This window comes from Phoenix dactylifera, chromosome 2, assembly GCF_051530095.1.
Source record: "Phoenix dactylifera cultivar Ajwa chromosome 2, Ajwa_hap1_PhDact_Kaust_v1.1, whole genome shotgun sequence".
Classification (NCBI taxonomy): Eukaryota; Viridiplantae; Streptophyta; class Magnoliopsida; order Arecales; family Arecaceae; genus Phoenix; species Phoenix dactylifera.
The window spans coordinates 28,135,255-28,207,343 of NC_143191.1; the positions used below are offsets into that span (position 1 = coordinate 28,135,255).

Sequence of the window (72,089 nt, forward strand, 5' to 3'; positions counted from 1 at the left end):
GACAAATTCGTCTCCCTCTCGGTGCTTAAGGTTTGTATAGACGTTTGTCTCCCAGGATAAAACGGTATGAAACCTCTTGAAGATGAAGCACTACAATCTTCAAGCCTTGTTTGAAACTCAATGCTTAGTACTCAATTAGGGGAATGGGCTGGAAGGAATAAAGAAACAAGTGCAGAGAGAGAGAGAGAGCAAATCAGAAAATCTGTTTGCAACTTCAAAAAATGATCCTGCAGATTTCTAGAGAGATACAGATTTCTGGAGTGAAGGATAATTATATATTACAACCGAATGGCAGTTATAGGAAGTTAATAAATTCTTTGAACAGACACAACTGTTGACAATTGACGGTTTTAAAAACTGAAATCTGCCACTATATAAACCATTTACTGAAATATGTTTTCCCAATGTAGGATCCATATTTTTCCATCAATAATCCATTACCAATTTGATACTTTGAAGCCAATTATCTAATTCACTACTTAACGAATTTGAGCATGTGAATATATCACATTATTCTACTCAAAGAGTAGAATACGTTTCCTGTTGGACCTGTTCAATTAAACATGTGGGTCCTACATTTAATTTGGCTTAAAAACTTAACTCCCATAATGCTCAATATTCTAACAGGTTTGTCTGTTCTAATTAAAAAAACTGTTCTATCTCCTTCATCACATGAATTCACTTGGGATTATATTTTAGCTACCAAGACATGCAAACATTAATATAATTCGAGGAGCTTAAATAATAATTTCCCCAGTGATGATTAGCAAGACAACCTACTCTTTTTAAATGCATGCGATTAGATAATGCAACGGTGGTTACGACTTTGCCGACGGTGGTTCAGGAGCTCTTGTCCAGAGTTGGTGAGAGGTAAGCATCGCGGGGTCATTTCTTAATTTGATTCCCACTGGAGGGGGAGAAGAGGAAGGGAGAAGATAGCATCTGGCGAACTATTACGCCACGTTCTCCCTTTCTTCATTGATTTGTACTCTGGAATGAGATGGGTTGTTTCTGGACACTCAACAATCTCCTCATTAAAGTCATGGTCCACCTTCACCTACACATCCGGCAGCACAACATGTTGAAAGGTAGAATATATAAGAGTGGTTAGGCTCTTCTTTTTTCTTTTTCCTCCTTCCTTTTTTATGGAGAAGCAACCGACTGAACTCGTTCCTCTGCGAGGTTGCTCCATCTTCCACAGACAAAGTTAATGCCACATGTTGCAACTTACTTTGCCATGATTTTTGACCTACTGATAGATTCCATGACCGTCCTTGGTATTTCTTATATCAACTAGTTGTGGTCCATTGGGATCTTCTCATGTTTCACTGATTTGCTTAAACTAAATTATTATGCATCTCTTGGTTGCTTGCTTATCACATTTTCGATCACAGAAAATTTCTTCTTTCTTGCTGGAGTTCTCCAAGGTAGGGAGAGGGAGGAATGAAGGGAAGGAGAAGCAGCTTTTCTGGCTTTGTCTTTTCTGACACTCTTATATGAACAAAGGAATCTATAAACTATCATACAAGAACCAAATCAGTTAATAAAATATAGCTGTATTTCCCGATGAAAGTACATAACACGATTGGCATTGCTCAGCCTAGTAACTCCATCTCACTTGTCTGATACGGGGGCTATTGGACAAACTGGTTTTGGCGGTTCATGATTGGAGCCACATTTGGGAGATAAAGGAGAGGAAATAATAAAGATTGAAGAAACCCTGCAATCAGAATCAACTGGACTCGGGCTTTTTGAAATTTCTGCGCATAGGGTAGCCATCAGCAATGCACTTGGACCCTCACCATCGTGCGCAATTGTTAGGCTGTATAACATTTTTCTAAGTAAAAGTAGTTTGTAAGAGGTTTAATGTTTTAGCAATTTTATTTCAAAAAAATTATGTGTACATGTTTAAATTCATTAATTCGAATTTACCTATTAGTCTGCCATGAGATGCACTTTCTTATCTCAGCGAGAATTCATGTGGTGCTTTTTTTTCGTTTTCTGTTTTCAGTATTTGTTTTTGCAATGATGATGATAATGATGATAATGATGATGATGATGATGATGAACCTCCGGCCGCATATTGCATACTCTCTCAGTAAACTAGGTTATATTTTATCCAACGAGTAGTTCTTAACTTACTTGGGATGTAGTTCTTAACTTACTTGGGATGTGGGAAGGGATTGGGATTTAACTCTTGAAAGACCAAGCACAGTCTCGAAATTGCCTATGATTGCAAAGCTTGCTGCTTGCTTAAGATTATGATTGGTTATAGTTAGATTGCGTGATATTGCTGATGATGGTTTTAAAATGCATACTTACTAAACTATGAGGATCCATATAGATATATATTTAGTCTCATATTAGCTATGTACTATGTAGATTTTGGATACTTATAGAGAGTCAAGTAATCCAAATAATACCCTCTTAGCTAGCCTTTTTGCATAAGATCTTGAATTGTTACAAATAGTATTATAGTGGACCCAGTCCATGATTTGTTTGGACTAGAGGACATTATGGCAAAGGTCCATTTAGACTGACCATGAGATGATTGTGGTTAACTTTTCTGGGAGGTCTTGGGTTGTAACATAAAAAGTTAACAGTTGTAGCATTAGGGTTTAGACTGGTTCAAAAAGTCTTAAAACAGCAAGGGAGAATGGCAACCGATAAAGAATGAGTTCAAATTTTTTTCCTTTCACTTTGGAAGTTATAAAACATATATCAATCAGCCCAAACCGATGAAAAGAGGCATTATTATTCTTGTTTATGTCACACATATTAGAAACTATGTCAACCAAAAAAAAATTATGCAGTTATAGTATTAGTGATACATACCTCCAACCATAATTATTTAAGTATTTAATTAGAGTTTATCAACAAGAAACTTGAAGAAGAAGGAGTTTACTAACCTATGTCTCTGTAAAAGCCATAAATCGATGGATAACACAGGTTTAAAAATAGGCTAGGCTCGAAACCCGTATCAAATAACCAAAACATCGTTAGTTTTCTTCCATCAAGAAAACTACTTTAGGCATAACTGCATTTAGTGGATAGTTACCTACCACCCAAAGTCATCCAACAACTAAACTATGTGGGCCACATAGAAACGTGCTCAACAATCTCTTACTTGGTCCACATGATGTAGTCAGACAATCCTCATAAATGACAACTAATACAATAGTATGGTCATAATCACTTTATTGTCACTCAACTCATCAGCTAGTTATGTAACTGTTATCCAAGTAGAAATTCTCTATACACAAATCACGATGGTCATGCTTTCTAGGCAAGCACTTCCTTCCATGCATTACAATGTATGATACTTTCTAATTGAGTACCTCATGATACTTTATGAATAATCTTCTTATAAATCATTCAAGGTCCAACCTTATTGATCTAAATGGATCATGATCTTGTAAATGACAAATTACTTAATGTGCACCATAGACATCATGTCATTAATTAACCAAATATGTTTATAAACATACATAATAGCCAAAGAATTAAAAGCAATAATTCAAAATGAGCCAACAAGTCACATATGACATATATGATCCCTGAACAACTTTGTTGGCAAACCTTTAGTTATAGGATCAGCGATCATTAACTCAATACTTATGTGCTCAATAGCCACTTGTTGCTTTTTGACATTTTCTCTGACAACCAAATACTTTATGTTGATATATTTACTTCGGCTTCCACTTTTGTTAGTTTTAGAGAAGAAAACTGGAGCTGAATTATCACAAAAAATTTTCAATGGCCTAGCAATAGAATCAACAACCTTTAGAGCAGATATAAAATTCTTCAACCACAATGCCTGTGATGTAGCTTCATATCATGCGATGAATTCTACCTCTATAGTAGATGATGCAACAATAGTTTATTTGATGCTTTTTCAAGATGCAACAGCTCCAGCAAAAAGAAAAATGTATCTTGAAGTAGACTTTTTTGTATCTATATATCCGATAAAATCTGAATTTGATATCCAACCATTTTCAGATGGTCAGAATATCTGTGTGTAAGCATTAAGTCTTTAGTTCCCTGCAAATACCTCATAACTCTTTTGGGTTTCTTTTGTATCTGCCTAACATTCCTACTACATATCCAATATCAGGCCTAGTGCAGACCTATGCAAACATGAGGCTCCCTACTACAGAAGCATAAGAGATGTTTTCATCTATTCTCGTTCCAATATGTTCTGGGGACATTGATTCCAACTAAATTTGTCCCCTTTGATAATGGGTGCTACAATAGGTGAACAATCATTCATCCTAAACCTTTTAAGGACCTTTTTAATGTTAGCTTTTTGAGATAGTTCTAAAGTTATTTCGGTTCTATCTATGTGATGACCCAAAGATTGATTTAAAGATTAATTTTGATGATCACAAAACCTTGAAGTATAATTACTAATGCTTGTGTTGCAAGAAGAAAGATAATTTGTTTTGCAAGGAACATAGCAAGTTGGAAAAATACAAGAAGGTCTCAAAAGCTCTCAAGAAAAGTTGGAAGAAAGCTACACTTCATTGGCCCAAGTTTCAAGTTCAAAGGATTCAAGTTGGAGGAGCAAATTCAAAGAAAGATTCAAAAGAATAGTCCTCGAGTCGACTCTTGAAAGTTCAGAGTCGACTCTGGCACTCTGAAGTTTCAAGGAACAGTGCTCGAGTCGACTCCGAAACTTTACGAGTCGACTCCGACTGAGAACAGACAAAAAAATAGAGAGTTGATTTTCAGTGCTACAGTGCTCGAGTCGACTCCGAGACTGCGAGTCGACTCCGAGATCGACTCCAGGACTGCAAACAGACAAAAAACAGAGAGTTAATTTTCAATGCTACAGTGCTCGAGTCGACTCCTACTTCAGCGCTACAGTGCGGAGTCGACTCCCAGCTACAGTGCCGGCAGACTCCTATTCACGAGTCGACTCCTGTTTCAGCCGAGTCGACTCCTGCTTCAGCCGAGTCGACTCGAGCACGCTGGGAGGCATAACGGCTAGTTTTTTCTTGACTCCAACGGCTCTATTTTTGTCTCTAACGGCTAGATTTTTATTTTCACGCCATCCAAAGCTATAAAATCAAGGGGAGAGCTAGGAAAGAAGGCATGGAAGTGGGAGAGAACACTTAGGAAAGAGATCTCAAAGAAAAATCTTCCAAAAGCACAAAAGGGCCATTCTAAGCAAAAGAGAGAGAAGAAGAGCATCCGAGTGAATCCCAAAGCTTTCTCTCCAACTGTGCGCTGCCTCAGTGATCCTCTACCTCGTGCCAAATTAGAAGAGGGTCAAGAAAAGAAGAAGCCGAGTTTCTTCATCTTCAAAACTTGTTTGAGGGCTTCTCTTTACTCTACTTGTTTACATTGCTATATTTGCTTAGTTAAGAAGCTTGTATTTGCTTTAAATTCTTAGTCTAATATCTTGTAACTTGATTCAATCAAGGGACTGAATCAAGGGGTTAAGGTTTGTTGGTGAGCCAAAGGAAAAACCAACGGTGTAAGGTTGTGGTTGGTGAACCGGGGAAAACCAACTGGGTTGGATTGTGAGCCCGTGAAAACAATCGGTTGGTTCTAGTCGGTGAGCCTGTGAAAACCGACCGAGTTCGTTGTGATCTCGCAAAACAACAAGTTGGGTTGTGAGCTTGTAAAACAACCGGCTGTAATCTAAGGGATTATAGTGAAATTCCCAAGAGGTCTTGGGGAGTGGATGTAGGTGCTGGAGTGCACCGAACCACTATACATCTTTGTGTTTGTGATGCCTTATTTCTTGCATACATACTTGACTGTGTAATATCTCTAGCTTTATTTCCTAATTGATTATAAGAGATTGTTTAGAACTTGCTTAGCTTTCACTCTATTCTTGCAATTCACATAGATTAAATTGATCATACAACTATAAGTTAATTTAGGATCAATTGCGCCCTAAAGCCATAGTATAATTGCTCTAGCTTAATTTCTCACTACATAACTTGTAATTGCCTAGAGCTTAAGTAAGTAACATCTTATCATTCCGCTGCATTCAATTTAAAGTAAAAAATTAGGAAACACAATTTTTAGAAAACCCAATTCACCCTCCCTCTTGGGTTGTCATCTTGGGCAACACTATGTGAATCTCTAGGCCAATGACATAAGACGTTTCACCCATATCCTTCATTTTAAAGTTCTGGGTCAGAAATTGTTTGGTCTCATACAATAAGCCCAAATCACTACTAGATAGTAAAATATTATCTACATATAGAACTAAGAAATTGTATTTGCTCCCACTGATCATAAAGTATATACCTTGATCAACGATGTTCTCTGAAAAACCATATAAAGAAACAACGTTGTGGAACCCTAGACAGAAAGCCTGTTTCAGTCCATATATAGATTTTTTTAGCTTGCAAACTAAGCGACTATCCTTCTCACTATAAAAACTATCAGGCTAACACATGTATCCTCTTCTTCAAGATTCCTATCTAAAAATGCTATTTTCACGTCTATTTGATATTGCTCTAGATCAAAATGAGCTACTAACTGCATGAATATTCTAAATGAATCCTTCTTTGAAGCTGGAGAAAAAGTTTGATGATAATCAATGTCTTCTTTTGAGTAAAACCCTTAACTATAAGTCTAGCCTTATATCGTTCGATATTACCAGATGAGTCCCTTTTGGTCTTATAGACCCATTTACATCCAATGACAGAAGCTCCTTCTGGTAATTCAATGAGATTCCAAATATTGTTTTTAGCGATGGATTCCATCTCTTCCTTCATAGCATCATACCAAAGTATGAAATTTTCTCCACTCATGGCTTGTGAAAATGAATTCGGATCATCTTTTGGTCCAACATCATAGTTAGACTCTTGAAGGTATACCATATAATCACTAGAAATTGTTGGCCTTCTAATTTTTGAGGATTTTCTAACTTCCACAGTTTCATGTGTATCTTGAATAGTGATTTCCATATTATCAGTTCTTTCTTGGGGTGGCTCCTCATGGTGTAGTTGTTGAATTAGTTGTTGTTCAACAAAGTTAAGAGGATTACTTTGAAAAGACACCAACTCTTGTGTATTTAAGGATACCACAAATAATTCTCTTAATTTCTTAAATTCCACCCTACGAGAAAATTCACTGTCACTAAATTCATGATCCTCTACAAAATTTTCATTTTTAGCCTCAACAATTCTTGGAGTTTGTGAGGGACAATAAAACCTATATCATTTGGAATTAACTGCAGAGCCAATAAAAAAACTACTTATTATTCTTGCGTCTAGTTTTTTTAGATGTGAATTATAAATCCTCACTTCAACTGGACAACCCCATATGTGTGTCTTAAACTTGGTTTCCATCCATTTCATATTTATTATTAGTTTATAAATGTTGGGAGGTTGTAGTGGTTTTAAGTTCTCTCTCATTGCACTTCTCCTTATCTAACTTTTTTTTATTTATTAACATAAGACTGAGGAGGATGTAGTGGTTTTAAATTCCATTAAGATAAGGCAACAACCATGAGTTACCCCTCCTTAGAAAACGAGTTCCCAAAAATTAATAATAATAATAATAATAATAATAATAATAAATAAATAAATAAATAAATAAATAAATAAACCCATTTCTTGGCTCCTTTTCACATCCATCCCATCTTCTTCCTTCTCTCAACCCATCCCTACCGCCCAATTCTTGCCTGTTTTAATGCCTTGGGTGGGTACCGGATGGGGAATGGAGATTCATCCCTAGCCATCCTTATTAGAGGAGAAGAACGACGGTGGAAGTTTCATGGGTGGTGGCTTGGCCAACATTTGTTCTCTCTGTCTTCATATATTTATTTATTTTAATATAACCAAAACAAAAAACATGCTTGAAGGATGTTCTACAACATGGTTTGTAAAATATCTAATATGCCAAAATAAACATATAAGTATGACATATAGAAAAAAACTATGTAATATCAAGATCACATACGATTCAGATCCAGATATTCAACAATGAGGGTAGGAGGAGGCTCTAATACACCATATCAGAAACTATCTCATTCATTATACATCATAATACACATGCATGAAAAATAGCACAAAACAATCAAGGTTGCTGATCATTGAAGCTAACATGATGAGGGGACTCTCGCTTCTCTCTCCAAAAAAAAAATCATGATGAAGGGACTCGGAGTCCTTGGTTCTAATGAAAGAAATCCTCTCTTCCTTAGGATATCTTTTTTAGTTTTTTTTTCTTTGAGAAAAGACTGGGTCTTATTTCAGCAGGTCAACTTAGCAAAGTGAGCCATCTGCTTCAATCCAAAAATCCATCCGGGTGTGAAGGTTTTTATCATAGGGATCCTAGAGATTGGGGGCAGGAGGGAACCTTGAGATATCTCAGGGTCCCTATCACAGGCCGGCGGCTTCGCAGGGGGGAATGCTCCTCTTTGGAGCAGGGCATCAGGCATAGGTTGGAGGGTTGGCAGGCAAGCGCTCTGTTTATGATGGGCAGAGTCACACTGGTACGGTCAGTTCTCAACTCGATTTCTATCTATCTGTTATCCAACACCTTGGTTTCTATCGCAGTGTTACGATGTATGGAGCACCTGTGATGCCGAACCGGGAGGGAGAAATGGCTGCAGTGATGAGAACGTACTATTGGGGTTGCTGTACGTTGTAGAGTTAAGAAGAAAACAGAAGAAGAGGTAGAAGGGAATGAGGAGGAGGAAGAGAAGAGAGAGAAGAGAAGGAGGAAGAGAGGAGGGGAAGACATGGGAGAAAAATTATAAAACCTTCATTAAGCCCTAATCATGAAAATAGGTCCTTATATATAGGGCCCAAATACACAATTTGCATAAATCTCTTTACACAGAAATAAATCCTAATAAGCCTACAAATAACATAAATAAGCCCTAAAATGCGAATAAACCCAGAAATAAAAATAAAACAAATATGCAAATAAAATGGTGGCCTAGCTGATGTCCCCATCAACTCCTCCTGGGTGGGAAAAGCTCGACCCCGTCGAGTGCAGATCTGGTCGGCTGTCGTACTGCTCCAGAAGATCAGGGTCAAGGCGTTGCAACTCAGCTCGCGAAATCCACATCACATCATCTAATTCAAGTCGACCTTTCCACCGAACAAGGTAATGTTGGTAGCTTCCTCTCCTGGTAGATATAACCTGCTTATCTAATATATGTTCTATGTGTTCTCTGCGTGCATGAAACTGTGGAGGTGGAGGCTCAATAACGGGTGCTGGATCAGGGTGATCAATAACAACGGTTGTATCAACAAAAGGGTCAGAAGGAATGAATGTTGATTTCTTGTATGGGACTAAATCTTCAATATTAAATGTCGCACTAATTCCATAGTCTTCAGGAAGATCTACAACATAAGCATTCGAACTGATTTTCTTTAGGACTTTGAACGGTCCCACACAACGAGATTGCAACTTTTTGAACGTTTCCGAAGGGAGTCATTCAGGTCTAATTCTTACCATGACATAATCACCTATATTCAATTCTTTATAACGTCTGTGCAAATCAGCAAGTGATTTATATTTTAAGTTATTAGAGTGAATATGTTTGCTGATCTCCTGATGCAATGAATGCAAGTGTGAAGCAAATGATTGTGCAGACTCAGAGACTCTATGTTGATGAGACATGGGAATCAAGTCTATGGGTTGCCTAGGTTTATATCCATTCACCACTTCGAAAGGACGCATGCCTAAGGTCCTATTGACCGAACTATTATATGCAAACTCGGCGGTTGGTAATACGAGATCCCAAGTCCTAGCATGCTCACCTACCAGACATCTTAAAAGATTCCCTAGACTTCGGTTGACAACTTCTGTCTGGCCATCAGTTTGGGGATGATAGGCAGAGGAAAATTTTAATTTGGTGCCCATCATGTGCCAAAGGGTTTTTCAAAAGTAGCTCATAAATTTAACATCCCGATCGGACACAATAGATTTTGGGAGGCCATGGAGTCTAACGACTTCGTCAAAATAGAGTTTCGCAATTCTAGAAGCATCAAAAGTCTTAGAATAGGGGAGAAAATGAGCCATTTTAGAGAATCGGTCCACCACTACGAAAATAGAATCGTGTTTGGTAGAGGTATGTGGAAGCCCTAACACAAAATCCATGCTAACATCTTGCCAAGGACAATTAGGAACGGGTAGTGGAGTGTAAAGACCAGTGTTCTGTTTACGTTGTTTGGCTAGTTGATATGTGCGACACTGACCGACAATTTTGGCCACGTCTCTCTTAAGACTCGGCCAGAAGAAACGTCTTTCCACCATTTCAATGGTTTTGTCTCTCCTGAAATGCCCAGACAGTCCTCCAGCGTGTATTTTCCATGCTAGAAAATCTCTCAATGAGGTTCGAGGAATACACAATCGGTCGGAGTAAAAGAGATAATCATCTTGTAAAAAGAAATCATCTTGTTCTCTCTCTACTCCATCTCGTAGGATCAGGTATACAACACTAAAATCGGGACATGTGGTATATTGTTCCCTGATCCTTTCAAAACCAATTACTTCAGCGCTCATCACGGATAGGAGGAAGATCTGTCGACTGAGCGCATCAGCAGCTTTGTTCTCAACTCCAGCTTTATGTTTCAGTACAAAATTTTAGGCTTGCAGAAACTCAATCCATCGGCCGTGTCGATTGTTCAGATTCTTTTGGGAATTGAGATACTTTAAAGCCTCATAGTCTGAATACAAGATAAATTCTTGCGGTAGCAAATAGTGTCGCCAATGTCACAAAGTTTGCACTACTGCATAGAATTTCTTATCATAGGTGAAATAACACAACCTGCCGTCGCTTAATTTTTCGCTAAAGAACGCGACAGGGTGACCTTCTTGACTTAATATGCCACCTATGTCAACGCCAGAGACATCACATGCGACCTCGAATACCTTAGTAAAATCAGGAGGCGCAAGACAGACGCTTCGGTCATCCTTTTCTTAATTCCTTTAAATGCTTGGGATGCCGACTTAGTCCAAATAAAGTCTCCTTTCTTCATGCAATCTGTAATGGGAGACATTATTGAACTAAAATTCCTAATGAAGCGACGATAGAAAGTAGCCAGACCATGAAAATTACGTACTTCTGCTAAGGTCTTGGGCTCAGGCCAATCGACTATCGCGCGTACTTTTTTCGGATCCGCGGAGACACCCTTAGAAGATACTATGAACCCCAAGAAAGTGACGTGATCAGTCAGAACAGCACACTTCTTAGGGTTTGCAAAGAAGCTTTCTCTTCGCAGAACATCACAAACCTGCCTTTAGTGTGAGAGATAGAGCTCTTGAGTTTGACTATAGATGAGCATGTCATCAAAATATACAACAACAAATTTATTTAAGAAAGGTCGAAAGATCTGTGTCATCACCCTCATAAAAGTACTTGGAGCATTTGTTAATCCGAAAGGCGTTACTAACCATTCGTAGAGTCCATCTTTAGTTTTAAAGGCAGTTTTTCATTCATCCTCAGGACGAATCCGAATCTGGTGATACCCACTCTTTAGGTCAATCTTAGAAAATACTGTAGCACCAGACATATAGTCTAAAAAGTCGTCCAGCCTAGGAATAGGAAAACGGTACTTAACCGTGATTTTATTGATAGCACGGCTATCGACGCACATCCTCCAAGAGCCATCTTTCTTAGGAGTGAGGAGTGCAGGTACAGCACAGGGACTCAGACTCTCACGAATATACCCTCGAGTGAGGAGTTCGTCAACTTGACGTTTCAGTTCAGTGTGCTCGTTTGGGTTGAGTCTATGATGGGGAAGATTTGGCAAGGATGCTCCAGGAATGAGATCAATTACGTACTGGACATCACGCATCGGAGAAAGTGCATCTGGAAGATCCTTAGAAAAAACAGAGTGAAACTCCTCCAATAGGGAAACTACTGCGGGCGGTTGCTCGGGATTTGACTCGACATTGATAACCCTAGCCACAAGGAAGAACACAGGTGATTGGCTTTCGATATCTTTCATTACTCTTTCGAAGTAATGATGTGAAGTGACTCATCTTTTCATGGTGTAGCACCCTTCTTCTCAGGGACAAGCTCTCTAGGAGGCAATGAATTCAGTATAATTTTCCGACCCTGAAATATAAAGCTACACGAATTTGACCGACCATGAAGTGTGACGTCTCTGATAGTCAACTTTAAAGACCACACAATAGCACGTATCTGGTAGGATAGTGATTACGGGTATCGATCCACAGGGATTGGGGTATAGTTATTTTTCTTTAAAAATATTTGAAAAAGAAAATTTGTGATGAAAATTAAACTAAGAAATTTGATAAAAAAAATGCAATTAAAATGATATCAGTTTGAGGGAACCTAAGGCAAGGAATTCACCACTAACATCGGAACAAGGATTAATTATATTTTTAATTTATTCTTGGATAAACATGCAAATTGGCTACAAGCCTAATAAGCATTTAAATAGAAATTCACAAAAGTAATTTAGGCATAATCCATCTTTAGTTAGCATGAAATGTCTACCCTAATCTAAGGTGGCAGCACATCGCATCTTCCTTAAGCATGGACTATCTTATATTTACCTAGTGATCATGAAGAACAATTGTATAAACGTCATATTTAAAATCACAAAAATTAAATATGAGATGAAATAAAATATTCATTAGAAGCAAAATAAGGTTTATACAACTTCAAGAATAGAAATCAAAATATAAAACCCTTGGCCCTTTATTAGGGCTGCATCCGGCCCTAGTGAGAAGATCAGCCCTGCATGGAGTTGGAGACGGCAGCAGCAGCACAGCAGCGGGCTCCCATCTCTCCCTCTTGCGATTCCCTTGAGAACGGCTCCTTCTTAGCTCTTACGGGAAGTCATTCCCAAAATAACCAAAAATCTTCTCTCTCTCTCTCTCTTTCTTTATTTTTTTCTTTTTGTGGGAACTTAGCTTCTCCCGGTGGGAAACTTGGCCCTTTCAGAGATAGCCATGGGATCAGTCTCCTCCCCTCTTATAGCCTTCCCGAATGAAGAGATAAGGGTAGATGAACGGCTGACGTGTGCGTAGATGATTTGGACGATGTGGGATAAAGATTGGAGCCGATCCGGAAGTTGGTATGCTGTTGGGATTTGGTTCTGAAGCAGAGGAAGGTGAGCTGCAGCCATTTCGCCGTGGAGAAGACATGGGCATTAGAACTCTGTTCCGAGCGGCATGTGCGGAAGATTTGAGCTGATCTTGAAGTAGGGGAGCAGCGTGAACGTTTGAAGATTCCATGGGATCAAGCGGGAAGAGGATGGGATTGTGGATCATGCGGAGGATCTTGGTTCTGTTTCGAAACAGAGTTCTGTTTGTTGGACGCGGAAGGAACGGGATGATGTGGAAGCCGATCTTGGACGGGAGGAATTTGAATGAAGATGGATCACGACGGGAAGAAGGCTTGGTTCGGATTCGAGAGAGAGCTGGGATGCTCATCCGGCTGGGATGGAGATTCGTGAGAGGGATATTGGGAAGGACACGGAGAAAACTCATGAAGTTGAGAGGATCTCGGCTGGGAGGTTTTGGGATGTTGGATTTGGCTGAGACGAAGACGTGTGAAACAGGGGATGCATTTGTTGGCTTGATCAGCTTGATCCGTGATGAAGGGATGATAGGAAATTCGGTGAAGAGGATGAGAACGGGACTTGATGTCTATCCGGATGCTGGGAAGCTTGAACTCTGGGAAGGATAGGAACGTTGCTCTCATTCGGAAGCAGAGAACAACCCGGGATAGGGGAGGATGAGAGAGGAGATTGGATGTACTCGGACGTAGACTGAGCGGAGGATTTGTTGATGGATGCTAAACGGTAATGCAGGGCTGATCTTTGAATGAAGCCTAGAATGAGCTGGGAGCTGGGAGTTTAGATTGCACGAGATGAAATCTAAGATGATGCGGACGGGAGGAGGATTCAGGGGATTTAGGTTTCATCCCGCCTGGCTATAGGATAAGCTTGATCCGGTTGTTGGAACAAGGACGTTGGGAAGAACATGGAGGTTGAAACAAGGGATTTTATTTGTAAATGTGATCCGGCGAAGAGGATGAAATGGACGTTGGAGACTCGGGATTTGGTGGGAGGTGAAGGTTGAGATGCTCACGGGATGAGGATGAAGACTGATAGCTGGGTGGAAATCGAAACAGGGGAAGAGGATGAGAGGATAAGCTTGATGGTTTGGTTTAGTTACGGAATACGGAAGCTGGGGAGATGGTTGGAGCGTGGGATTTTAGTTGAGGAGTGAATGGAGCTTTAGGATTTGTGCAAATATGTTGGTATGCTTTGAGATCTATGAGACAAATGATCGAAGGGATTATATTATTTTTAATGTTAAACAGGAGAATTGAAATGAGTGGGAAGAAATTTAGGTGAATGTGTGAAGAGTCAGGAATTAATGGGAAGCACTGGGTTTTGGAGAAGAGTTCTTGGAGTCGATTCCGGAGAATGTGAAATTGTAAAATGATGTAGTGTCCGTTTAGGCTTTACCTAATTGAGCTCGACTCGACCGGCATGCATTAAGCTTAATCAATAAATAATCAAATCAAACTCGAATTACCTTGGATAATTTATTAAAATGCAATGATGAAAGTAATACATTTTTTAGTTGAATTTACAAAATATGTGAATTAAAATAATGATAAGTGCTATGAATAAGATATTAATTTATGCATTATTTAGCACTTATCACACCCCCCAACCTACATTTTGCTAGTCCTCGAGCAAAGTAAAAACTAACTCACTTTCGTAGGAATCGCGATTGCATTTACCGTATGCAATAAGGCTTTAAACCCCTAGGTGGCCCTAGTGGACGAGTTTTGTCTCGTGAGGGTTTCCGGCGCAGCTACCCACAAACTGCTGTCAAAAGAATTTATTTTATTGTTTTATAAAATCTAATTTCAAATGCATAAGTGCCAATAATTTTAAAAGCACACAAAGTTTTAATTACTAAGTCAGCCCAAATCTTAGGTCACTATGCAACTTAAGTTGAAGTCATTAAGTTTCTATTAGAGAGTTGTAAGGCTAATTTATACTTAGGTGCTCGGTGATATCTGGACCATACACAAGCTAAGACTTTAGATTCTCCAAAATACTGCTAAAGCTAGTAGTTTCCAAGAATTGGTCAGATAAGACTTAATCACTGATTCAAAATCATCCTATCTTGCAGGATTTCGAGAGTTGTGGATGTTTACTTTAATACCTCATGGGCTTTATCTGTAATATTCCACTTTACTCGAACTTTTACAACGACGGCTTTCACACTATCATCTTTTTCAAGGTCAATATTATTTTTTCTTACTCTTCTTTTTTATTTTTTTTTATTTATAAATAAATTATGCACTTTTACTCTTGTAATGATTCCTCCGTGTAGCGAGCATTCAGTCAACACTCCCACACCAGATGGCATAAGGTGTTGGGCATTAAGACTCCCCTACGGACCTATGCTCGGGTTCCTCATACAAGCCCGCGGACCTTTGACAATAGGTAGCCCTTTTCGATGTACCTGACTAAATTCACTCTTTTTTTTTCTTTTTTAATAAATATGGGATAATAGTGAATTAGATAGGAATGATTCATCAGGACTCAAGGTTGCTACCAGACTTAACAACATAATGTTGAACCTGACCCTTAGAAGTGCAGGCCATGTGTATTGTGAAAATCCAAAGTACAAATTATCTTACAACTCACTAAAAGAACTTTTAATGAAAAGAACTCAAATTGACTTACTGTTGACTAGTCATTGGGCTTTTTCGATTTTATATACTTTGTGTGTTTATCATTTCAGCATAGAATTTTTTTTTTTTTTGAGATAAACTTATTTAAAAATATGAAAATTTCTCCAAAAATTCGAATCCTATACCCCCCAACCTAAATCAGACATTGTCCTCAATGTGTTGTTGTTTTTTTTTTCTTTTAAATATTATTATTATTATTATTTATTATATTTTATTTTAGACGAAAATATGATGCATATGAAGGATAGGAGCATTATACCTTAGTTGCTTCAGTAATATTTGGACTCCTGAAAAAAAAATGTGACAAGAAAATATGCTAAAATAATCTATAGAAATTGGGTTGCCTCCCAACAAGCGCTAAGTTTAACGTCTTCAGCCAGACGCAGTGCATCTTTATCAGATCATACCGGGTTTATGTCGAGTTCTCCAAGGAAGAAAATTTATAAGAGACTGATTATCAGGTAAGAAGTTGACTGCTTCTATGGCCTTGTCTATACCAAAGTCAAAGTGGGCCAAGTATGTTTTCAGAGGGTCATCTGCCAAAATATAGGAAAGGGCTTCTTCTACAAGATCGTCCATTTTATCTATTAGGAAGCACTCAACTTCCTTTGCGGGTTGATCAGAGGCACGAAATATATTTAACTTGACCTTCATATTCCCAAAGGATATATTCATCACCCCAGTTCTACAATTTATACTCGCATTGGCTGTAGCTAAAAATGGGCGCCCAAGGATCACGTAAATTTGTTTCTGAGGATTAGGCTCATGTTCCATATCAAGGATGATAAAATCTACTGGAAAATATAATTTGTCTACCTTGACAAGAACATCTTCAATTATCCCACGTGGTGTTTTTAAAGATCGATCAGCCAATTGAAGGGATACCGAGGTTGGTTTTAACTCACCTAACCCAAGTTTCTCATAAACTGAGTAAGGTAAAAGGTTGACACTTGCCCCTAGATCTAAGAGTGCTCGATCAATGAAATTATTTCCTAAGACATAGGAGATGGTGGGAGCACCAGGATCTTTGAATTTTGGAGGGGTGTTGTGTTGGAGAATAGAACTCACTTGCTCAGTTAGGAAGACCTTTTTAGGCACATGTGTCCTAGATTTTCGCTTTTGGGTACAAAGGTCTTTGAGAAATTTGGCATAGGAGGGAACTTGTCTAATAGCATCAAGAAGCGGAAGGTTGATTTTGACTTGTTTGAAAACCTCCATCATCTCCTCTAGTAAAGTTCCTTTCTTGCCAAAGGGAGTGGGTGCATTAAGTGCTTCCGAAAATGGGGCCTTTGGAATGTGAGTTTTGGCAGAAGATGGACTCATTGAAGAAGAAGAAGGTTTTAGATTTTCATTTGACACATTTCTATCCTCTTCTTTACCTTCCTTATTGTTACCCTCCCCAATCTTATTGTCTACTACACGTCCACTCCTTAGGGTAGTCAAAGCATTGGCTTGTTCATGATGAATTGTATTTAGTTGATTTTCTTGAGCCATGTATTGTCTCCTAGGATTACTCATTGGTTGGCTTGGAAGCTTTTCTTCCTCTCGTTTGTTCAGTGCATTAGCTAGTTGCCCCATTTGGGATTCTAGCTTGGCGATAGATTGTGTGTGAGAGTGCACCAATTGTGTAATAGTTTCCAAACCTTGAAGGGAGGTCAACACTTTCTCCTCAAAGGCTGTGTTTCTTTGGGGTGCTGGAGGAGGAACATGTTGAAATTATAAATAGTGAGTAGGAGGACGGTTCGGATGAACATTCTGGAATGGTTGAAAGTTTTGAGAATAAGGTTGGGAAGTATTGGGAGTCTGCTGCTTCCAAGAGAAATTTGGATGGTTGCGCCATCCTGGGTTGTAAGTGGTAGAATATGGATCATTACCGGGTCGGGATTGCGTTTGGGCAGCATTTACTTGTTCTTGCACAAATTCAGGGATTTGTGCTGCCGAAGGGCACTCAAAAACAGTATGAGACGGACTAGAACAGAGAGCACACACTTGTGCTTGGGAAAAGTTTGGGAGCTGTTCTCTAGACATTAGCTGGTCTAATTTGCGGGACAGTGCATCTACTTTGTCAGATAGACCTATGGACTGGCTAACTGAAAGTTTTTCCTAGGTTCTTCGGTGTTTAGCATGCTGATTTTTTTTTTTTTTTGAAAACCATGGCTGAATCTGATCGGGTTGCCTACGTACCCCTTCACAAGGGGAATCAAACCACACGTAGTTCTTTTAAAATTTCAAAAATACAGCGGAAAAATGAATCAAACAATTTAATTCATGCATGCTTACAAGATCAAATCTAGAAATCAGCACATTAAGAACACATAGGATTATGCCAGAATCGTTTAAACAATTATGCTAAAACTTTTATACATGATTAACTATCAGATCTGAAACTTAAGAACTCTATTCCAATTAATCTCCGAATATCCATCGAATGGATTCTGGAGATATCTCCGTGAGGAGCCCCAAAAGAGGGTAAAACCTCGGGGAATCGGACCTAGACCTTGACACCATAATAAATGACTAATGCTAGATTAATACCTTTTATGATGGATGAAAGTTGTGAATCTGATTTTTGACTTCGCAGCCACGCACACGAATGGCCTCTACGAGAAGTACACGCGAAGTCCTGAAGGATCTTCTTCCGCAACAGTGCTAGCAGTTGCAGAACACTTGAAAGCTGAAATCTGCCCGTCGGGATTCAATCAACTCTTGATCAATCGTCTTGAAGCAGATGGAGATGAGGTTTGTAAGAAAAGTAGAAGACTCAGATCTGATCTTGAATCTTCTAGATATTCATCCTGAAAACCCTATCTAAAATGGAGAAGAAGAGGAAGAGGAGGCGGGTGAGGAAGAAGGCTGCAATGGATGTGTTTTTGGTGCCCATGTTTGACCCCTTTTAATGGCCTCCGAATTTTCATTCAAAATTCGAAATTTATTTTCAAAAAACCTCTTTTAGTTGGCACATGCAAAGGAATAGGAACAACCCAAATCAGATCTCAACCAAATCTGATTTAAATTCAAATTTTAAACACATGTGCAAGAGGGAAGGAATTTGAAATCCATGCGGCAAGGTAAAACACTTCATAATTTCGAAATCACCTCTTGAAATTCGAATTTAATCTATTCAAAAACTCATACGCCACCTTGGCTGATGGTTTGAGTGATTAAAATCATTTAACACATTGCTTAATATTTGAATTTAAATTCAAATAACAAACAATGTCGCCATGTGTCAAGCAATGGGTCCATGTGCCATGCAATAATTTTGGTTTATTTAAAATTCATGAAATCCAATTCCATGTCACCAATAATTGCCACATCATCTGAGCCTAATCCCCTTGGGTTGCACCTAATCAAATTTGGTCAAACCCGAATTAAAACAAAGCAATTTGGTTGAACCCAATCTAATCAGGTCAGACCCTGATTGAGCTCAAATTGAATCTAATTCAATTTTGGCTCATGCAAACTCAATTGAATTAATTACTTTGTGTTGGACCTAATCCAATTAGGTCAATCCCCAATTAAGAACAAATTAATTTAAAATTAATTTGATCAGCTTAAGTCCTTTTTGGTTCTAACCTAATCCAATCAGGTCAAAATCCTGATTGAGCCCAAACTTGAATCCAATTCAATTTGGCTCATCCTTAGCACAATTACTCAATCAAATTGAGTTTATTAGTAATTCAATTACTAATTAATCCTTCAATAATTACTTTAATTATTTTATAAGATAATTTGCCAATCAAATTGACCAGATTATCCTGAATGATTTTTAGTCATTCATCAACTTTCTTGATCAATCAGGAATCTTCTATGCGTGTGACCTCATAGGTTCGAACCTAAGCCGGTAGTATAGGAACAATTTCCTACACTAATTGATGTGACCATCTAGCAATGGTACCCAACGTCCGGATAGGCCGAATATATGCGAAGCAAATATTCTGGAACCCTGAAATATGGTTACTGTATAATTCAATCCCTTTGACTCCTAATGCCAGGATGACTTAGAGCTCACTGTCAACCCTATAATTAGTACATCCATTATGTGATTAACTTTAGATATCCCGTGACTCCTCACTGGGATTACCCTGGCTAAGGTTTTGCTAAATTAATCACAAAACATTATCTCCTGTTTTCAGGAGGGGTCAATTCCATCTTGACTCACAACTGACTACGCAAGTACTTGACTGCACCCAGTGACCTTCCGTCACTGAATTAGAAATTCAGGTAGTCTGGTACCAAAGTACAGTGAGTTGCTTGCTAGTCACAGGTTGCGGTCTCAGGTCAGAGGGCCAAACTTATACCCATATCCACTCGGAACATCTCTCGACAGTAGAGCATTCCGGAATTGGTCACGTTCAGTGAAATGTACTCCTACACTTCACCTGTATGGCATACCAGTGTCTCCACACTCCTTGGTTAAGAGGACAACCAACGTATATGTCACACAACGACCTAATCTCGATAATGTTGTTGTCCTAGTAACAACATATTATTTGGTCGCGAACAAGTTTAAGGACTCAAAGATAAATCCTCCTTTATCATAACATAAGTCCTAAGGACTTCATCATATAAGAGTTCATTTGAAGATGAAATGATGAATAATGCCAAATAATACTTTATTAATTTGTCAATTTATTTACAAAATTCAATCATCAATATGCTGACGATTGATATTTAGGATACAATTCCCAACAACTCCCACTTAGCCTAAAGCCAATCGGCACAGTATCTAATACCCATCTTCGACTTGTGTTCGTTGAACTCTTTGATGCCGAGGACTTTGGTAAATGGGTCAGCCAGATTTTCTTTTATGTCAATCTTCTGAAGATCAATATCACCTCGTTCTATAATCTCTCGATCCAGGTGATAGCGTCGCAAAATATGCTTGGTCCGCTGATGTGCTTTAGGTTCCTTTGCCTGAGCTATGGCTCCAGTGTTATCACAAAATATAGGAACTGGACCATTAATGAAAGGTGCCACTCCCAGCTCGGTGATTGTTGCCCAGATAGACAACCCAAGAGGGGGGGTGAATTGGGTTTTAAAATAATTATTGCAATTAAATGGTTTGTGAAATACTAATTAATACTTTTTGCAAGTTGATTAATTAGATGCTATGTGCAGTGAATGAAATGAAAGTAAAAGATGACAAGGCAATCACAAACACAATGATTTTATAGTGGTTCGGAGCTAACCCTTGCTCCTACGTCCACTCCCCAAGCCTCACTTGAAAATTCACTATAACCCCTCGGATTACAGCCGGTTGTTTTACAAGCTCACAACCCAACTTGTTGTTTTACGAGATCACAACGAACTCGGTCGGTTTTCCCAGGCTCACCGACTAGAACCACCCGATTGTTTTCCCGAGATCACAATCAAACCCTTACACGTTGGTTTCAACCTAGGCTCACCAACAAACCTTTACACCCTTGATTCAATCTCCTGATTGAATCAAGTAAGGACCAAATGAATAGACAAACAAACAAAAAAATACAGCTTCTAAACAAGCAGATATTCAGCAATATGAATAGGAGAGAAGTTAAGAGCCCTCAAACAAGTTTATAATGATGTAGAGGAGGGCTTCTCGAACTCTGGGTCTCCTCTTGAATGTCTTGAAGACTTGAAGGCTGAAGGAGACTTCTTTAATGCTGGGAAGAGTTGGTTGAATGGAGTTAATGGCCCTCTTCCTTCTTTTCCGTTGAAATTCTTTGGCAGATGAAGATTTCGTGTTTTCTTTGAAAGGAATATAACTTCTCTACCTTGCTACAGTTCTCTGTGGCTATTTAAGCCATTCTCCACGGAAACTAGCCGTTAGACACAATCTTCTAGCCGTTCTGCACATTCTGCACATCCTGACAATGTTTCTGTTGGGATCGGAGTCGACTCGCGCGATCTGGAGTCGACTCGGCTGCTGCAGGAGTCGACTCATGCTTTTCTGGAGTCGGCTCGGCAACTGTTCCGGATTTGAATTAAAGTGCTCTTCTCGACTGGGAGTCGACTCGACTTAACCCGGAGTCGACTCCCCAAAGTTTGGAGCTGACCTGGCACTTTTGGAGTCGACTCATTCCAAGGAATCCATAGATGTATTCTTCAACTTTGCTCACTCGAGTCGACTCGGAAATTTTGGGAGTCGACTCGGCACTCAAAGTCCGAACTCCCGATCTTCTGTGCCGTCTTGGAGTCGACTCGGACTGTTTCGGAGTCGACTCGGCTCTCAGTATCCGAAAAACAGTCTTCTGTCTTTTTGGGGTAGCGCTGCTTTGGAGTCGACTCGAACTGTCGTGGAGTCGACTCGCCTCTCAGAGACGACAATACTGTCTTCTGTCTTTTTGGGGTCGCGCTGTCTCGGAGTCGACTCGGGCTTTGCGGGAGTCGACTCGGCTCTCAGTGTCCGAAAGTTGCTCTCTGACTTTTGCCTTGTATTACACTGGGAGTCGACTCTCGCTTCCTTTGGAGTCGACCTGCCAACCATCGGAGTCGACTCGCGTTCCTCAGGAGTCGACTCGGCTCTCAGAGTCCAAAATAACTTCTCTGTCGTTCTGTCTGTAACTCCCTGGAGTCGACTCATACTACTCTGGAGTCGACTCGGCAAGCATCGGAGTCGACTCGCGCTCTTCAGGAGTCAACTCGTTGACAGGTTTTGAGTTGGATCTTTCTGTCTGTCTGTTCTCAGTCGGAGTCGACTCGTAATGTACAGGAGTCGACTCGAGCCTGTGCCAGTGCTTCTGATACGCTTGGGGTCGACTCGTAATATCCCGGAGTCGACTCGAGTCTCAGACTTTGGTTCACATTGTGTTCTTTACTTATCCAAATTGTATCGAACCAAATCTAGAGACACTTAACCATAAATTTACAAGAATTTCACTGAAACACTAGATTGAATTCATTAGTAAACATAAGATATACTCAAATGCTTTGAGCTCATCAAAATCAAATAGGGTTATAATCAATCACTCCACAATCTCCCCCTTTTTGATGATGACAAAACATTGAGTATATGTAAAGTGAATTGCTCAACAAACAAGGAGATTTATAGTAAAATTTTAAAATGAATTCAAGTGTCTGGTTATTTAATTTATCCAAACCTGAAAAGTGTGAAACAATAAATTTTGAAGTTAAAGCTCCCCCTTTCATTTGGAATTATATAAGCCTTCATGTCATGCAATCGATTGTTTGGCTTATATATATTTAATGAGTTTGCTTTCTTAAAAAATTCAGATTCTCTTCCTCAACACATGCATTCTACTTTGAACTTAAATTTTTGATTTTTAGAGGGAAAATCTGCCAATTTGTTCTTGAGTATGATTCAACTAATCTCCGAATATCCCTTGAATAGATTCTGGAGATTACTCCGTTAGGAGCCCCAACAGAGAGATAATGAGCCTCGAGGTATCGAATCCACTAAGAACAAATTATTGTGTGTTTTAAAAGTTTTCTTTGTATTGATTTTCTTGATTCCCTTTACATGTCTATTCAATATATTTCTCCCCCTTTTTGTCATCATAGCAAAAAGGAAGAAAGCACATCACACAAGCAATTAGAGATTAATTTGCCCATTTTTGAAGAAAATTGTCTACTCATTGTATTGATGTATATGTAGGTACACTTGTGAATACAAAGAGTAAAGCAGTAAGTACATGTCAAAAATGAAAAAGCAGGCTAGGGTTTCTTCGAGGAGGATGTGGCTCCCTTGCCCAGTCTTGATTGTTCCATAAGTAGACTGACCCCATCTGTGACGTTCCCTAGCTGCGTGATGATCGCCGAGGTGGCCCTACTGTGGATCGAGGAGAGCTCAGTCAGACTCGCCTGAAGGGTATCCAACTTGGAGATCAACACATTCGCCAGACGCTCGGCCCCCTGACTCTGGCTGCCCATGTCGTGTCGGATGTCATCTCGCATCTTTCGTGTGTTGCTTGTGACATCACTCATGTTTGAGAATTGGGCTTGTATAAGGCTTCTGACATTGTAGATCTCCTCCCTCAGATGAGCCGTCATCTCGGTCACGGCTGATAATGAGGGAACTAATGCAGAAGAGGGGGCAGTGGCTGGACCTCGGAGCTCCCTCAGTAGGTCGTCCCGAAGATCCCGTACGATCTCCTGCCGCAACTTCCGGAGCTGCTCAGGAGAGATCCGGACCTCTATCGGCTGAGTGGGTGGTGCTGAAGAGGAGGGTCCGGCTGAGGTGGATGGTGCTGAGGTGGAGGGATGAGTGGGAATATTAGAATCATGATCAGGGCTGGGGGAGTGTCGAGTAGTAGGTGTGGAAGAGGATGATTTCCTGACCCAGACTCCCTCTACCTTATCAAATCCCATCCTGTGAAGGGTTCCCTCACCCATACGATCTGTGTATCGCAGTGCGCGAGAGGGTTCCCCCTCAGGAATAGGGATCTCGGACTCCCTAAAAATCAGGGTATACATCATCCCATATGGAAGGGTGAGCCTAGGTTTGTCTAGTGGCTCACATAGGTATTTGTAGATCAGCTTAGGAAAGTTTATTGGGGTATCTTGGAGAATGTAATACATGAGGGCTAGGTCCCTCTCGGATACAAAGTCGAAGCGGCCGGTCTTAGGAAATAGGGTCCTAGAAATAATACTCAAGAGGAGCCGCATTTCAACTAATAGTAAACTAGCGGACACCTCATCTAGTGGGGACTGGGGTGTACTCCCTAATATGGCCGTAAGGGCCTCAGTCCTATCGGCCGGGTGAGTAGGAAATACCCTTACTTGGGGAAGATGTAGGATTTGTGCTATAAAATCCTCAAAAATGAATAAAGGGACACCCGCTACGGTTCCCTGTATTCCACCATTGCCCCTGGACACTGTCTCATAGAACTCCCTAACTAGCCCTGGGTAAGTGGGGAGATCTAGTGAGCAAAAGAACTCTAGTCCTTGGGCCCTCAACCTATCCCCTATAGTGAAGCCTTTCCGGAAGAGATAGTCGAAGTTGACATATCTCCCGGTGGAGACCGCCTTCCCGGCGCACGGACGCGAGGGAACCGGCCTCGGCGGGGAACGAACCGGAGGTTGTGGCCTCACGGGATCATTCCGAGCCTTGGACCGTCGCTCGGCGCCGCTCGCGGGTTGGGGCCTCTTCCGGCTTGGGACAACTACCTTACGAGGCATTCTAGACCTAGAGAGGGATAAAAACCTAATGGACAGAAGAAGCTCGACGGAAAAACCCTAACGGAGGTCGGAGACGATGTCGGAGACGGCTCTAGGGTTTGTGAACAGTGGAGGCGGTGAATAGAAGTGTTGATTAAACGCTTGGATTAGGGTTAAAACCTCGGATCCTGACCGCGAGTCGACTCCAGTAAGTCGCGAGTCGGCTCGACCTCGAGTCGACTCCAAAATATGCGCGAGTCGACTCCCCTTATGCTGCCATCGACCTCGAGTCGACTCCCGTCTATGTGCGAGTCGACTCCCCTTATGCTGCCATGGACCTCGAGTCGACTCCCGTCTATGTGCGAGTCGACTCCCCGTCATGAGTCGACTCTGAAACGTATCCGAGTCGACTCGAACTCTGGCACGCACCTAAAAATCATGCTATTTTCGTACCAAACAAGGGACAATCACTAAGTTATGATCTGATTTGATGATCATAGATGAGAAACTCCATATTTAACACAAGCTAATCATCAAAATCAATGAACTAGAAGAGAATATCACTAGGATGGATCAATCACTCCTAATCCTCTCCTAAGCACACTAAATCGCTCTTCACTCGAGGGTTTTGTGAAGATGTCAGCTAGTTGATCATCTGTGCAAATAAATTGAAGTGTAATATCACCATTCAGTACATGATCTCTTATGAAGTGATGTCTTATTTCAATGTGTTTGGTTCTTGAGTGCTGAATTGGATTCTTAGTTAAGTTAATAGCACTTGTATTGTCACAATTAATGGGAATTTTATCTTGTTTAATTCCATAATCTTCCAGTTGTTGTTTGATCCACATGATTTGAGCACAACAACTCCCGGCAGCAACATATTCAGCTTCAGCAGTAGATAATGTAACCGAGTTTTGTTTCTTGCTAAACCATGAGATTAAATTTTCTTCTAAGAATTGACATGACCCGCTGGTGCTTTTTCTATCAAGTTTACAACCAGCAAAGTCTGAATCTGTGTATCCTATTAAGTTCAGGCTAGATTCTTTAGAATACCATAAACCTATATTTTTTGTTCCTATTAGATATTTAAAGATTCTCTTGACTGCAATTAGATGAGATTCCTTAGGATTAGACTGATATCTAGCACACATGCATACACTAAACATGATATCAGGTCTACTTGCAGTGAGATATAATAAAGATCCTATCATACCTCTATACATCTTTTGATCTACAGATTTACCTGATTCATCTTGGTCTAGTTTGCATGATGAGCTCATGGGTGTGCTGATTGACTTGTTTCCCTCCATATCAAACTTCTTAAGCATCTCCTTGATGTATTTAGCTTGATTGATGAAGATCCCTTCTTCAGATTGTTTGATTTGAAGCCCGAGAAAATAGTTCAGCTCTCCCATCATGCTCATTTCAAACTCACTCTGCATCAAGTCAGCAAATTCTTCGCAGAGGCGATTGTTAGTAGCACCAAAAATAATATCATCAATATAAATCTGTACTACTAACATATCTTTGTTTTTCTTCTTTAAAAACAGTGTTGTATCTACATTTCCCCTAGTGAACTCATGTTCTAGTAGAAATTTGCTAAGTCTTTCATACCATGCTCTAGGTGCTTGTTTCAAACCATAAAGTGCTTTGTTCAATTTATACACATGATTAGGGTATTGATAATTTTCAAAACCAGGAGGTTGTTTTACATACACCTCCTCATTAATATACCCATTTAAAAATGTATTTTTTACATCCATTTGAAATAATTTAAAATCCTTAGAGCATGCAAATGCTAGTAACAGTCTAATTGCCTCAAGTCTAGCTACAGGAGCAAAGGTTTCATCAAAATCTATACCTTCTTCTTGATTATACCCCTTTGCTACTAGTCTAGCCTTATTCCTAATTACAATTCCATTTTCATCAAGTTTATTTTTATATATCCATTTGGTACCTATAATTGAATATTCAGAGGGTCGTTCAACTAGGTTCCATACCTTGTTTTTAGTAAATTGGTTTAGTTCTTCTTGCATTGCATTTATCCAATTTACATCTTTTTCAGCTTCTTCTATGTGTTTGGGTTCAAAATGTGAGACAAAAGCTAGATGGTTATTTAAGTTTCTAAGAGATGCTCTAGTCCTAACAGGTTGAGATGGATCATCTAAAATTAATTCCTTAGGATGCCCATGAGCATACCTCCAAGCCTTAGTCAGCCCATGATCCACAATAGCCTCTTGGCTTGATGATGCATTTCCAATTAATTTTTGTTCATCATCTTGTAATGTCATCTCATCAATCTTTTCTTCAAGAATTTCAGCATCATCATCAAGATCAACTCTCTTGCTAGAAGAGATATCACTAGAATCATCAAAAACAACATGTATAGATTCTTCTATAACTAGGGTTCTTTTATTAAAAACTCTATAGGCTTTACTAGTTGTAGAATACCCCAAAAATATACCTTCATCAGATTTAGAGTCAAATTTACCTAGATTGTCTTTTCCATTATTATGAACAAAACACCTACATCCAAAGACATGAAAATAGTTTACTTTTGGTTTTCTGTTTTTCCAAAGTTCATAAGGTGTTTTCTTTATAATGGGTCTCAATAAAACTCTATTTAATATATGACATGAGGTATTAATGGCTTCTCCCCAAAAGTACTTAGGGAGGTTACTTTCACATAGCATGGTTCTAGCCATTTCCTCTAGGGTTCTATTTTTTCTTTCTACAACTCCATTTTATTGTGGTGTCCTAGGTGCAGAAAAATTATGAGTTATTCCCTTTTTACTACAAAACTCATCAAATAAATGATTTTCAAATTCGGTTCCATGGTCACTTCTAATAGCTATGACTGAAGTATCTCTAGCATTTGTTACTTCCTTATGAAATTTCTTAAAAACTGAAAATGCTTGATCTTTATGAGCTAAGAACATAACCCAAGTATATCTAGAAAAGTCATCTACAATAACTAGACCATATTTAATTCCTCCTAGACTTGTGGTTCTAGTTGGTCCGAATAGATCCATGTGTAGTAGTTCTAGAGGTCTAGAGATAGAGACACAATTTATGGATTTAAAGGAGTTCCTTGATTGTTTGCCATATTGACAAGCTTCACATATTTTATTCTTTTCAAACTTTAGTTTTGGCAAACTTATCACGGAATCTCTTTTAACTAGTTTTGATATTGTGTCCATACTTGCATGACCTAACTTACGGTGCCATAACCAACTAGCATCATTATCCTTAGTTTCATTAACAACTAAACATGGGTTATGTTTGGCAAGATCCTCAAGGTCTACTACATACACATTCCCACGTCTTATTCCTTTAAAAACTAAACTATTGTCATTTGAGTTGGTTATGATGCATAAGGATGGTTTGAACAAAACATTAAAACCTCTATCACACAATTGACTAATGCTAAGTAGATTATGCTTAAGACCATCAACATATCGAACATTATCAATAAAGGTTGAAGGGTGATTTGTACTTTACCTATACCAATGATGTGACCTTGGTTATTGTCTCTAAATGTCACAGCACCTCCCTTCTTAGGCTCAAGGGTGAAGAATTGGTCCTTGTCACCCGTCATGTGTCTTGAGCAGCCACTGTCCAAGTACCAACAATTTTTGTCGACCTTGGCTGCAAGATATTCCTACACAAGCAAATCATACAATTTTAGGTACCCAAGTTTTCTTGGGTCCTTCATGGTTAGTAATGTTGGTTCCTTTTGGAACCCAAACCCTTTTAATTTTTCTTTTAGTTTTTCCTTTTCTATAATCACACACATTTGCTTTATGTCCTAATGTTCCACAGCAAAAGCATGTTATTTTCTTAGTTTTGCTTTTCCCTGCTTTAACAAAGAAATTACTAAGGAGTTTTTGCTTATTTTTAGGTTTATACCCTAACCCGGCTCTATTGAACATAGCTCGTTGACTATTAAGTATCATTTCTAATTTTTCTGAGCTATATGTAAATTTTTCTACAAAAGGCTTGTACTTTTCAAGTTCTAGTGCCAATTTTTGTTTTTCTGTTTTTAGTCCATTTAGATCTTTTGTGAGACTCTCTTTTAAGATTTGTTTATTGTTCTTAAGTTCTAATATTTTTTTGGTCAGCCTTTCGTTATCTTTAATTAAGGTATTAGTCTTTTGAATTAAGATTTGGTTGCTTGTCTTAAGTTCTGAATTTTCTTTAATGATAATATCTTTATCCTTAACTAATGTTTCATACTTACGAAGGTGAGTTTGGTTAGTTAGTTTCAATTCTTTGTTTTTAAGGTTTATTGTCTTATACTCGTCCATTAATTCATTAAAAGCATCATATAATTCATCGAAAGTAAAGTCTAAATGTGTTTCGGATGTTACCTCATTGTCGTTAGCCATAAAACATAGGTTGGCCTTTTCTTCTTGTTCCTCATCCGATGATGATGATGATGTATCGGAGTCCGATAGGGTGGAGACGAGGACTTTCTTTTTCTTGTACTTGCTCCCCTTCTTCAGCAAAGGACACTCAGCTCTGAAATGCCCCGGCTTCTTACACTCATAACAACCGATCCCCTCATTTTTTCTTTCCTTACCTTTATCCTTGTGATAGGAATTTGAGGGGCCTCTCCTTTGATGTGAGGACTTCTTCCGGTTGATAAATCTACGGAATTTTCTTACAAGGAGAGCCTCATCATCATCTACCTCATTGTCTTCCTCTTCACTGCTACTGCTGCAAGACAAATCTTTGTTAGTAGAAACAGATTTTAGTACTATTACCTTTTTCTTGTGAGAGGACTCTACTTCATTGTGTTGTCTCATTGTTAGCTCATGTGTCATGAGGGATCCAAGTAGCTCCTCGAGTGGCAGCTTGTTTAAGTCCTTGGCTTCTTGGATTGCCGTCACCTTGGCTTCCCATGACCTTGGTAGACAATGAAGAATCTTCCTGACAAGTTCACTGTTAGTATAATTTTTGCCAAGGCTTTTTAGGCCATTGACAATGTCAGTAAATCTAGTGAACATGCAAGTGATTGTTTCATTAGAATCCATTTTAAATAATTCATACTTATGAACTAATATATTTATTTTGGATTCTTTTACTTGATTTGTGCCCTCGTGGGTCACTTCAAGTCTATCCCAAATCTCTTTTGCAGAAATGCAAGTAAAGACTCTATTGAATTCATTTCTATCTAATGCACAATAAAGCACATTCATTGCTTTGGCATTTAGTTGTGCCTTTCTAATGTCATTGTCATCCCAATCCTTTTCAAGCTTGGGTATGGTGACACCCTCTACATAAATGGATGGGATGTATGGTCCATTTAGAATGGTGGTCCACATCTCATAGTCTTGGGCTTGGATAAATATTTTCATCCTAGCCTTCCAATATGAGTAGTCGGATCCATTAAAGAATGGAGGTCTATGTGTGGACTGGCCCTCAATGTGAGAAGATCCAAATGGGGTTGTCATTTTGATCTTTTACTCTTTGGGTAATAGAATTCCGGCTATGATACCACTTGTTGCCCAGATAGACAACCCAAGAGGGGGGGTGAATTGGGTTTAAAAATAATTATTGCAATTAAATGGTTTGTGAAATACTAATTAATACTTTTTGCAAGTTGATTAATTAGATGCTATGTGCAGTGAATGAAATGAAAGTAAAAGATGACAAGGCAATCACAAACACAATGATTTTATAGTGGTTTGGAGCTAACCCTTGCTCCTACGTCCACTCCCCAAGCCTCACTTGGGAATTCACTATAACCCCTCGGATTACAGCCGGTTGTTTTACAAGCTCACAACCCAACTTGTTGTTTTACGAGATCACAACGAACTCGGTCGGTTTTTCCAGGCTCATCGACTAGAACCATCCGATTGTTTTCCCGGGATCACAATCAAACCCTTACACGTTGGTTTCAACCTAGGCTCACCAACAAACCTTTACACCCTTGATTCAATTCCCTGATTGAATCAAGTAAGGACCAAATGAATAGACAAACAAACAGAAAAATACAGCTTCTAAACAAGCAGATATTCAGCAATATGAATAGGAGAGAAGTTAAGAGCCCTCAAACAAGTTTATGATGATGTAGAGGAGGGCTTCTCGAACTCTGGGTCTCCTTTTGAATGTCTTGAAGACTTGAATGCTGAAGGAGACTTCTTTAATGCTGGGAAGAGTTGGTTGAATGGAGTTAATAGCCCTCTTCCTTCTTTTTCGTTGAAATCCTTTGGCAGATGAAGATTTCGTGTTTTTTTTGAAAGGAATATAACTTCTCTACCTTGCTACAGTTCTCTGTGGCTATTTAAGCCATTCCCCACGGAAACTAGCCGTTAGACACATCTTCTAGCCGTTCTGCACATTCTGCACATCCTGACAATGTTTCCGTTGGGATCGGAGTCGACTCGCGCGATCTGGAGTCGACTCGGCTGCTGCAGGAGTCGACTCATGCTTTTCTGGAGTCAGCTCGGCAACTGTTCCGAATTTGAATTAAAGTGCTCTTCTCGACTGGGAGTCGACTCGACTTAACCCGGAGTCGACTCCCCAAAGTCTGGAGCTGACCTGGCACTTTTGGAGTCGACTCATTCCAAGAAATCCATAGATGTATTCTTCAACTTTGCTCACTCGAGTCGACTCGGAAATTCTGGGAGTCGACTCGGCGCTCAGAGTCCGAACTCCCGATCTTCTGTGCCGTCTTGGAGTCGACTCGGACTGTTTCGGAGTCGACTCGGCTCTTAGTATCCGAAAAACAGTCTTCTGTCTTTTTGGGGTAGCGCTGCCTTGGAGTCGACTCAAACTGTCTTGGAGTCGACTCGCCTCTCAGAGACGAGAATACTGTCTTCTGTCTTTTTGAGGTCGCGCTGTCTCGGAGTCGACTCGGGCTTTGCGGGAGTCGACTCGGCTCTCAGTGTCCGAAAGTTGCTCTCTAACTTTTGCCTTGTATTACACTGGGAGTCGACTCTCGCTTCCTTTGGAGTCGACCTGCCAACCATCGGAGTCGACTCGCGTTCCTCAGGAGTCGACTCGGCTCTCAGAGTCCAAAATAACTTCTCTGTCATTCTGTCTGTAACTCTCTGGAGTCGACTCATACTACTCTGGAGTCGACTCGGCAAGCATCGGAGTCGACTCGCGCTCTTCAGGAGTCGACTCGTTGACAGGTTTTGAGTTGGATCTTTCTGTCTGTCTGTCTGTTCTCAGTCGGAGTCGACTCGTAATGTACAGGAGTCGACTCGAGCCTGTGCCAGTGCTTCTGATACGCTTGGGGTCGACTCGTAATATCCCGGAGTCGACTCGAGTCTCAGACGTTCACATTGTGTTCTTTACTTATCCAAATTGTATCGAACCAAATCTAGAGACACTTAACCATAAATTTACAAGAATTTCAATGAAACACTAGATTGAATTCATTAGTAAACATAAGACATACTCAAATGCTTTGAGCTCATCAAAATCAAATAGGGTTATAATCAATCACTCCACAGTGATGAACTTGCGCAACCATACGGCTTCCTTGGCTGCATCAGATGCTGCGATGTATTCTGCTTCACATGTAGAATCTGCCACTGTATGCTGCTTGGAACTCTTCCAGCAGATGGCCCCACCCTTAAGAGTGAAGATATATCCCGACACGCTCTTGCTATCATCTTGATCTGACTGAAAACTTAAATCGGTATATCCCTCAAGTTTTAAGTCAGAATCACCGTAGACAAGCCACTGATCTTTAGTATTTCTCAAATACTTAAGGATGGTTTTTACAATCTTCCAGTGGTTGCTACCTGGATCAGACTGGTATGTACTCACTACTCCTAGTGAGTATGCCACGTCTGGTCTAGTACATGTCATGGCATACATTATAGATCCCACTGCCGAAGCATATGGAATTCTATCCATACTCTCTCTTTCTTGAGAGGTTGTCGGACAATCCCTTTTAGAGAGGTTAATTCCATGGCCCATTGGAAGATAGCCTTTCTTGGAATTAATCATACTGAACCTTTTCAGTATAGTATCAATGTATGTGGATTGGGATAATCCAAGCAATCTTCTAGATCTATCTCTATAGATCTTCATCCCTAGGATGTAAGATGCTTCTCCCAAATCCTTCATGGCAAATTGAGATGATAGCCAAATCTTTATTCCTTGTAATGCAGGAATGTCATTCCCGATTAAAAGAATGTCATCCACATACAAAATAAGGAATATAATAACTGAACCATTTGCCTATTTATAAATGCAAGGTTCCTCTTCATTCTTAATGAAGCCATATGTTTTGATTACCTTATCAAAACGTATATTCCAACTCCGTGAAGCTTGCTTTAATCCATAAATGAATTTTTGAAGCTTGCACACTTTAGACTCATCTGCAAATGTAAAACCTTCAGATTGTATCATATACACTTCTTCTTCTAAATCTCCATTTAGAAATGCGGTCTTTACATCCATTTGCCAGATTTCATAGTCTAAATGTGCTGCTATCGCAAGCACAATCCGAATGGACTTGAGCATTGTCACAGGAGAAAACATCTCGTCATAGTTAATACCATAACGTTGACGATAACCCTTGGCAACCAGACGGCCTTTATAGGTCTCTACCTTTCCGTCTGCGCCTCGTTTCCTTTTGAATATCCACTTACACCCTATGGGTTTAATTCCTTCGGGTGGGTCAACTAATGTCCAAACATCATTGACCTTCATGGATTCCATTTCGGATTGCATGGCTCCAAGCCATTTATCAGAGTCATACCTCTGCATTGCATCCATATATGTGATCGGATCATCATCGTTTTCATCAAGTTCGATAGGATCCCCATCCCGGACCAAGAAACCGTAGTATCTGTCCGGCTGACGTGGTACTCTTCCCGATCGCCTTAATGGTGCATCTAATATGGGTTCTGGATCTGATCTAATCAAATCCGACTCAACTGGTTCAGTAGATGGTGTCGGATCTTCTACATGTTGAACTTCTCTAAGCTCAACATTAGAGCTATTTGTTCCTTCACCTAGGAATTCCTTTTCTAAGAAATTGCTCTATTGCTTACGAACAATTTTTGTTCTTCAGCAAAGTAGAAGTAATATCCTTTAGTTTCTTTAGGGTAACCAACAAAGAAATATTTGTCAGACTTGGGTTCAAGTTTGTCTGTCTTCAAACGTTTGACGTACGCCGGACACCCCCAAATCCCAAGGTGAGAGAGCATCGGCTTACGTCCAGTCTACATCTCATGTGGTGTTTTATTTACAGACTTACTTGGAACCTTATTTAGAATATAGCAGGCTGACTCAAGAGCATATCCCCAAAAGGATATGGGCAGATTAGCAAACCCCATCATGGATCGAACCATGTCTAACAGAGTTCGATTTCTCCTTTCTGACACACCATTATATTGTGGTGTACCAGGAGGAGTCCATTGAGAGAGAATCCCATTTTCTCCTAGATATGTCAAAAATTCACTGGAGAGGTATTCACCTCCTCGATCTAATCGAAGAGTTTTAATACTCTTTCCAGTTTGTTTTTCTACTTCATTACGATATAATTTGAACATTTCAAATGATTCAGATTTATGTCTCATTAAATAGACATAACCATACCTTGAAAGGTCGTCTGTAAACGTAATGAAATATGAATACCCACCTCTAGCATCTGTGCTCATTGGCCCACATACATCAGAATGTACAAGGGTCAATAAATCACTGGCTTGTTCACCTTTTTCGGTAAAAGGTGATTTGGTCATTTTACCAAGAAGACATGATTCACAGGTCGTCAATGATTCACAATCATTAACATCAAGGATTCCTTCTTTACTTAACCTGTTCATCCTGTTCTTGTTAATATGACCTAGCCTATGATGCCAAAGGTAGACATCCGTGACATTATCTATTCTAGGGTGCTTATTGGATTTATACATTACATGAACAGGCTGTGACAAAATGTAAATGCCATTACTCAGAATTTCTTTCATTACAACAACACCATTCCAAATGACATTGCAATAATCCTTTTTTATTGATATTTCATAACCATTTTTGGCCAAAAGGCCTACAGAAATGATATTCAATAGAAAACTTGGACAATAGTGACAATCACTAAGGACATTTACATGAGAGCTGAATTTAAGTTTAAGAATTCCTAAAGCTAGAACTGGAACTGGTCTTCCATCTCCAACATTCAGGAACCTTTCTCCTTCTTCAAGTCTCTTACTGACTTGTAGCCCATGCAACAAATTGCAAATATTAAAAGGACTACCGGTATCCCATACCCAGGTCGAATTATCACAAATAGAAAAATTGCAAGGTGTTATCATATAAGTACCTTGATTGGCAACTGATTGCCCACTTTTCTTAGGCCGGTTCGGATCTAGAGATGCAATGTAAAGAGGACAGTTCCTCTTCCAATGTCCTTGCTTCTTGCAGAAGAAGCACTCCGCCTTGCTCTGATCAGCCTTTTTATTCTTTTTCTGACTAGGCTGAGCATGGTGCACTTGTTTCTTTTGGATTTTATTTTTCTTTTTCCCTTTCTTAAAGGGGCGACCCTTGGATGAACCTCCCACAAAGTTCACCGTCTTCTTAAGAAGTTAGTGATCATTCTCAAACGTCTGTAGTAACCCCAACAATTGGTGATAATTCACTACAGGTTTCGTCATACGAAAATGAGTGAGAAAAGGACGGTATGATCCAGGCAATGAGTTTAGTATGGCATCCTTCCCCAATTGATCATGAAGGGGAAAACCAAGAGAGCTTAGACGCTCGATCAACTCAATCATGTACAGTACATGATCAGTTACCGAGGTCCCATCTTTCATTCGGGCGCTGAAGATGGCACAACTAGTTTTGTGCCTCTCAACGTCGTCAGGAACACCGAATGATTCATTCAACACTTGAATAATATCTTCCGGCTGCGTATTCTCAAAACGCCTACTAAACTCATCACTCATTGCTGCCAACATGATGCATCGAACAGTAATCCGGTCACTAAGCCACTTCTGATAAGTGTCTCTGGCCGATCTTGATGCATTAGCAGCGGGCTGCTCAGGTGCTGGATCCGTTATCACATAAAGGATCCTTTCATGCTCTAGCACTATTTTCAGTTTCCTATGCCAATTATTAAAATTTGGACCAGTCAACTTGTCATTGTCCAACAATGAGTGAAGTGACAAATTAGTGGCCATTTCTGCATAAAAAAATTTGGCTATTAGTATATGAATTGACTAAACACATTAGACTTGGACTTTAGTCTAAAGGTACTTCCACTATTTTATACAAATTGGTAGCCTCTACCTTCAATTCGAAAAATTACTCTTAATTCTTTAGTGAGCACTAGAACCCAATAGATCGCATATAGGCCCGAGTGTGGCTCGGCTAACCCATATGCACCTATTGGTAGGTTCTTAACCAATTGCTTCACCAAGCAACTTCTAGTGATAATTTTGCCCTAGGTTCTTCGGCAGGCGTGTGGCGCCTCCACCGAATACCCTAGTCAGGTCCAACCATTAAATGATAGGGTTAAGTCTAATCAACTAATAGACGACCAAGCCCGAGTGTGGCTCGGCTCACCTGACCGCCTATTGAAGGTACACTTAACTCATCATATATTGAATGACAATTCCAATGCTTGATAAGTACCAGGCGTGTGGCGCCTCCAATAATTATCAAAACATTGGACCCATTATCATCCAACTTAATGGGAGGCTATGACCTAGTTATCCCCATAACCATTTCATTTTAAGGACCTAATAATTTTAGAGGATTTCATAATTAGGATAGATGAGAAGATCCGGTTAGTCTAATTTCTCCCACTGACTTCACCAAATCAGATTAGACTCAAACCGGTTAAGGAGACACCTAAATCAGTCATACTGATTTTTCTTAAGGCATGGGCTAACTCAAATCATTAAGTGATCCAATCAAAATGTGATTGACCATGTCGGCCAGGTAAGTGAGATCGGTGGAAGGGATATGCCATTAACTCGACAAAGATGAATCAATGCGAGTAGCTCCCAATTAAAAACCACCGGTCAAAACTGCCAAACTTACCTTAGACACCGACTGGTTAATCAATTTCGATTTGATTACTCAAATGACTCGGGCTACACCTCTGAGCCTAAATCAAGTTCCATCTTGGTCTAATCAAAGACATGGAATTGATCAATCTACAACTATTGTATTTAACCTAGAGTTTCCTTGACCTAATCTAGTTACTACTTAATTAGATTTGATCAATTAACTCTAATTAGACCATGTTTGATTCTAACCTTAGGTCTAACCCAATCCTAAGAACTTGATTCAAGCTAACCCATATGCCCAAAGAATTATGCAATGTCAATTAATTGAGTCACAATTCTATTTCATAACACTTAATTCTCAATTAAGTTTAGACTTATGAAAGTTTTGATCATTGCATATTTCTTTTTAATTATATATTAATTACAATCTTTCAGTTCTTAAAACATATTTTCAGATCTGAGTTTTTGTAATTAATCACATGTAATCAGATTTAATTCATGTTTAAGTCATTATGTTTTATGTTCATGCATCACATATACACAACAACATGAATCAATTCAAACAACATACATCTTATGTATTTATTTTTTTACTTTTATTTTCAGATCTGATTTGTTCATTAAAATCAGAGATCATATAAATCATAAACTTTATTTAGATCTAATCTAAATAATATTATAATTTCAGATTTATTCATGTTACTAATCCTAACACAAACATGCATCATATGCATCCAAAATTTCAGATCTACTTAATCATGCATAATCAGCAATTAAATCAATCATAAAAAATACTTTAGATCTAATCTAAATATGTTAATGATTTCAGATTTAATTACAAGAATTAAAACATAAAAGTTTAAACATGAACCTGGCTCTGATACCACTGAAAGTGAATCCTAGGTTCTTCGGTGTTTAGCATGCTGAATTTTTTTTTTTTTTGAAAACCATGGCTGAACCTGATCGGGTTGCCTACGTACCCGTTCACAAGGAGAATCAAGCCACACGTAGTTCTTTTAAAATTTCAAAAATACAGCGGAAAAATGAATCAAACAATTTAATTCATGCATGCTTACAAGATCAAATCTAGAAATCGGCACATTAAGAACACATAGGATTATGCCGGAATCGTTTAAATAATTATGCTAAAACTTTTATGCATGATTAACTATCAGATCTGAAAATTAAGAACTCTATTCCAATTAATCTCCGAATATCCATCAAATGGATTCTGGAGATATCTCCGTGAAGAGCCCCAAAAGAGGGTAAAACCTCGGAAAATCGGACTTAGACCTTGACACCATAATAAATGATTAATACTAGATTAATACCTTTTATGATGAATGAAAGTTGTGAATCTGATTCTTGACTTCGCAGCCACGCACACGAATGGCCTCTACGAGAAGTACACGCGAAGTCCTGAAGGATCTTCTTCCGCAACAGTGCTAGCAGTTGCAGAACACTTGAAAGCTGAAATCTGCCCGTCGGGATTCAATCAACTCTTGATCAATCGTCTTGAAGCAGATGGAGATGAGGTTTGTAAGAAAAGTAGAGGACTCAGATCTGATCTTGAATCTTCTAGATATTCACCCTGAAAACCCTATCTAAAATGGAGAAGAAGAGGAAGAGGAGGCGGGTGAGGAAGAAGGCTGCAATGGATGTATTTTTGGTGCCCATGTTTGACCCCTTTTAATGGCCTCCGAATTTTCATTCAAAATTCGAAATTTATTTTCAGAAAACCTCTTTTAGTTGGCACATGCAAAGGAATAGGAACAACCCAAATCAGATCTCAACCAAATCTGATTTAAATTCAAATTTTAAACACATGTGCAAGAGGGAAGGAATTTGAAATCCATGCGGCAAGGTAAAACACTTCATAATTTCGAAATTACCTCTTGAAATTCGAATTTAATCCATTCAAAAACTCATACGCCACCTTGGCTGATGGTTTGAGTGATTAAAATCATTTAACACATTGCTTAATGTTTGAATTTAAATTCAAATAACAAATAATGTCGCCATGTGTCAAGCAATGGGTCCATGTGCCATGCAATAATTTTGGTTTATTTAAAATTCATGAAATCCAATTCCATGTCACCAATAATTGCCACATCATCTGAGCCTAATCCCCTTGGGTTGCACCTAATCAAATTTGGTCAAACCCGAATTAAAACAAAGCAATTTGGTTGAACCCAATCTAATCAGGTCAGACCCTGATTGAGCTCAAATTGAATCCAATTCAATTTTGGCTCATGCAAACTCAATTGAATTAATTACTTTGTGTTGGACCTAATCCAATTAGGTCAATCCCCAATTAAGAACAAATTAATTTAAAATTAATTTGATCAGCTTAAGTCCTTTTTGGTTCTAACCTAATCCAATCAGGTCAAAATCCTGATTGAGCCCAAACTTGAATCCAATTCAATTTGGCTCATCCTTAGCACAATTACTCAATCAAATTGAGTTTATTAGTAATTTAATTACTAATTAATCCTTCAATAATTACTTTAATTATTTTATAAGATAATTTGCCAATCAAATTGACCAAATTATCTCTGAATGATTCTTAATCATTCATCAGCTTTCTTGATCAATCAGGAATCTTCTATGCGTGTGACCTCATAGGTTCGAACCTAAGCCGGTAGTATAGGAACAATTTCCTACACTAATTGATGTGACCATCTAGCAATGGTACCCAACGTCCGGATAGGCCGAATATATGTGAAGCAAATATTCTGGAACCCTGAACTATGGTTACTGTATAATTCAATCCCTTTGACTCCTAATGCCAGGATGACTTAGAGCTCACTGTCAACCCTATAATTAGTACATCCATTATGTGATTAACTTTAGATATCCCGTGACTCCTCACTGGAATTACCCTGACCAAGGTTTTGTTAAATTAATCACAAGACATTATCTCTTGTTTTCAGGAGGGGTCAATTCCATCTTGACTCACAACTGACTACGCAAGTACTTGACTGCACCCAGTGACCTTCCGTCACTGAATTAGAAATTCAGATAGTCCGGTACCAAAGTACAGTGAGTTGCTTGCTAGTCACAGGTTGCGGTCTCAGGTCAGAGGGCCAAACTTATACCCATATCCACTCGGAACATCTCTCGACAGTAGAGCATTCCGGAATTGGTCATGTTCAGTGAAATGTACTCCTACACTTCACCTGTATGGCATACCAGTGTCTCCACACTCCTTGGTTAAGAGGACAACCAACGTATATGTCACACAACGACCTAATCTCGATAATGTTGTCGTCCTAGTAACAACATATTATTTGGTCACGAACAAGTTTAAGGACTCAAAGATAAATCCTCCTTTATCATAACATAAGTCCTAAGGACTTCATCATATAAGAGTTCATTTGAAGATGAAATGATGAATAATGCCAAATAATACTTTATTAATTTGTCAATTTATTTACAAAATTCAATCATCAATATGCTGACGATTGACATTGAGGATACAATTCCCAACAACTTCATATATAGTCCCTTTTCTTTGAGAACTCGGGGGTGCTTGACGAGCAGAGGAGGCATGGTGGAGGGAATTTTCATTAAGGTTTTCAAATAATTGCCATGCTTCATGTTCACTTTTAAGTATGAAAGTACCCCCACAAGAAGCATCAACCATCTGATGGTTTCGTTCGGATAACCTGTCATAAAAGCATTGTACTAATTGCCACTTGGGTATTTGATGATGTGGGCATTTTCGGAGTAAGTCTCTAAATTTTTCCCAGGTTTCATGAAATTCTTCCCTGTCAGATTGGAGAAGCTTGTGATCGCACGCCTAAATTGGTTTGTTCTTCCTATGGAAAAATATTTTTTTAGAAATTCATGTTGCATTTAAGCCCAAGAGAGAATGGAATTGGCTTCTAATGAATGGAGCCATTGTTTAGCTCTATCCTTAAGGAAAAATGGAAATAGCCTAAGTTTCAGAGCATCATCAGTGAAGTTCTGAATTTTGACAGTGGTGCAGATCTCAAGAAACTCATCTAAATGTTTGTATGGGTCTTCATTGTTGTGTCCATAAAAAGAAGGAAGCATTTGGATGACACTAGACTTAATCTCAAATTGTGCAGCAGCAGTGGTATCAGGTAGTCGAATACAAGATGGAGAGGTATAAATGGAAGGAGTAAAGTACTCCTTTAACAGCTTGGGTTGTTCTTCAGCCATCTCGACAGGTGGGGCAGATCCTATGGTTCTATAGGTGCGGATTTCGGCTCGAAGGGTCCTAATAGAACGCTGTATTTCAGGGTCAAAAGGTATTAATTTCGGAGATCTGGAACGACACCCTAGCATACACTAATACCTTTCTGATCAGTCAAATACAGTCAAGCATGCACTAAAAGAAAACACATCAAGTCCTTGTATTTTTCCTAAAATCACTAGAGAGCTCCTAACTGGTTTGAAGAGGGCACATAAGCCTCCAATCCGGTCTAATGAACTGAGTTAACCAGGTAAGCTCCCAGGTAAGTGGGGGGGTCACGATGCGTTGCAAAGGTCCCACTTAAAAACCACTTGCCTCGAACAGATGAACTGTCTCCCTTGGGACAAAGCTTGCCTAGACATCAACTGAGCCACAGAGCGAAATTGGTGCAACTTTCGGTGATCTTCGTCCTATTGAGCTCGAATGTCCCTAGGGGCCAACGTCTAATTGATTTTAATTAAAGTGATAGCTATGTGCGAATTGGTTCACCTAATTTGGGCAAGAATCTGGTGATGAAATCCAGTTCTTATCTTGTTGGGGTGATTGTCCTTACTATGTGCGGATTAATTGGTGTATGTGTATCAAGCATGCATTCATACTTTTACTGAAATTAAAATCAAACAATCACCACAAAATTTCAGGCTAGTTGGGAATCAATTTAAATAGGAAAGGTTCAGATGTTACCAAGAGGAATTTTCCCAGCAATTTTTAAAGCAAACCTTTACCGTATTCCTTTTCCAATAGTTCCTTTTTTGATCGCCCCAGATTTTCTCTTCGATTCCTGATCAAATAATACCAAAATAAAAATCAAGAATTAGTAAGAAAGAAGAAAGGGGATAATTAAAGCAACAAAAATAGAAAATATTTTTATTTTATTTTAGATATATATATATATATATATATTATTTTATTATTTTTTTTGAAAATTTTTTTTATGAAGAGAAAAAATAACTATGCTAACAATCCCCGGCAACGTCACCAAAAATTGATAGTCAACTTTAAAGACCACGCAATAGCACATATCTGGTAGGATAGTGATTACGGGTATCGATCCACAGGGATTGGGGTATAGTTATTTTTTTTTAAAAATATTTGAAAAAGAAAATTTGTGATGAAAATTAAACTAAGAAATTTGATAAAAAAATGCAATTAAAATGATATCAGTTTGAGGGAACCTAGGGCAAGGAATTCACCACTAACATCAGAACAAGGATTAATTATATTTTTAATTTATTCTTGGATAAACATGCAAATTGGCTACAAGCCTAATAAGCATTTAAATAGAAATTCACAAAAGTAATTTAGGTATAATCCATCTTTAGTTAGCATGAAATGTCTACCCTAATCTAAGGTGGCAGCACATCGCATCTTCCTTAAGCATGGACTATCTTATATTTACTTAGTGATCATGAAGAACAATTGTATAAACGTCATATTTAAAATCACAGAAATTAAATATGAGATGAAATAAAATATTCATTAGAAGCAAAATAAGGTTTATATAACTCCAAGAATAGAAATCAAAATATAAAACCTTTGGCCCTTTATTAGGGCTGCATCCGGCCCTAGTGAGAAGATCAGCCCTGCATGGAGTTGGAGACGGCAGTAGCAGCACAGCAGCGGGTTCCCATCTCTCCCTCTTGCGATTCCCTTGAGAACGGCTCCTTCTTAGCTCTTATGGGAAGTCATTCCCAAAATAACCAAAAATCTTCTCTCTCTCTCTCTTTCTTTATTTTTTTCTTTTTGTGGGAACTTAGCTTCTCCCGGTGGGAAACTTGGCCCTTCCAGAGATAGCCATGGGATTAGTCTCCTTCCCCTCTTATAGCCTTCCCGAATGAAGAGATAAGGGTAGATGAACGGCTGACGTGTGCGTAGATGATTTGGACGACGCGGGATAAAGATTGGAGCCGATCCGGAAGTTGGTATGCTGTTGGGATTTGGTTCTGAAGCAGAGGAAGGTGAGCTGCAGCCATTTCGCCGTGGAGAAGACATGGGCGTTAGAACTCTGTTCCGAGCGGCATGTGCGGAAGATTTGAGCTGATCTTGAAGTAGGGGAGCAGCGTGAACGTTTGAAGATTCCATGGGATCAAGCGGGAAGAGGATGGGATTGTGGATCATGCGGAGGATCTTGGTTCTGTTTCGAAACAGAGTTCTGTTTGTTGGACGCGGAAGGAACGGGATGATGTGGAAGCCGATCTTGGACGGGAGGAATTTGAATGAAGATGGATCACGACGGGAAGAAGGCTTGGTTCGGATTCGAGAGAGAGCTGGGATGCTCATCCGGCTGGAATGAAGATTCGTGAGAGGGATATTGGGAAGGACACGGAGAAAACTCATGAAGTTGAGAGGATCTCGGCTGGGAGGTTTTGGGATGTTGGATTTGGCTGAGACGAAGACGTGTGAAACAGGGGATGCATTTGTTGGCTTGATCAGCTTGATTCGTGATGAAGGGATGATGGGAAATTCGGTGAAGAGGATGAGAACGGGACTTGATGTCTATCCGGATGCTGGGAAGCTTGAACTCTGGGAAGGATAGGAACGTTGCTCTCATTCGGAAGCAGAGAACAACCCGGGATAGGGGAGGATGAGAGATGAGATTGGATGTACTCGGACGTAGACTGAGCGGAGGATTTGTTGATGGATGCTAAACGGTAATGCAGGGCTGATCTTTGAATGAAGCCTAGAATGAGCTGGGAGCTGGGAGTTTAGATTGCACGAGATGAAATCTAAGATGATGCGGACGGGAGGAGGATTCAGGGGATTTAGGTTTCATCCCGCCTGGCTATAGGATAAGCTTGATCCGGTTGTTGGAACAAGGACGTTGGGAAGAACATGGAGGTTGAAACAGGGGATTTTATTTGTAAATGTGATCCGGCGAAGAGGATGAAATGGACGTTGGAGACTCGGGATTTGGTGGGAGGTGAAGGTTGAGATGCTCACAGGATGAGGATGAAGACTGATAGCTGGGTGGAAATTGAAACAGGGGAAGAGGATGAGAGGATAAGCTTGATGGTTTGGTTTAGTTACGGAATACGGAAGCTGGGGAGATGGTTGGAGCGTGGGATTTTAGTTGAGGAGTGAATGTAGCTTTAGGATTTGTGCAAATATGTTGGTATGCTTTGAGATCTATGAGACAAATGATCGAAGGGATTATATTATTTTTAATGTTAAACAGGAGAATTGGAATGAGTGGGAAGAAATTTAGGTGAATGTGTGAAGAGTTAGGAATTAATGGGAAGCACTGGATTTTGGAGAAAAGTTCTTGGAGTCGACTCCGGAGAATGTGAAATTGTAAAATGATGTAGTATCCGTTTAGACTTTACCTAATTGAGCTCGACTCGACCTGCATGCATTAAGCTTAATCAATATATAAGCAAATCAAACTCGAATTACCTTGGATAATTTATTAAAATGCAATGGTGAAGGTAATACATTTTTTAGTTGAATTTACAAAATATGTGAATTAAAATAATGATAAGTGCTATGAATAAGATATTAATTTATGCATTATTTAGCACTTATCGGTCTCTATCGTATAACCAAGGTCTTCCTAGATGACTTGACCTACATCCATCGGAAGGCAGTCGCACCAAATCTCGTCTTTATAAGATAGAAATTGAATCGGGACAAGGCATCTTTCCGATCCCGAGATGGACGTCTTATCTACCCAGGCCACTTTATATGGGTTAGGATGAGGGGTAGATTTCAGGCCAAGGCGAAAAATAACTCCAGATGCAATGGCGTTGATGCAACTCCCGCTATCAAATAGGATTTTGCATGTTTTACCATTGATCTTAATAAACGTGTAAAATAGGGAGGTTCTACATTAATCTTGTTCGGTCTTTGTTTGGGCTAGAGTACACCTAACCACATGAAGCCTAGGATTTTGGTCATTCCGATCAGTAGGCTCACATTGGGATGCAGGCTGGACAAACACTAACTCGGTCTGTTCATCTCCAAAGTCTTCTACAAAATTCTCGATGTTTGGTTCATAGACTTCTTCGACACATTCAGTCTCCTGGGTTCCTATTTCCAGTTCAGTTATTAGATAGGTCTTGGCATTACATTGGGACGCAATATGGCCAAACTTTTGGCACCTGAAACACTGGGTTTGGCTTCTTGAGGGCGGATTGGAACCTAGTATGCCTTTTTCTTTATCAGTTGACGGGCTTTGAACAGGCATCGGGGATGGCCTAGTCGGAGCTTAGCTAGAGCCTGGCTGGTTAGGATGGTTGAAAAATGGTCTAGATTGCGGGAGATAGCTTTGATTAGGTCGGGCTCCTGGAGGTATGGACCAAGAGTTGGTACGCCTCACTACTGGGATTCGTAAGATACTATCCACATCTTGAGCCAACTAGTATGCTTGGCCAAGGGTGGTAATCTCTCGGAGGATTAATTCTTTCTGGATCTCTTCGCGGAGTCCTGCCCGAAACCTAGAAAGGGTAACAGTTTTCTCTTCGATTACACCGCACCTCATGTGAAACTCTTCAAATCGTGCAATGTAATCGGCAACGGTTGAAGTCCCTTAAGTTAGTTTCTGCCACCTATCCATAAGGCGTTGTCGGTAAGAGAATGGCAGATACTTCTCATTCAGTTTTTCTTTCATATCCCCCCAGATGGTGATACGTGTAGGCCTCTAGGTCTCACGCCTATGTTCAACGTTATGTCAGTACTAGTGAGCTTGCCCAATAAGCTTCATTAGCAAATCGTACTTTTCGATCATCAGTCATTTCGTACCACTCAAAATAGTTATCCATGGCTGCTCTCCAATCAAGATACACGCTCGGCTCTAATTGACCAGCAAATGTGGGGGCATCTACTCGTACAGTACGAAGTAGTCGCTCGTCAAGATAGCGCTGGTGATCAGGAGAAAGTTGGTTCCTAGGGGGATGGGAAAAAAGCTACCGGTGGTGTGGTCAAACCAAGCTCGGGATAAGCTGCGATTGGGATTGATGGTTCAGGAGTCCTAGGGTGTTGCACTAGAGCATGGATCTCTCGTTTGAATTCGTCTTGATCAGCTCGTAATGCAGCTAATTGTTCCAAAATATCTTGTAGAACTCTGGGGTCCATGGTGGGTAAAGGGGTCTGAGAGTCAGTGAGGAGGTACTCTCTACCACTACGGGTTGGCATGCAGGGACTACTCTAGTTGGTGATATGATATGCAATGCTACTAATGAACCCTAACTTACCAAATGCAATGCAGGATAACCTATTAATGCAATCTACTATGAATTCGGAAATCAGCAAATTTTTACAAAAATAACTTAAAATTAAATATTACTAATTTGCACTTTGGTTATTTCAGAATTAAGGTAGAAAAATTAGTCACTATAAGAAATTAGGTTGTAAACACGTAATACGGTCGTTCAAAGTCCTAAAGTAATCTGATCTATGGATGTTGGAAACTGTCTTGTCGCTAAGGTGTGCTAATTTAATATTTAGAGTTAAATGGTGGGTAGGATGGGTGTGGTGGTAAATTGTTGCCCAGATAGACAACTCAAGAGGGGGGGTGAATTGGGTTTTAAAATAATTTTAACTATTAAAGCGTTTGTGGGTGACTAATTAATGCTTTTTACAAGATGATTAATTAGTTGCTGTGATGTGTATGAAATGAGAGTAATGGTAAGAGACAAGCAATCACAAACACAAAGCTTTTATAGTGGTTCGGAGCTAACCCTTGCTCCTACGTCCACTCCCCAAGTCTCTTTTGGAAATTCACTATAACCCCTTGGATTACAGCCGGTTGTTTTCCAAGCTCACAACCAAACTTGTTGTTTTACGAGCTCACAACGAACTCGGTCGGTTTTTCCAGGCTCACCGACTAGAACCAACCCCGATTGTTTTCCCGGGATCACAATCGAACCCTTACACGTTGGTTTTACACTCGGCTCACCAACCAACCTCAATACTCTTGATTCAATGCCCCGATTGAACCAAGCAAAGACAAAGGTGTAGATAAAAGAGACAAACAGAAAAATACAGCTTCTCAAAAGCAGATAAATGGCAATATGAACAATAACGAAGTTAAGAGCCCTCAAACGCTTTTAAGTTGGAGAAGAGGAAGGGCTTCTTGAACTTCGAGTCTCCTCTTGAATGTGTAGTCGACTTGAATGCAGGAGAAGGCTCTTTCAATGTTGGGAAGAAGTAGGTGGATGCAGTTAATGCTGCTCTTCCCTCTTTTTCGTTGAAGAACAAGTTGCAGAGATTGAAAGCTTGATTACTTGGAGTGGAATGGTTGTTCACTTCCTTGCTACAGTCCTCTGTGGCTATTTAAACCAACCCCCACGGAAACTAGCCGTTAGAGAGCTTTTTCTGCCCGTTCTGCACACTCTGTACAGTCTGACAATGTGTCCGTTGGTGGGTTGGAGTCGACTCGCGCGATCAGGAGTCGACTCGTCTGTAGCGGGAGTCGACTAATACTTTTCCGGAGTCGACTCTGCAACTGTTTCAGATTTGAATTAAAGTTGCCTTCGCGACTGGGAGTCGACTCGTCTTGACCCATAGTCGACTCGCCAACTTCTGGAGCTGACTTGGCTTTCTCGGAGTCGGCTCATCCCATGAAGTCCGTGGACGTATTTTTGAATTTGGTCCACTCGAGTCGACTCGACTGTCCTGGGAGTCGACTCGGCGCTCAGAGCCCGAACTCCCTATCTTCTGTCTTTTGGCTCGTCCAGTCTTGGAGTCGACTCGAGCTTCCTCAGAGTCGACTCGGCTCTCAGTTTCCGAAACTTGGTCTTCTGCCCTTTTGATGTGAAGCTGCCTTGGAGTCGACTCTAGCTGTCTGGGAGTCGACTCGAATCTCAGAGGCAGTAACTTGGTCTTCTGTCTTCTTTGTGGTCGCGGAGTCTCGGAGTCGACTCGCGTAATGCGGGAGTCGACTCGAATCTCAGAGTCCAGAATCTGCCCTCTGACTTTTTCTTTGTGTACTGCTGACAGTCGACTCTTGCTGTCTTTGGAGTCGACCTGCCAACCATCGGAGTCGACTCGCGTTCCACTGGAGTCGACTCGAATCTCAGACCCGAAAACTGCTCTCTGACTTTTTCTTTGTATTCCTCTTGGAGTCGACTCTTACTACCCTGGAGTCGATGTTGGGAACCCGCCCATGCCGCTGATATTTCAAAAATTTTTCAGATGGCAGCGGAATCGGCATGCACGGGTTCGACGTTCATCGCATGAACGTTGTTTCGAGACCTTTCGTAATTAGGTAAGAATTAAAACTTTTAAAACTATTAGGAAGATCAAATCTCCACCTTGCGCGGGTAGATGATCACCGCAAATCTGAATTCATGGTTTTGGAAGAGGGTTCGCTTGAAGCCGTTCAAACGTCCGGCCTCTACGGGTATCCACACGAAGCAGGATCCGATCCAAGCTCTCTATCTCACCGGGGTGCTAGCTCCCTTGCAAAGATAGCTTTGATGGCTGATGTCCTTCCTCTCAATCAACTCTTGATTGTGCTTAGAAGGAGGAAGAAGAAGGATGAAGAATAGGAAGAAGATGATCCCCTATGCAGCCTTCTCTTGTTCCTTGCGTTGGATGAAGGAAGGGAAGGGAAGGAGGCCGCCAACACTTGGAGATCTTTTCCCTTGCTTGCGGCTGCAACTAAAGAGGAGGAGAGGGGGCTTCCACGGCTTGAAGAGGAGGAGAAGACCCATCTAGGGCGCCGGCTCTAGTGCCTCTCTTATAGCCATCAAGGGCTCCTCCAAAGTAGGAGCCCTAGATGATTTTCCAAAGAGGGGGCGTCGGCCCCCTCTCTTTCAATCCGCACCATCCAAGATGAGAGGGGCTTATGCCCCTCTTACTTGGTTAACCTAATCCTCTTCCAAAGAGGATTAGGTCCCTCTTTCATGGTTTAATCCTAATCTAATTAGGATTAACCAAGTTGGGTTCAATCTATGCTAGTCCTAATCCAATTAGGACTTGAATGAACCATGACTCAATTGAACTCTTCAATCCTAATCCAATTAGGAGTCATGTTGATTCATTAGATTATTAATTAATTTAGACTTAAGGAATCCTAATTCAATTAGGACTTGTTTAATTTTAGTCCTAATCCAATTAGGACTCCATTTGAATCCGAAGTCCTAATCCAATTAGGATTTCTAGGAATCCTACTCCAAGTAGGAATCCAATTCAAAATTCCTAATCTCATTAGGATTGTAGGAATCCTATTCCAAATAGGAATCCCAGTCCTACTCCAACTAGGATTCCTAGTCCTAATCCAATTACGACTCTAGGAATCCTACCGAAGTAGGATTTGTGTTTAAGTCCAATTAATTAATTTCCTTTGTTCCTTCTTCAACTTCTTATCAATCAAATTGATTACTCGTGATTCATGATCACTTTTCAACCATCGGATCGGTCAATACTTCTAGTGTGTGTGACCCCATAGGTTCTATTCTGACTGGTAGTGAGATATATTGTGATCTCTATCTCAATATCATTGAAAACTCCTTTCAATGGGTTGGAACGATTCCAACTCAACTCATTAGGGTTTATCGATCATCAAGATAATCCCTATGAGTCCCACCATCCACCAGTGACACCTAGCAGCATGTAGTGGCTACCCAGTAGAATGGAATGATGAACCTCTAGGTGCAGTTAACATGTGATACAGTCCTACTATCGTGGATCCCTACAGGACGGAGGTCATGGACAACTCGTCAAACCCCATCGTCTGTCATATGTCAAGATTTATTCGACTTGAGTTCGATAGTGGAAAACTCTTTTTCCACTTTATATTACTGCCCTGGCCAAGGTCTTAGAACTCAGTCTAACAAATCACATAGGATCACTCCTCTTCTATCAAGGTCGATAGATTCCTTATAGGTACATACCCTACTCCTACAGTGAACCTACTGTAACCAATCTACACTGCATGGACCCATATGGCTAGGGACCATGTATGTGTGCAGTCAAACTACAATAACCTCACTGTGAGTAGCCGAAGCACCGCAGGTCAAAGGACCAGTCACACTACTGCAACATCAAGCAAGTCACTGACGAGTGGATAGACATCCAAGTGACTTCTTGTCTTGGTCACGCTCAGTACCCTTGTTCTCTAACAAGCACCTGCACTATCACTTCAGTGTCACTACACTGTGGACTCAAGTCTCGTCCATCCAGAGGGAAAGTGATCTGTGCACTGATCGGATCGATCACCGTCCTCGTGATGATCCATTGATCAGGAGCATTTAGAAATTAAACACCAATGATACATGGCTCAAATTCTCAACTCTTGAGAATATGTATCATCATCTTATTAATTTCTTGGACGATTCATAGACACATAAACAATATGAATGAAAAGATGCCTTTTATTTATTCAATAATAAATAGTCAAGTACAAAATTATGTCCCTAGAATCAACAATGTGTCAGCCAAATTGGCTTCTAGGGCATACATCTAACAATCTCCCACTTGCACTAAAGCCAATTGGTCATATATCTTAGGCCCATCTTCTCAAGGTGGGCTTCAGTCTTTTGCTGACTCAGCTGCTTAGTGAACGGGTCTGCCACGTTATCCGCGGAGTCTACTCTCTGCACCTCTACATCATAGTTGCGTATGAAATGGAAGCGCCGCTCTATGTGCTTGGACTTCTGATGAGACCATGGCTCCATAGCTAGTGCTATGGGGCCAATGTTATCGCAGTAAAGTGTTATGGCATCTGATGACATTACACCTAACTCTGCAATTAACTTTTAATCAGAAGGTTTCTACTGCACCCTTAGATACGACTTAACATTCAGCTTCTAAGGTAGAATCTATAATGATCGGTTGTTTGGAACTCTTCCAATTTACTGAATCACAATTGCACATATTCTGATGTAGACTTTCTATCATCAATATGTGTGCATCCTTCTACCTTCAACTCTGATCTTCTCCCAAAGACCAAGAACATGTCCTTAGTTCTTCTCAAGTACTTAAGACTGTTCTTCACAGCTATCCAGTGCTTCTTGCCTGGATCCGACTGATATCTGCTTGTGACACTCACAGCAAGAGCTATATCAGGTCGTGTACACAGTATGGCATACATGAGGCTTCCTATTGCCGATGCATAGGGAATCTTGCTCATGCGTTGAATCTCTTCAGATGTGTTGGGGCACATCTTCTTGGAGAGATGAATTCCATGCCTTAGGGGTAAGAGACCCCTCTTGGAGTTTTTCATGCTGAACTTCTTCAGCACCCCCTCTATGTACATTTTCTGTGACAGGCCAAGCATCCTTTTAGATCTATCTCTATAGATCTTTATTCCCAAAATATAGGATGCTTCCCCAAGGTCTTTCATGGAGAATTCTTTTGACAACCAGACCTTGACCGAGGTTAGCATGGGAATATCATTTCCAATCAGGAGAATGTCATCTACGTACAGTACGAGAAAAACGACAGCACTCCTACTAACCTTTTTGTAAACACACGGTTCCTCTTCGTTTTTGATGAAATCAAACGTTTTGATTGCGTCATCGAAATGAGTGTTCCAACTCCGAGATGCTTGCTTTAGTCCATAGATGGACCTTTGCAGCTTGCAGACCTTGTGATCTCCATCACTGGAAGTGAAACCCAAAGGTTGTTCCATATAGATATCTTCATCAAGATATCCATTCAGGAAAGCAGTTTTCACATCCATCTGCCAAATTTCATAATCATGAAATGCTGCAATGGCAAGCAATGCTCGGATGGATTTTAGCATGGCAACAGGTGAAAAGATCTCCTGATAGTCAATGCCTTCGCGCTGACTATACCCTTTCGCCACAAGCCTTGCCTTATAGGTCTCTACCTCTCCATCCGAACCTATCTTCCTTTTGTAGATCCATTTGCATCCAATAGGTACAATACCTTCTGGTGGATCTACTAAGGTCCAGACTTGGTTGGAATGCATGGAGTCTAACTCTGACTTCATAGCTTCCAGCCATTTCTCGGAATCGATATCAGATATCGCCTCGTTGTAGGTTTTGGGATCCTGTATGTGATCCCTATCTCCCACCAGGAACATTTCCTCGGTATCCTCTTCTAGTATACCTAAGTATCTATCGGGAGGATGGGAGACCCTACTAGATCTACGAGGTGGTCGAGGGACATCATGTACTGGCTCTGTATGAATGGGTTCAATAGGATCCATGACTCGTTGCTTTTCAGAGACTTTCTCTTCAAGCTCAATTTTCCTCCCACTGCCTCTATCAAGGATAAACTGATTTTCCAAGAAGATGGCATGACGGCTCACAAACACATTGTGATCCTCTGAGATGTAAAAATTGTATCCTAATGACTCTTTAGGATATCCTATAAAACGAGCACTTATGGTCCTAGCCTCTAACTTGTTCGCCTGTAGTCTCTTGACATGGGCCGGACATCCCCAAATCTTGAGATGACCCAGACTTGGTTTCTTACCATGCCATATCTCATACGGTGTGGTAGGAACGGATTTAGAGGGAACTCTATTCAATAAATAAATCGCTGTGAGTAAGGCATCTCCCCAAAGGAACATAGGTAAATCAGTGAGGCTCATCATGGACCTGACCATGTCCAACAGGGTCCGATTCCTCCTCTCTGACACCCCGTTGAGTTGAGGTGTACCCGGAGGTGTCCATTGTGAGACTATGCCGTTTTCTTTGAGATAGTCCCGGAATTCCCCACTAAGGTATTCTCCTCCTCGATCTGATCGAAGAGCCTTAAGAGGTTTTCCAGTTTGTTTTTCTACTTCATTCTTGAACTCTTTGAACTTTTCAAAGGATTCAGACTTGTGTCTCATAAGATACACATACCCATACCGTGAATAATCATCGGTAAAGGTAATGAAGTAAGAATAACGTCCCCTGGCTAGCACATCGAATGGGCCACATACATCTGTATGTATTAGGGTAAGTATTTCAGTGGTCCTCTCCCCATGTCCTACAAAGGGCAGTCTAGCCATTTTTTCTTGAAGACAGGACTCGCAAACTGGATATGACTCGGAAGTCAATGAGCCGAGAAGCCCATCTTTATCCATTTTGTTCATCCTATCCTCTCCAATATGGCCAAGTCTGAGGTGCCACAAATATCTTTGGTTTATCTCATCTCTGGATCTTTTGGATCCTTTGGCACTCACATCTTGCTCGGTAACATTCACAGATACATCCATATGTAAATGATAGAGGCTGTCAATCATGAAACCACGTGCGACTATTTTATTTCTTAAATAAATAGAACAGCAGTCTTTGTCAAATGTAAAAACATGACCTTCCTGTGCTAGACATGAAACAGAAATCAAATTTCTGCTAGCAACAGGTACATAATAGCAGTCTCTAAGTATTAAACTAAATCCAGACGGTAGTCGCAGATGGTAGGTGCCCACAGCCACAGCAGCAACTTTTGCCCCGTTGCCAACCCTAAGGGTTACCGCACCTTCCGCCAGCCTTCTACTTTCCTTTAGACCCTGCATGATAGTGCACAGATGAGCACTAGAACCAGAATCTATAATCCAACTAGAAGTAGAAGAAACCGTTAGATTAGTTTCAATTATGAGCAAGTCTATACCTTCTGAAGGTGTGTCACCTTTCTTGTTCTTCAGGCTCTCGAGGTATGAAGGACAGTTTCTCTTCCAGTGGCCTTCGACATTGCAGTGGAAACATTTTCCTTTGTCGTTAGCCTTTTTCTTTTGAACTTCCTTCTTTGGCTTCTTGTCTTTCTTCTGCTTCTTTGCAGGCTTCTTTTTCTTCCAAGTAGACTTTCTCTTGGAACCAGAAGTCAACTCAGCAGCAAGGACATTGCCCCTTGAACCTTTCAAGGCTCCCTCAGCAGTTACCAACATGTTGATTAGTTCAGTCTTAGTGCATTCAATCTTATTCATGTGGTAGTTTACTATAAACTGACCAAATGAATCAGGAAGTGACTGTAGGATCAAATCCACTTGTAATTCCTTGTGCATGTCCATACCGAGCTTCTCAAGCTCCTCTAGGTCCTTGATCATAGTCAGACCGTGATCATGGACAGACTGCCCTTCGCGCATCTTCGCTTTGAAAAGCCTCTTGGACACTTCAAAATGAGCTGTGCGACTCTGCTCACCATACAACTCTTGCAGGTGTGCCAGTATGTCCCTAGCAGTCTTTATATTTTCATGCTGGCATTGGAGTTCATTAGACATGGATGCCATCATATAGCATTTTACTCTAATGTCATCATCCAACCACCTTTTATGTAACTCACGCTGAACATCAGTGGGACGTGCTGGTAGTGTGGGGATATCTGAATCGAGTATGTAGCCTATCTTCTCACAGTCCAAAACTATTTTGAGATTTCTAAGCCAGTCTTTGTAATTGGTTCCGGTCAGTCGGTTGGTCTCAAGAATACGGGTCAGAGGGTTTGAAGCCAACATTGTGTCTGCAGAGAGTAAAGATTCTAGTTAGACTTTTGTACTTGATCCTAATCTGTTCTAAGGTCTTTTAGAACAAATGTAACTCCCACTATTTTCTCGAATCCCTCACACTCCCCTGGTAGGAAAACGGAAATCCTACACGACTAGGGTTTCTAGTGGGTACTGCGGTCCCACCGATCTACATGCCACCTCACCTAACAGTTATTGGTGACACATAGATGGATGAGTGTACAACTCTTGTACAATACTTCTCAAGCATGTTGCAGTGCAACTTGGTCTCTAAGCCATGAAGACCTCACCTAACAGTTATTGGTCCCATTTCTTAGTTAAGTCAGACCCACCATATAACCGTAGGAATAAAGTCGTCATTGGGTCCTCACCTAACAGTTATTGGTGCCCAACCCCACCTTTACCCTACAACATCTCATGTCTATAGAGAGGTCCAGCCTCCCGATGCAACTTGACCACTGTGTCCAGCCGAGACAAATCAACATCAGAAAAGCCTTAGCAGCTCTACTACAGTGGAAGACCTATTGACTTAATATTGGTTAATCAGGTCTTAGTGTTTGCAACTTGAGCCCTTCATAAGAGGTAATCGAACAATTGGCCAGGTAAGCAGGTGGGAGGCTTCCCTTACTCAGAGAGTAAGGTCCTAATTAAGTAACCACCTTTCATGCTTTCCTAGACACCAATTAGATCAATTAATCTAATATGACTTGCTCATGTCGGTTCACTCTCGACTTGATTGAGGAGGTTTTGATTTAGGTCTCAATTGGGTTTGATACATCATATGTAAACCTATCTACCCGACTCGCATTCACATCACATGCAAACGGCTCATCACAGGCAGTTATAATCGCAGCATCAAATTAAAGCTAAACTTTAAATAGGTGATGATCATGGATTCTAATTAGGTCGTATTACAAGCACATGCACATCAATCGATCAAGTGGTCTTCAACTCTTGAATTGGTTCTAAGCCTCCTTGATCGATCCTTGATCAACTCTTGATCCCATCGCCATCAACCGCTTAGATCACCTTTCATCTTATGCCTTTGCTTCAACTTGATTGTTGATGTACATCACATCACAGAAATACTACCAGATGTAAAATAAAAAATAAAAATAAATTACATCTCCTTTTAGGAGGCACGCAGGCCTCTCAAAACATCAAATAAGATGCATGCAAGCATCTGAAAAATTACATGACATCGCAGATCACATCGCAGGTCATTACATTTGATACCAAAAGGGGTTGAATCCTATGATCATCACCGTATGCAACAATTATAATTTTCAGATCTGAAAACTAACTGATTGTATCATGACATAGGTCGCTGATCATGCTAATCACGATTCTAAACTTTGTAATCCCATTAACAATGCATTTAGAATCATCTTTTTATCACATAAAAATCAGCATGCAAAAAATCAGCACCCCTGAAAAATCTGCATGCAGAATTTTTCAGCATGCATGATCATTCAATTTTCAGATCTAATATGCCTTTAGATATTTAATTCTTACCTTAATCTACGAAGCCTAGGCTCTGATACCACTGTTGGGAACCCGCCCATGCCGCTGATATTTCAAAAATTTTTCAGATGGCAGCGGAATCGGCATGCACGGGTTCGACGTTCATCGCATGAACGTTGTTTCGAGACCTTTCGTAATTAGGTAAGAATTAAAACTTTTAAAACTATTAGGAAGATCAAATCTTCACCTTGCGCGGGTAGATGATCACCGCAAATCTGAATTCGTGGTTTTGGAAGAGGGTTCGCTTGAAGCCGTTCAAACGTCCGGCCTCTACGGGTATCCACACGAAGCAGGATCCGATCCAAGCTCTCTATCTCACCGGGGTGCTAGCTCCCTTGCAAAGATAGCTTTGATGGCTGATGTCCTTCCTCTCAATCAACTCTTGATTGTGCTTAGAAGGAGGAAGAAGAAGGATGAAGAATAGGAAGAAGATGATCCCCTACGCAGCCTTCTCTTGTTCCTTGCGTTGGATGAAGGAAGGGAAGGGAAGGAGGCCGCCAACACTTGGAGATCTTTTCCCTTGCTTGCGGCTGCAACTAAAGAGGAGGAGAGGGGGCTTCCACGGCTTGAAGAGGAGGAGAAGACCCATCTAGGGCGCCGGCCCTAGTGCCTCTCTTATAGCCATCAAGGGCTCCTCCAAAGTAGGAGCCCTAGATGATTTTCCAAAGAGGGGGCGTCGGCCCCCTCTCTTTCAATCCGCACCATCCAAGATGAGAGGGGCTTATGCCCCTCTTACTTGGTTAACCTAATCCTCTTCCAAAGAGGATTAGGTCCCTCTTTCATGGTTTAATCCTAATCTAATTAGGATTAACCAAGTTGGGTTCAATCTATGCTAGTCCTAATCCAATTAGGACTTGAATGAACCATGACTCAATTGAACTCTTCAATCCTAATCCAATTAGGAGTCATGTTGATTCATTAGATTATTAATTAATTTAGACTTAAGAAATCCTAATTCAATTAGGACTTGTTTAATTTTAGTCCTAATCCAATTAGGACTCCATTTGAATCCGAAGTCCTAATCCAATTAGGATTTCTAGGAATCCTACTCCAAGTAGGAATCCAATTCAAAATTCCTAATCTCATTAGGATTGTAGGAATCCTATTCCAAATAGGAATTCCAGTCCTACTCCAACTAGAATTCCTAGTCCTAATCCAATTAGGACTCTAGGAATCCTACCCGAAGTAGGATTTGTGTTTAAGTCCAATTAATTAATTCCCTTTGTTCCTTCTTCAACTTCTTATCAATCAAATTGATTACTCGTGATTCATGATCACTTTTCAACCATCGGATCGGTCAATACTTCTAGTGTGTGTGACCCCATAGGTTCTATTCTGACTGGTAGTGAGATATATTGTGATCTCTATCTCAATATCATTGAAAACTCCTTTCAATGGGTTGGAACGATTCCAACTCAACTCATTAGGGTTTATCGATCATCAAGATAATCCCTATGAGTCCCACCATCCACCAGTGACACCTAGCAGCATGTAGTGGCTACCCAGTAGAATGGAATGATGAACCTCTAGGTGCAGTTAACATGTGATACAGTCCTACTATCGTGGATCCCTACAGGACGGAGGTCATGGACAACTCGTCAAACCCCATCGTCTGTCATATGTCAAGATTTATTCGACTTGAGTTCGATAGTGGAAAACTCTTTTTCCACTTTATATTACTGCCCTGGCCAAGGTCTTAGAACTCAGTCTAACAAATCACATAGGATCACTCCTCTTCTATCAAGGTCGATAGATTCCTTATAGGTGCATACCCTACTCCTACAGTGAACCTACTGCAGCCAATCTACACTGCATGGACCCATATGGCTAGGGACCATGTAGGTGTGCAGTCAAACTACAATAACCTCACTGTGAGTAGCCGAAGCACCGCAGGTCAAAGGACCAGTCACACTACTGCAACATCAAGCAAGTCACTGACGAGTGGATAGACATCCAAGTGACTTCTTGTCTTGGTCACGCTCAGTACCCTTGTTCTCTAACAAGCACCTGCACTATCACTTCAGTGTCACTACACTGTGGACTCAAGTCTCGTCCATCCAGAGGGAAAGTGATCTGTGCACTGATCGGATCGATCACCGTCCTCGTGATGATCCATTGATCAGGAGCATTTAGAAATTAATCACCAATGATACATGGCTCAAATTCTCAACTCTTGAGAATATGTATCATCATCTTATTAATTTCTTGGACGATTCATAGACACATAAACAATATGAATGAAAAGATGTCTTTTATTTATTCAATAATAAATAGTCAAGTACAAAATTATGTCCCTAGAATCAACAATGTGTCAGCCAAATTGGCTTCTAGGGCATACATCTAACAGTCGACTCGGTGAACATCGGAGTCAACTCGCACACTTCGGGAGTCGACTCGTTGACAGGTTCTGAGTTGAAGCTTTCTGTTCGTCTGTCTGTTCTCAGTCGGAGTCGACTCGTACTGATCCGGAGTCGACTCGAGCTCGTGCCAGTGAACTTGATACGCTTGGAGTCGACTCGTGATACTCTGGAGTCGACTCGAGTCTCAGACTTTGGTTCAAGCTGACTTCTTAACTTATCCAAAAATTATGAACCAAGTCTTGAGACACTTAGACAAGATTTTCACTGAAACACTTAATTGAATTCATTAGTAAACAAGAAATATACTCAAATGCTTTGAGCTCATCAAAATCAAATAGGGTTTTAATCAATCACTCCACAATCTCTCCCTTTTTGATGATGACAAAACATTGAGTATATGTAAAGTGAATTGCACAATAAGCAATCAAATAAAATCCATAAATGAATTCAAATGTCTGGTAATTCAATTTATCCAAGCTTGAAAGGAGTGAAACAATAAATTTCGGAGTTAAAGCTCCCCCTTTCATTTGGAATTATATAAGCCTTCATATCATGCATTCAATTGTTTGGCTTATATATAATTAATGATTTAGCTTTCTTAAAATTTCAGATTCTCCTCCTCAACATATGCATTCTACTTTGTTTTGATTCTTTGAATTTCCTTTTAATGCTTTGAAGTTTTTGAACTGAAATTTTGGTTTTTAGAGGAAAAATCTGTCAATTTGTTCTTGAGTAGGATTCAGCTAATCTCCGAATATCCCTTGAATAGATTCTGGAGATTACTCCATTAGGAGCCCCAAAAGAGAGATAATGAGCCTCGAGGTACCGAATCCACTTAGAACAAATTTGTGTGTTTTAAGAGTTTATCTTTTTATTGATTTCCATTGATTCCTTTTACATATTTTATACATATTTTTCCTTTTACATATTTTATACATATTTCTTCTTTTACATATTTTATACATATTTCTCCTCCTTTTACATATTTTATACATATTTCTCCCCCTTTTTGTCATCATATCAAAAAGGAGGTAAACAGAACACACAATCAAACATAGATCAAAAGGCACATTATTGAAGAAAAATGCGGCTACTCATTGTATTAATTTGTATGTAAGTACATTTCAGAATACAATAAGTAACGTAAAGCAATACATGTCAAAGCAAAATACAAAATGTAGCTACGGTCTCCTCGAGGATGTAGGTCCTCCTCTCGAGGATGTATCTCCTCCTCTCGAGGATGTGACTCCTCCTCTCGAGGATGTGGCTCCTCCTCTCGAGGATGTATCTCCTCGAGGCATGCGCTCCACGAGTGATTGGACCGCATTGGTCACGTTCTCTAGCTGGCGAATGATGGCCTGGATGGCCCTGCTCTGTGTCGTATCCAGCTCGAGTACTGACTTCTGCAGTCCGTCCAGCTTGTCGATGAGCACATTCGACAAGCGCTCGGCCCCCGCGGTGGTGGTGGACATGTCACGGCCGATGTCATCCCGCATCCGTCGAGTGGTGCTCGTGACCTCACTCATGCTGTGGAACTGGGCTTGGACCAGGAACCGTACATTGTCGATCTCTTCCCGCACATGGGCCGTCATGTCAGTCACGGCTGTCAAGGAAGGGACCAACGCTGACGAATGTGCAGGAGTGGGAGCAGGCACTGAACCCCGGAGCTCCTGGAGCAGATCTCGGACTATCTCCTGCCGCAGCTCCCGGAGCTGCTCAGACGAGATCCGGACCTCCATAGGCTGAGTGGGTGGAGCTGAGGAGGAGGGTCCGACGGAGGTGGTAGGAGCAGAAGTGGATGGAAAGTCTGGTACGTCGGGAAAGTCAGAATCGGGCTCAGGACTGGGGGAAGGTCTGGTGGTCTGTGTGGTGATGGATGACTTCCTAACCCAGATCCCCTCTCTCTTCCGAAACTCCATCCTGTGTAGGGTCCCCGCTCGCATGCGATCTGTCCATCGCAATGCCTTAGAGGGTTCCCCCTCAGGAATGGGAATCTCGTACTCCCTGAACAGAAGAGTGAATATCATGCCGTATGGGAGGGTGAGCCTAGGTCTATCTAGGAGCTCACACAGATACCTATAGATGAGTTTGGGAAAGTTGATTGGGGTGTCCTGAAGAATATAAAACATAAGAGCTAGGTCTCTCTCATTTACAAAATCAAATCTCCCTGTCTTAGGGAAGATGGACCTAGACAATATACTCAAGAGGATCCGCACCTCAATCGGAAGTGAGCTAGCAGATACCTCGTCTAGGGGGGACTGAGGTGGATGCCCTAGTACGGCCGTAAGGGCCTCAACCCTGTCCTCGGGGTGTGTGGGAGCCACCCCGACTTGTGGAAGGTGGAGGATGTGGGCAATGAGATCCTCCGTAATGAACAGAGGGACACCGGCTACTGTGCCCTCGATACCTCCATCTCCCCGATGGACGGTACCGTAGAACTCTCTAATGAGGCCTGGATATGTGGGGAGATCTAAGGTGAGGAAGTACTCTAAGCCCTGGGCCCTAAGTCTATCACCTATAGTGAACCCTTTCCGGGAGAGGAAGTCGAAATCGACATATCTCCCGGTGGAGACGGCCTTCCCGGCTAATGGCCTCGCGGGAACCGCCCTAGGCGGGGAACGAGCCGGAGGTTGTGGCCTCGCGGGATCGTGCCGAGCCTTGGAGCGCCGCTCGGGACGGGCCTCGGGTTGGGACCTCTTCCGGACTACGGTCTTACGCGGCATAATGACCTAAAATGGGAGGAAAACTTAATGAGCGGTGAAGAACCGACGGGAAAGTCTTGGGGACGACCGGGGACGACCTAGAAAGGGAGGAAAACCCTAAGGGACGGTGAAAGGTCGACGGAAAAGGGCTTGGAGACAATCGGGGACGACCTAGGAGTCGGCTCTAGGGCTTGTGAACAGTGGCGGCTGAGAAAGAAAGTGTTTTCGAAACGACAAAGCTAGGGTTAAAAAGTCGGATCCCGACTGCGAGTCGACTCCACAGAGTCGCGAGTCGACTCGACCTCGAGTCGACTCCAGAATATGCGCGAGTCGACTCTTCTTATGCGCCTGTAGACCTCGAGTCGACTCCCGACTATATGCGAGTCGACTCCCCCTCTGCTGCCATCTTTGCGAGTCGACTCCCGCAAATGCGCGAGTCGACTCCCCCTTAGGAGCCGACTCTGAAACTTACTCGAGTCGTCTCTAACTTTGGCACGCACCTAAAAATCATGCTATGTTCGTGCCGAATGAGGAAAAATCACTAAATTATGATCTGATTTGATGAACATTGAAAAGAAACTCTATTTTAACCACAATCTAATCATCAAAATCAACGAATCTAGTGGAAACTACCACTAGGATGGATCAATCACTCCTAATCCCCTCCTAAGCACACTAAACCTCTCTTCACTTAGGGGTTTTGTAAAAATGTCTGCTAATTGATCATCAGTACAAACAAATTGGAGTGTCACATCACCATTCAATACATGATCTCTTATGAAGTGATGTCTTATCTCAATATGTTTAGTTCTTGAATGCTGAATTGGATTTTTAGTTAGATTAATGGCACTTGTATTATCACAATTAATGGAAATTTTATCTTGTTTAATGCCATAATCTTCTAGTTGTTGTTTAATCCACAAGATTTGAGCACAACAACTCCCGACTGCAACATATTCAGCTTCAGCAGTAGATAATGCAACCGAGTTTTGTTTCTTGCTAAACCATGAGATAAGATTTTCTCCTAGAAATTGACACGACCCACTGGTACTTTTTCTATCAAGCTTACATCCAGCGAAGTCTGAATCTGTGTATCCTATTAAGTTTAGGCTAGATTCTTTAGAGTACCATAGCCCTATATTCTTAGTTCCTATTAAATATTTAAAAATTCTCTTAACTGCAACTAGATGTGATTCTTTAGGATTAGCCTGATATCTAGCACACATGCAAACACTAAACATAATATCAGGTCTACTTGCAGTAAGATACAATAAGGATCCTATCATACCTCGATACAGTTTCTGATCTACAGATTTACCTGATTCATCTTGGTCTAATTTGCATGATGAACTCATGGGGGTGCTGATTGATTTGTTTCCCTCCATATCAAACTTCTTGAGCATCTCCTTGATATATTTGGCTTGATTGATGAAGATGCCTCCTTCAGATTGTTTGATTTGGAGTCCAAGGAAGTAAGTCAGCTCTCCCATCATGCTCATCTCAAATTCACTCTGCATCAAGTTAGCAAATTCTTCGCAGAGACGATTGTTAGTAGCACCGAAAATAATATCATCAACATAAATCTATACTAACAGCATATCTTGGTTTTTCTTTCTCAGAAATAGAGTTGTATCTACATTACCCCTAGAGAACTCATGTTCTAATAGGAATTTGCTAAGTCTCTCATACCATGCTCTAGGTGCTTGTTTCAAACCATAAAGTGCTTTGTTCAATTTATAAACATGATTAGGATATTGATGATTTTCAAAACCAGGAGGTTGTTCTACATATACCTCCTCATTAATATACCCATTTAAAAATGCACTTTTTATATCCATTTGAAATAGTTTGAAGTCCTTAGAGCATGCATATGCTAATAATAATCTAATAGCCTCAAGTCTAGCTACAGGAGCAAAGGTTTCATCAAAATCTATACCTTCTTCTTGATTATACCCCTTTGCTACTAGTCTAGCCTTATTCCTTATTATGATTCCATTTTCATCTAGTTTATTTTTATAAATCCATTTTGTACCTATAATTGAATATTCAGAAGGTCTCTCAACTAGATTCCACACTTTGTTTCTAGTAAATTGGTTTAATTCTTCTTGCATTGCATTTATCCAATTTACATCATTTTTGGCTTCTTCTATATGTTTGGGCTCAAAGTGTGAGACAAAAGCTAGATGGTTATTTAAATTCCTAAGGGATGCTCTAGTCCTAACCGGTTGAGATGGGTCATCTAGAATTAGTTCCTTAGGATGCCCGTGAGCATACCTCCAAGCTTTAGTTAGCCCATGATCCACAATAGCCTCTTGGCTTGATGATGCTCCTTCAATCAATTTTTGATTATCATCTTGTAATGTCATTTCATCTATCTTTTCTTCAAGAATTTCAGCATCATCATCAAAGTTAACTTTCTTACTAGAGGAGATGTCACTAGAATCATCAAATACAACATGTATAGATTCTTCTATAACTAGGGTTCTTTTATTAAAGACTCTATAGGCTTTACTAGTTGTAGAGTAACCTAAGAATATGCCCTCATCAGATTTAGAGTCAAATTTACCTAGATTATCTTTCCCATTATTATGAACAAAACACCTACATCCAAAAACATGAAAGTAGTTTACCTTTGGTTTTCTGTTTTTCCAAAGTTCATAAGGTGTTTTCTTTATAATGGGTCTTAATAAAACTCTATTTAATATATGACAAGAAGTATTAATGGCTTCTCCCCAAAAGTACTTAGGGAGGTTACTTTCACATAACATAGTTCTAGCCATTTCCTCTAGAGTTCTATTTTTTCTCTCCACAACTCCATTTTGTTGTGGTGTCCTAGGTGCAGAAAAATTATGAGTTATTTCCTTTTTACTACAAAACTCATTGAATAACTGATTTTCAAATTCGGTACCATGGTCACTTCTAATGGCTATTACTGAAGTATCTCTAGCATTGGTTACTTCCTTATGAAACTTTTTAAATACTGAAAAAGCTTGATCTTTATGTGCTAAGAACATAACCCAAGTGTACCTAGAATAATCATCTACAATAACTAGACCATATTTATTTCCACCTAGACTTATTGTTCTAGTTGGTCCGAATAGGTCCATGTGTAATAATTCTAGAGGTCTAGAGGTAGAGACACATTTTATGGATTTAAATGAGTTCCTAGATTGTTTGCCAAATTGACATGCTTCACATATTTTGTTCTTTTCAAATTTTAATTTTGGCAAACCTATCACGGAATCTCTTTTAACTAGTTTAGTTATTGTGTCCATGCTTGCATGACCTAACTTACGGTGCCATAACCAACTAGCATCATTATCTTTAGTTTCATTAACAACTAAACATTGGTTATGTTTTGCAAGATCTTCAAGGTCTACAACATATACATTTCCACGTCTAATTCCTTTAAAGACTAAACTATTGTCATTAGGGTTTGTTATAATGCATAGTGATGGTTTAAACATAACATCATACCCTTTATCACATAATTGACTAATGCTTAACAAGTTATGCTTAAGACCATCAACATATCTAACATTATCAATAAAAGTAGAAGTGGTGATTTGAACTTTACCAATACCAATGATGTGACCTTGGTTGTTGTCTCCAAAAGTCACAGCACCTCCCTTCTTAGCTTCAAGGGTGAAAAATTGATCCTTATCACCCGTCATGTGTCTTGAGCAGCCACTATCCAAATACCAGCAGTTTTTGTTGACCTTGGCTGCAAGACACTCCTACACAAGCAAATCATGTCATCTTAGGTACCCAAGTTTTCTTGGGTCCTTCATGGTTAGTCAAGTTGGTTCCTTTTGGAACCCATACCCTTTTAATTTTTCTTTTTGTTTTACCTTTTCTAAAATTACACACATTTGCTTTATGACCTATAGTTCCACAACAAAAGCAGGTTATTTTCTTAGTTTTACTTTTCCCAGCTTTAACAAAGAAGTTACTAAGAAGTTTTTGTTTATTTCTTGGTTGATATCCTAAATCCGCTTTATTAAATACTGCTCGTTGACTATTTAGTATCATATTCAATTTTTCTGAGCTATATGTAAATTTTTCAACTAAGGGTTTGTATTTGTTAAGTTCTTTGGTTAGTGTTTGATTTTCTGCCTTTAGATCATTTAGTTCTTTTGTGAGATCCTTGTTTAAGATTTGTTTATGGTTTTTAAGTTCTGAGAGTTCCTTAGTTAGTTTTTCATTATTCTTAGTTAAGGTATTAGTCTTTTGAGTTAAAAGTTGGTTGCTTGTCTTAAGGTCTATATTTTCTTTGGTGATTAAACCCTTATCCTTAACTAATGAATCATACTTACGGATATAAGTTTGGTTAGTTACTTTTAATTCTCTGTTTTTAACATTTATAGCCTTATATTCAATCATTAGTTCATTAAAGGCATCATAAAGCTCATCAAAAGTAAAATCTAAAGGCGATTCGCTCATTTCCATTGGCCATGAAGCAGAAATTGGCCTTTTCCTCTTGTTCCTCATCCGATGAAGAGGATGATGAGTCTGAGTCGGATAGTGTCGTGACAAGAGCCTTCTTCTTCTTGTACTTGCTCCCCTTCTTCAGTAAAGGGCACTCAGCTCTTATGTGACCCGGCTTCTTGCACTCGTAACACCCAATCCCCTCATTTTTCCTTTCCTTACCTTTGTCCTTGCGGTAGGAATTTGAGGGGCCTCTCCTTTGATGATAGGACTTCTTGTGGTTGATGAATTTTCTGAATTTGCGCACAAGAAGTGCCTCACCATCATCATCCTCATGTTCTTCTTCTTCACTGCTGCTACTGCAAGATAAGTCCTTGTTAGATGAAGTAGATTTTAGAGCTATTACCTTTTTCTTATGGGAGGACTCTTCCTCGTTGTGTTGTTTCATGGTTAGCTCGTGCGTCATTAGGGATCCAAGAAGCTCCTCAAGTGGTAATTTGTTCAGGTCCTTGGCTTCTTGGATTGCGGTCACTTTAGCTTCCCATGACCTTGGTAGACACCAAAGGATTTTCCTGACAAGCTCACTGTTAGTATAGTTCTTGCCAAGGCTTTTTAGGCCATTGACAATGTCAGTAAACCTAGTAAACATGCATGTAATTGTTTCATTAGAATCTATTTTAAATAGTTCATATTTATGAACCAAAATATTTATTTTGGATTCTTTGACTTGATTCGTGCCCTCATGGGTCACTTCAAGTCTGTCTCAAATCTCTTTTGCAGAATTGCAAGTAGAGACCCTATTAAATTCATTTCTATCTAAGGCACAATAAAGCACATTCATAGCTTTAGAGTTTAGTTGTGCCTTCCTCATGTCATGTTCATCCCAATCCTTTTCTAGTTTGGGTACCGTGACACCCTCTACATATATGGATGAGATATATGGCCCATTTACTACAATGGTCCACATCTCATAGTCTTGGGCTTGGATGAATATTCTCATCCTAGCCTTCTAATATGAGTAGTCGGATCCATTAAAGAATGGGGGTCTTTGGGTGGACTGACCCTCAATGTGGGAAGATCCAAATGGGGTTGTCATTTTGATCTTTTACTCTTGGGTGGAAGAGTTTAGGCTCTAATACCACTTGTTGCCCAGATAGACAACCCAAGAGGGGGGGTGAATTGGGTTTTAAAATAATTTTAACTATTAAAGCGTTTGTGGGTGACTAATTAATGCTTTTTACAAGATGATTAATTAGTTGCTGTGATGTGTATGAAATGAGAGTAATGGTAAGAGACAAGCAATCACAAACACAAAGCTTTTATAGTGGTTCGGAGCTAACCCTTGCTCCTACGTCCACTCCCCAAGTCTCTCTTGGGAATTCACTATAACCCCTTGGATTACAGCCGGTTGTTTTCCAAGCTCACAACCAAACTTGTTGTTTTACGAGCTCACAACGAACTCGGTCGGTTTTTCCAGGCTCACCGACTAGAACCAATCCCGATTGTTTTCCCGGGATCACAATCGAACCCTTACACGTTGGTTTTACACTCGGCTCACCAACCAACCTCAATACTCTTGATTCAATGCCCCGATTGAACCAAGCAAAGACAAAGGTGTAGATAAAAGAGACAAACAGAAAAATACAGCTTCTCAAAAGCAGATAAATGGCAATATGAACAATAACGAAGTTAAGAGCCCTCAAACGCTTTTAAGTTGGAGAAGAGGAAGGGCTTCTTGAACTTCGGGTCTCCTCTTGAATGTGTAGTCGACTTGAATGCAGGAGAAGGCTCTTTCAATGTTGGAAAGAAGTAGGTGGATGCAGTTAATGCTGCTCTTCCCTCTTTTTCGTTGAAGAACAAGTTGCAGAGATTGAAAGCTTGATTACTTGGAGTGGAATGGTTGTTCACTTCCTTGCTACAGTCCTCTGTGGCTATTTAAACCAACCCCCACGGAAACTAGCCATTAGAGAGCTTTTTCTGCCCGTTCTGCACACTCTGTACAGTCTGACAATGTGTCCGTTGGTGGGTTGGAGTCGACTCGCGCGATCAGGAGTCGACTCGTCTGTAGCGGGAGTCGACTCATACTTTTCCGGAGTCGACTCTGCAACTGTTCCAGATTTGAATTAAAGTTGCCTTCGCGACTGGGAGTCGACTCGTCTTGACCCATAGTCGACTCGCCAACTTCTGGAGCTGACTTGGCTTTCTCGGAGTCGACTCATCCCATGAAGTCCGTGGACGTATTTTTGAATTTGGTCCACTCGAGTCGACTCGACTGTCCTGGGAGTCGACTCGGCGCTCAGAGCCCGAACTCCCTATCTTCTGTCTTTTGGCTCGTCCAGTCTTGGAGTCGACTCGAGCTTCCTCGGAGTCGACTCGGCTCTCAGTTTCCGAAACTTGGTCTTCTGCCCTTTTGATGTGAAGCTGCCTTGGAGTCGACTCTAGCTGTCTGGGAGTCGACTCGAATCTCAGAGGCAGTAACTTGGTCTTCTGTCTTCTTTGTGGTCGCGGAGTCTCGGAGTCGACTCGCGTAATGCGGGAGTCGACTCGAATCTCAGAGTCCAGAATCTGCCCTCTGACTTTTTCTTTGTGTACTGCTGAGAGTCGACTCTTGCTGTCTTTGGAGTCGACCTGCCAACCATCGGAGTCGACTCGCGTTCCACTGGAGTCGACTCGAATCTCAGACCCGAAAACTGCTCTTTGACTTTTTCTTTGTATTCCTCTTGGAGTCGACTCTTACTACCCTGGAGTCGACTCGGTGAACATCGGAGTCGACTCGCACACTTCGGGAGTCGACTCGTTGACAGGTTCTGAGTTGAAGCTTTCTGTTCGTCTGTCTGTTCTCAGTCGGAGTCGACTCGTACTGATCCGGAGTCGACTCGAGCTCGTGCCAGTGAACTTGATACGCTTGGAGTCGACTCGTGATACTCTGGAGTCGACTCGAGTCTCAGACTTTGGTTCAAGCTGACTTCTTAACTTATCCAAAAATTATGAACCAAGTCTTGAGACACTTAGACAAGATTTTCACTGAAATACTTAATTGAATTCATTAGTAAACAAGAAATATACTCAAATACTTTGAGCTCATCAAAATTAAATAGGGTTTTAATCAATCACTCCACATAAATGTTCTAGGTTTTGCAGTTTGACAAGAAAATAAGTTTCAAAATAGGACTGTCATGCAAGAGAACCGGAACAAACCCAAAAGAAAGAAAAACCTGTTACCTGTGGCGGATGCAGTCAACCGGAAGCGTCCGTTGTAGAACCTCGGGCACGAAGTTGGCGCCCGGCGGAGCTAGCTGGAGCTATGGACCTGGATCTTCAGCACAAAGGCTCCTGGGCTTCTGAAATGGACCGAAGAAGGCGCTGGATCGGGCCTGAAATAGGGCCTGCGGCTCAGTGGCCTTGGGCCGCGCTTCAGCAAATGGCACACGGGCCTGGACCAAGCCCGTTCTGAAACTGCCTAGACCTGGGCCGCGCTCAAGGAAGATTGGCGCGTGGGCCGGGTGGGGGAGCTAGGCTTGCGGCCTGCTGACCATGGGCTGGGGTCAGGCTGGTGGAGCTCGGGTGTGGCCTGATGGCACCGTTAGGAGTCTCCTGGTCTCGGGTGAGAAGAGAAGGCCGGATGGAGCTCGGCGAAGGGGCACTGCAGGTGACCCGCTCGGAGGAGACGACGCTCGGAGGAGGCTTGAACGAGGGCTCGGGCGGCGGGAGGCACTCAGCCGGTGTTCCAGATCCTAAGATCAGGATCTAGGATGTTGGGATGAAGAAGAAGGGGCTAGGGTGGCGAGAGGCGAGGGCTCGACGGCGGGTAGGCACTCAGGCGGTGGAACTCGGACGGCGGAGACGACGACAGCTCGGTCACCGGAGGTCGAGCAGCGATGGCTCGGGGTGCTCGGACGAAGTGGCGGAGCCGGAGGGGCGCTCGGCGGTGGCGGCGCTCGGCGACGGGGCGGCGACGGGGCGGCGGCGGTTGGACTCAGCGTCGGTCGTCTGCGATCGACCACGAGAAGGAGGCGGCTGAAGGAGGTGGTGCATAGCGGTGGGTACGGCAGCGCAGGCAGAATCAGATTTTGGCGACGACGGCAGAGGCGGCGGCGGTGCGGCGGAAACCCTAGGGTTTCCCTTCGGCCGAAACAGAGGTTTTTTGGGAACACGTGCAAGTCACGTGGTCCTACAGATTTTTTTTACCCTTTATGGGTTCGGGTTATCGGGTTCGGGTTCGGGTTTCGGTTGAAACCCGCTCCAATAACTCTGAGCCCAGCACGTGCAGATCACGTGCAAAAGGATTTTTTTTTAACTTGTTGGACCTGGGTTAATGGGTTTGGGACTTACCCGTTACCTAATTTCTTCTTCAACCTCCCGACCGATTCGGAAGGGAGCTCCGGTCGCTTCGGCGGCGGTTGCGGAATGGTCGAACGGCGTGGCGACGGGGTTCGCGGCCGCAGCTCCGTGGTCGGCGGCGACAGGCGGTGGCCGAATGTGTTGGCGGCCAAATTCCTCCTGTGTGCAGCGGTCGGCGAGTGCGTCGACAGTGCCAGGGACAGGGCTGAAAATAGAGCAATGATGCTCTTCTTCTTTCCGGCAGCGGGAATCACTCGTGGCCCGTCAACGCGCTTCGGTGTCCGTGGTCGGGGTACTCCGTAGAGCTCGTGAGCCAACCAGAATCCGAGGATCCGGCGACGCTCGGCCATACACTGGTGGCGGTTGTCGCAGGTGGCGGTAATGTCGGGGAAGGCACCGGCGGCTCCGACAGTGTACGATGGAGGAATCGCGTTGATGGCAGCAGCGGGCGGACAACAACAGCACCCTTTCGTTCCTTTTTTTTTTTTGCTGTTTGCTTGTGACCCTTGATCACAGATGGCTACGGCTTTGTTGTCCAAGAAGACAATCCAAGAGGAGGGGTGAATTGGGTTTTAAGTGATTATTACAAATAAAAAAATAATGAGTAACTAATTAAACCTTATTGCAAGCGGATTAATTAGTTTGCTATATGTAGTGAATGAAGGAGATGGAGGAGACAACGAACCAATCACAAACACAAGAGATTTTATAGTGGTTCGGAGCTAACCCTTGCTCCTACGTCCACTCCCCAAGCTTCACTTGGGAGTTCACTATAATTTCTCAGATTACAGCCGGTTGTTTTACAAGCTCACAACCCAACTTATTGTTTTACGAGATCACAACAAACTCGGTCGGTTTTCACAGGCTCACCGACTAGAACCACCCGATTGTTTTTTCGGGATCACAATCGAACCCTTACACCATTGGTTTTACCCTCGGCTCACCAACCAATCTTAACACCCTTGATTCAATCCCCTGATTGAATCAAGTAAGAGAAACAGTTTGGAAAGAGTACAAGGATAGCTTCTTAAAAAGCAAATATGAACAATATGAATAAAGTAGAGTTAGAAGCCCTCAAACAGATTTTTGGAAGGGGAAGAAGGAGCTTCTCGAACTCTGAGACTCCTCTTTGAGTGTGCTGAAGATTTGCTGTCATAAGGGGAGCTTTGAATGCGTGGAAAGCGTTTGTAGGATGGAGTTCAATGCACTTCTTCCTTCTTTCTTTTGTATTTTCTCTTGAGAGCCTTTGGTAGGTGAAAATCACTTTTTCTTTGAATGAAATCTCTCTCTTGATGTCTTTTACTGTTCACTCTGGCTATTTAAGCAGTCCACTTTGAAAACTAGCCGTTAGACACCAATTTAGAGCCGTTCTGCACAATCTGCAACTCCTGACAATGTGTCCGTTGGGATTGGAGTCGACTCGCTTGATCTGGAGTCGACTCGGCTGTCGCTGGAGTCGACTCATGATTTACTGGAGACGACTCGCCCACTGTTCAGGATTTGAATTAAAGTGCTGTCCCGTTCTGGAGTCGACTCAGCCAAACTTGGAGTCGACTCGCCAGTATCCGGAGATGACTCGGCCCTCTGGAGACGACTCGTTCTCAGGATTCCAGAGATCTTTCTTTCAGGTTTACTTCCTCGAGTCGACTCGGATTCTCTTGGAGTCGACTCGCCTCTCAGAGACGGAAAAACTGATCTTCTGTCTTTGGAGTTGAACTGCCTCGGAGTCGACTCGGATCGTCTTGGAGTCGACTCGGCTCTCAGAGCCCGAAGTTGGTTCTTTGACTTTTAGTCTTGCTTTCCTCTGAAAGTTGACTCTTGCTTGTTTAGGAGTCGACTCCCCAAGCATTGGAGTCGACTCGAATTCTTCTAGAGTCGACTCGGTAACAGGGTCCAGAAACCACTTCTCTGTCTTTCTATCTGTTCCTCCTTGGAGTCGACTCGAAACTATCGGAAGTCGACTCGGCAAGCATCGGAGTCGACTCGAATTCTTCAGGAGTCGACTCGGTGACAGGGTCTGAGATTCATCTTTCTGTCCTGCTGTCTGTTCTCAGTCGGAGTCGACTCGCAGTGTGCCGGAGTCGACTCGAGCCTATGCCAGAACATCTGAAACACTTGGAGTCAACTCGTAATCCTCTGGAGTCGACTCGAGTTTCAGCCTTTGACTTAAGCTGATTTCCACATGCACTCAAAAGAAGATTCTCACAAATTTTGCCTGAGATACTGGATTGAATTCATTAGTATAACATAAAATATACTCAATTGCTTTGTGCTCATCAAAATCAAATAGGGTTATGATCAATCACTCCACAATCTCCCCCTTTTTGATGATGACAAAACATTGAGTATTTTTAAAGTGAATTGCTCAATCAAAAGATGATTCATAGTAAAGATTTTGA

General features: G+C 41.0%; 1 long non-coding RNA gene across 1 annotated transcript; it reads right to left on the bottom strand.

Annotated features, from left to right (window-relative positions):
• Positions 1–34,736: 34,736 nt before the first annotated feature.
• LOC149768268 (uncharacterized) lies at positions 34,737–43,943 on the bottom strand. Its single transcript, XR_016399206.1, has 2 exons — positions 42,513–43,943; positions 34,737–41,759 (listed from the first exon to the last, which is right to left on the bottom strand). It is a non-coding gene; the product is annotated as an uncharacterized LOC149768268 (long non-coding RNA).
• Positions 43,944–72,089: the final 28,146 nt, after the last annotated feature.